This window comes from Bactrocera dorsalis, chromosome 5 (assembly GCF_023373825.1).
Source record: "Bactrocera dorsalis isolate Fly_Bdor chromosome 5, ASM2337382v1, whole genome shotgun sequence".
Lineage (NCBI taxonomy): Eukaryota > Metazoa > Arthropoda > Insecta > Diptera > Tephritidae > Bactrocera > Bactrocera dorsalis.
This window is the reverse complement of record NC_064307.1, coordinates 33,512,207-33,584,295: the sequence shown is the minus strand read 5'-3', so window position 1 is coordinate 33,584,295 and position 72,089 is coordinate 33,512,207. Positions and strand designations below refer to the sequence as shown.

The 72,089-nt window shown below is 34.8% G+C and overlaps 3 protein-coding genes across 6 annotated transcripts in view; all 3 read left to right on the top strand.

Annotated features, from left to right (window-relative positions):
- LOC105227140 (cyclin-dependent kinase 14) overlaps nt 1–15,416 on the top strand; it is a 335,072-nt gene extending 319,656 nt beyond the window's left edge. For 2 of the 3 annotated variants that reach the window (XM_011206351.4, XM_011206350.4), the window contains one exon: nt 13,148–15,416. In XM_011206351.4, coding sequence (XP_011204653.1) covers nt 13,148–13,212 — 65 coding nt within the window. In that variant the 3' untranslated portion in view covers nt 13,213–15,416. The remainder of the gene's footprint in view (nt 1–13,147) is intronic. The other variant, XR_003845847.2, reaches the window with a different exon arrangement.
- A 28,405-nt stretch (nt 15,417–43,821) lies between these two features.
- On the top strand, nt 43,822–63,119 carry LOC105227164 (angiopoietin-related protein 7). 2 transcript variants are annotated; one of them, XM_049459247.1, is made up of 7 exons: nt 43,822–44,402; nt 49,613–49,758; nt 57,066–57,199; nt 57,407–57,566; nt 61,829–62,280; nt 62,341–62,488; nt 62,555–63,119. In XM_049459247.1, exons 1-7 carry the CDS (start codon nt 44,268–44,270, stop codon nt 62,709–62,711), a joined length of 1,332 nt encoding a protein of 443 aa, XP_049315204.1. In that variant the 5' UTR covers nt 43,822–44,267; the 3' UTR covers nt 62,712–63,119. The 2 variants fall into 2 exon arrangements, with proteins under 2 accessions (XP_049315204.1, XP_049315203.1); XM_049459246.1 differs by having other exon boundaries at nt 57,066–57,232.
- Nucleotides 63,120–65,951: 2,832 nt separating this feature from the next.
- Nucleotides 65,952–68,046, top strand: LOC105227141 (endothelial lipase). Its single transcript, XM_011206353.3, has 6 exons — nt 65,952–66,221; nt 66,290–66,423; nt 66,568–66,703; nt 66,981–67,312; nt 67,603–67,804; nt 67,890–68,046. Exons 1-6 carry the CDS (start codon nt 66,094–66,096, stop codon nt 67,960–67,962), a joined length of 1,005 nt encoding a protein of 334 aa, XP_011204655.2. The 5' UTR covers nt 65,952–66,093; the 3' UTR covers nt 67,963–68,046.
- Nucleotides 68,047–72,089: the final 4,043 nt, after the last annotated feature.

The window sequence follows — 72,089 nt, the reverse complement described above, 5'->3', positions numbered from 1 at the left end:
ATATTGAAAAAGTCCAATATACTGCTGGGTGCTAGTGAAGCGATGTGATCCCTATTTCGAAACATGGATCAAGGGACCTTCGACCTGCGTTTGCAGACTGCCATGTCGATTAGCAAGTATTCTAGTATTTCAGACTTTCTGTCACATAACCGGCAATTTACGCAAGAAGCTAGGTCTATGTTGTATAAGTGCTTGAGTGGTCAGTGTAGAATGCGACAAGTGGTCTGAATTTGTCCCTTGGGAGATTAATTACACATTTAAACCTGCTGAGGTTGTAATCCCCCATTAGCAGCTTAGCATGTCGCATGCCTTGAAGTTGTAGCCAGTATCTCTCTCTGACTGCTCGTGAGTTCTGAGTTTTTTTCGGCAATAGCTCGCTTCAATTTGATAAGCTTCGTCGGTAGCGTTTCCCATTAAGGGTTTCACCCGGTTTTATAAGCTCAAAGTACGAAACACCTTTCTGACTGCTCAAAATACAGAGTACCTTGGCGTAATTGATATTCGGCGTTGCCTTTGAGGTGCTCGATGATGATTTTTTGCGATTGGGTCTCGCAGTGATCTCTTTTTATCACCAGCCCCAATCTGATGCAAAAAGCATTTGTTTTTGTAGTGTTCAGACAGCATTTCTGACTTGTGAAATCGTCTTTCAACGTATTTTGGCTTCAGTTCAATTTCCTTGCTTTAGAATATGCCCGACTGCTTTAAAACCTTTTGAAATGGCAGCTTCAGTGTTTCCCAAAGATTTTGCGAGCTCTTCTTGTGTACGGCAAAAATATTTATCGAATAATGCTACCAATTCCTCACCTTCAAAATTTTTTCACCGCTCAGTTGAGGGTAGACTTATATCAATCGTTGCTGACTTCTTGGCATAGACCATCGATTTGGTGTACCTCTACAGGAAATAGTCTAACGGCGTCAAATAGCACGACCGAGGCGGCCAATTGACTGGGCAATTTCGTGAGATAACACGTTCACCAAACTTGGTTTTTAGTAAATCAATTGTGACATTCGCTGTGTGGTTTGAGGTGCCTTCCTGTTGAAACCACAAATTGTCCAAGTGCATATCATCCAACTCGGGCCAAAAATAGTCGGTTATCATTGAGCGGTAGCGATTCCCATTCGCACTAACGAGCCGGTTTTCATCATCACGGAAAAAGTACGGCCCAATGACGCCGCCGGCCCATAAACCGATGGATGTAATGGTGACTCATTGAGTACGTGTGGATTGCTGACTGGCCAATAATGTATATTTTGCTTATTGAAAAAAGCCATTCAGCCAGGAATGAGCCTCATCGCGTAAGACGATTTTTCGAGGAAAATTCGGATAATTTTCAAGTTGTTGCTCAGCCCAATTCACAAACATTCGACGATTTTGGCGGTCAAGCGGCTTCAGTTCTTGCGTCAATTTGATCTTCTTAGGATGTAGGTCAAGATCGTTTCGCTAAATTTGCCACAACGACGTGAGAGCGACGTGTGCGAGACTGATTTGGGTCTTCCTTAATTGATGCACTATCGGCAGCAATATTCTCCATATTACGAGTACTTCTTTGTCTCACTGACATTACGTATTGTGCCTGTGGATTAAAATTTTTCCACTTGACGTTCAATTGTTGATCCGAAAAGACATACCGCTTTTAAAGTTGAGGCTACTAACTCCGAATTTGGGTAGAAAATTTTAAAAATTTCGTCTCGTTTTCGGATCGTATATCATTCCATTATGTAATGGCTGATATATTGAAGAGAAATGCCAAAAGATCGAGAAAAAAATATGACCTCGTTTGCTGTCCCTATCGGTTTACTTTCGATGCGTCCTTACATGTTGCACCGCCAGAAGGTGACGTACCTTACATACCATTTTTTTGTATGCTTAAATATGGCTTTAGTCTCCAGCAATAAATTTCCTTCATTTCAACTAAAAGTAATTAATTTTTACATTTTTTAATAAATTTCAATATAAGAATTTTTTAAATTTAATTTTTAAAAGGGTGCAGCACATTGCTATAGCTAATCTGCTTAATCACTCATATCCCTTTCAAATCCATGCGATTCGCAGTATTAAAAGCCAATTAATGACAGAATCATACATTCAGAACGCTTTCGATTATTCACGCTTGGAAGCAGACACCAGCGGGAGCACTTATATGCGCACGCCATAAAACAAGTAATGCATAAGAACAAAACACCGTTTTATCATTACCACAAATCATGAGTAAATCCAGCGACTAAGTCACTTCATTACGACGACCGAATGACTGCACCAAGCACTAAAAAAGCACTTATGAGCAGCCATGCGACCAGCTGCTGAAGGCAGCAAGCCCAACTTCAGCGTCAATATGGCAGCAACAACGACGCACTGCAATACATAGTGAACTGTGTATGTATGGTATATAAGTGTGTGCAATCACATATCCTTGTAGTTTTCCTCGCCGGTTATTTGCGATTGCATTGTGGCACAATCACTTCGAATCCTTGCTGTCGCAACACAATGCCACCAAATGGCAATTCCAAATGCAACTCGAATTTGCAAACTGTCGTAAACACTCATAAAACATGCGCTGCAAGCGATAGCAGTCGCCAGCTATGCCAGTAAGTGTAGTGGTGCCACAAAACCGAGACGGCAACAGCGGCATTGCGTTACGTTGCGGGTGGCGCTGTCCGCGGCGAATGCACTTGAATTTAGGTTTTTGTGCTAGCAACGTGTGTGCGTGGCTATAGACGGTAGCAGTAACACTGACATACATACTTACATGCAAGTGCGGCACATTCGGGCCGATTTCCGTAGACTCAACTAAAACTTTTTTGGGGTAGGCAATGTTTTCTAATAATGCCGTCGTTGTTGTTGTTGTGTTGTGTTCGTTTCGGCTTGGTTTTGCAATGCTCCTCGCATTACATGTGCGTTTCGTGTTTTGAAGCAACAAAGCGTCAACACACCGCGCTGCTGCCAGTTATCCAGTGGCTACGAAAGCACCTGCCACATGCCACCAATATTTGGGGGAAATGGGTTAGTTCCAATTGCAGTTTCATCGTGGTTATCGTTGTATATTTAGCAAGCTCTTTGTTATTGCACTTTGGTTGTAATTCAAATAAGTGCTGGGAGAAGCGCTTGTAATAGTCGTAACGATTCCTCATTCAGTGTTGTTTTTGTGTTTTCCCAATTTGCATTTAATGCTTCGTTGACTCGTTGTTGCGCACCTTGCTTGCTGCTTGCTGCCTGCATCTGCTAACGGACGAGCATACATACATACATATGAACATATGCGTTGGTTGGTCCGCATGTCTTTCGGCAATAGCGTATCAACCAACTCCTCGCCGGTTTGTTTGTTGTACTATTTCTTCGTTGCTTACACCATTTCTTGCAAATTGCTTTGTATATACATATGTATGTATGTACAAACATGTATTTATTTTATATATAAGACTATTGATGTCCGTGTAAGTATTTATATATTCGAAAGATTTTTTTATTGTTCGGGAATGAATGGAATTCGGTTTTACTTTTCACATTCATTGCTCAATTTAATTATTCAATTTATTTATTTATAAGACCAGAAGTGGTTTGAAAGCAAATTACACCGAATGGTGAAAGAAAATTGCTTATTCGATTGTGTTTAAATATTCAATGAAATTAGTACTTGGCATATTTGCAAAGTCATAAAGTGTGTGCAAGTATTTGCTATGGTCTCAAACATTCCATATGGCTGCTCCTTTAAAGCTTATATACTTGAATTTAGACGAAAGTTATATGAATGTTTGTATGTTTGGATATGTCGATTTCGTTTAACAACCACTTATCGGCCATACAAAGGCAAGTAAAATGCTAAAATAAACAGCAGCGGAAAAATAGTTAGCCAGCACTCATTACTGAGTATGGCAATTAAAATGTATACTCGAATATGTGAATGAAATATAAAAGCAAAAAATGTGAAATATATTCACTTCTATAATTTTCATGTAATCTTCCTTGCTCTCGTATGTGTTACTTGATTTATACTCAGCATGGTTTGCCATTTCATATTGAATAGAGTTACTGCGACGGTTGGGTTTACGAAAAAATCATAGGAGACCTTTTTTTAGAGCATTCAATTCCCTACAAAATCTAAGGAACAAGATTTTTTTTTTCAAGTAGTTGGAAGCGAGATATAAATTTTTCTATCTGATAATAAGAAAAAAATAGAAATTTGTATGTAGGAGGACCTTCCCGTTACAATTAAGAACTCATGCTAGGAGAGGCTTTCTTAGGGGTGTCTAGGAACCTATTTTTCCGAGTACCAAACGAAAAAAAAAAATTTTTTTGAATCACCCTAATGTATACTTATATATACCGGTTGACTGTCTGTCTGTCCGTCCAAGCTGTAATCTAATTATAAATTAAGAATTCGTGTTGAAACTTGGTATGAATAGTGCCTTTAGAATATGCCACCTTAAGACTAAAATTTTCCCCAAAACGAACAGAAACTGTTCAAGGCCCTATACACTGAATATGTGGACACAGACTTTTTATCGAAAATATCGCTTAAAGTGTGAGATATATAATTGAAATAGAGAGAAAATTCTTTAATTTATACTTCGCGTGTTTTTCGAATCGGTAATTTTTTTTCTCGATAATTTTTTTTTCGGTAAGTTGGTATTACTGTTAGTGACATGACTATGCTAAATTTCACTTCAAAATATTCAATAGTATTTAAGAGGCTCTAAAAATGAATTCTTCGATTTTTACTACGTCTAAATTTACTGAACAAAGAAGTGCGATAATTCACCATCTCATACAGCATTCGTTATTCGTGATCATTTTGCCACATTTTCAACTGCTCTTCGCCTGATTTACCTTCGTGTAACTTCTGGCTATTCAGCAAAACTAAATGATTACTCCGAGGCCACCGTTTTGACTCAATTGAGGATATAAAAGCTGAATCTAAGAAGGCTGTGAGGAGGAGGATTTTCCAAGTGCTAAGTGGCATAAGTGTATTGCAACGAATATAAACATTTTCGGACTTTCGGGTGTCTTTGTATCACATATGTATCTCGGTCAATATGTTAGTTATCTTAATTAAATTTAGATAGCGTGTTTTACACATATTAATGTATCTTTGTGTCTAAAATGGATAAAATGCGGCGAAAACTTCATGTAGCCCCCATATAACTAATATGAGGGCTTTCGAACACTCGGCTGATTGGTGCTTGCATTGAGGAACCTTGATGAATTCATCGGAACATTTTATTAATTTGTGGCATTTAAACTGCTTGTACTATTGAAAAAAAGTAAATAAAAACGGGTCAATACTATCTCCTATATACCTAATATAAGATCTTCAAACTTTCGTGAAGTTTAACTGGTCATATTTAATGTATACTATAGTTTAATGCCAAAAATATCTGCAATTCGTCTACGAGTTACCCGAATTCCCATATATTTATTTTAAATATAATTATTTTTGTTTTTTCAACAAACCTTTAAGCCACATACGGCGGTCAGTGTATTGTTTTATATATAGTATATACACATACATACATATATAATAGCTTGGATTCAGATCATGTGGTTGACGTTTTTCGCCTTAAGATATTTTCCCGGCTTTTGTCCTGAGAAATTGCAAGAGTGTGAAATGTTCGTTTATAACGGGTTGGCCAACTAACGTTTTAAATTTGAATAATCTATATTTCGACATTGGAAACGTCAAATACCATTCGGAAAGTGACAGATATTCAGTAAAAAGTCTAAAATTTACGAAATGAGTCGCTATTCACTAGAAAAAAGCCGTCTACAGTTCGCAGATTGGGCAGAAGATCGTTTGACCGAGGATGGTCAATTTTACCGAAAAATCATCTTTTCGGACGAGGCTCATTTCCATCTCGATGGTTACGTTAACATGCAGAATTGTCGCATTTGGGGCACAGAAAACCCGCACGTAATCGTTGAGAAGCCAATGCACCCAGCACGAATCACTGTATGGTGCGGATTTTGGTCTGGTGGAAACATCGGCGCATTTTTCTTCGAAAATGAAGAATATGATATGATATGATGAATGAGGCGATATCGCGCAATGTTAACCGATTTTTTCTTCAAGCAAATTGAAGAGGAAGATTTGGACAACATTTGGTTCCAGCAGGACGGCGCTACGTGCCATACAGCAAACGCTACACTCAATCTTTTACGCCCTATCTTCGGAATTTAAAATTTTATATGGCCCACCCTATACTTGAACAAGGCCTTTTCGTACTTATTTTTTTATTATATTGTGCTTTCAAATGCCCAGATTCCGAATTTATTCGTGAAAATATTGAATGTAATTCTGTTTTTAAGCTTTTTGCATATCTTATATTTTGCTCGATTATCATCTGGTTAGCAATAAAATATAAACTTTCAGTCATGTCTAGAGCTCTTCGCAACCTTTTCTTGTATACAAGTATCATTTATAGACCTCGTCCTCAGGTTTCGTACCGAAATTATGCGATAGGTTTAAAGGCTTGAATAAAAATCTAACCTGGAAATCTCTAGTGTTACAGTCTGGCCTGCTTACGCAGTGAAATCCTCCATTTACCTTTCCAAAGTTATCGGAATGCTTCCCGTAACAATGATGTCGCCAATTTCCCATGCAAATGGGTACAGGCTACCAAAGGCAACAAAACTACTGTAGAGCAGTGTTATCCAACCTGGTCTAACTGGAATCAACTGAACTGTAGAAACCATAATAAATACCGCACTCCATACATGAGCTGGCAACTGTACCATAATTAGCTAGTAATAAACTAGCTGACTTCTAAAACTTTCACCGCTCCAACAGGGAAATGAAAGCAGACATTATTACACTACAAATATACTTTTTGTTCAAAAAAAAAAACATGCAATTTTAAAATCCTAGTTTTAATTACATTTTTTAATTTTTCATAATATTCCGTTTTTTGCGGTAAAATTATAACTAAATAACTGAAACAAATTAAATGAATAGCCAACAGTTTATTTATGTAACACTAATTAGCCCAAAATTGTATTTGTGTGTGCGTGAGTTAATTTAAGTGTTTTTATTTCATTTTTCTCTCCATTTGCATAAATATTAAAAGTTTGGAATTTTCGTGAATTTTTGTGTGCCATCAACACCATTAGTTACCTAAAATGAAGTACAAACGAGTAATTTGAAATTTTGGCTGTTTCGTGCTGCCAACCAGCGCGGAATAATATAATTTATGCAAGCAAAACTGCAGTTGACGAGCGGCCACAACGTACAGCAACAACTATTTATTACTCGCATTTGCACACAATTCATTAGTTGGCATAATCATATTTCAGTATAATTTGACATGAAGCAATTACTGATGAGTTCAAATGCTAAATGCGAAGTGTTTGCCCAGCGAGTGGGTGGAGTGTGTGGAGTGCTTGTACAAATTGAAATTAATGTCACACTACAAGCTAATTTACTAATAAGTTTACCAAATGTGAACTCTTTGCTTATTTCTGGCTGTTATACTATATACTCGCGTGTGCTATTGATCCTATTTGCCTATTTGCCAATTTGTGCGAAAATATTAATATGCGCGTGTGTACATATGGAAATATCTCATTAATTACCTCAATGGCTCTTGAGCTTCTAAGCACTAATGTAAATGTTATGAAAGCAATCAGTAGCGCATACAGTCGGTGATAAAAGTGCTATGTTTGCGATTTTACACTATACACTTTTTCCCTTTTTGCTATTCCAAGTTTATTCCACTAACTTTGGTGAATATTTCGGTGTCTTATCAATAAATATAATTAATTAAATTAATTAGTTTTAATTATAATTAATAAATTTTAATTATTAGACTAAATTAAACTTTTAAAAACTATAAAAATAATTATAATTATAATTAATTAATTTTAATTATTAAATTAAATTAATTTAATAAAATAATTTAAATAATTCTAATAATTAAAATTAGTTATTAATTAAAAATTAAGATTAATATTTATAATTAATAACGAACTATTAATCTGTCAAGATCTTAAAATTTTTTTAAAAATTATAAAAATAATTCTTAATTTTTAATTTATTAAAAATAATTCTAATTATAATTAATTAATGTTAAGTATTAAATTTAATTTAGCTTTTTTTTAATTATTAAATTTAATTTAATAATTGAAATTAAGAAATAGATTTATAATTAATTAATTATTTTTATAATTTTAATTAATTATTAATAAATTAATTCTAATAATTTAATTAAACTAAAATTAATATTTATAATTAATAACGAACTATTAATCTGTCAAGATCTTAAAAAAAGTATAAATATTTGTTTATATAACGGGTGATTTTTTTGAGGTTAGGATTTTCATGCATTAGTATTTGACAGATCACGTGGGATTTCAGACATGGTGTCAAAGAGAAAGATGCTCAGTATGCTTTGACATTTCATCATGAATAGACTTACTAACGAGCAACGCTTGCAAATCATTGAATTTTATTACCAAAATCAGTGTTCGGTTCGAAATGTGAAAATCCGCTTTTTTATCGACAAATTTTGTTCAGCGATGAGGCTCATTTCTGGTTGAATGGCTACGTAAATAAGCAAAATTGCCGCATTTGGGGTGAAGAGCAACCAGAAGCCGTTCAAGAACTGCCCATGCATCCCGAAAAATGTACTGTTTGGTGTGGTTTGTACGCTGGTGGAATCATTGGACCGTATTTTTTCAAAGATGATGTTGGACGCAACGTTACGGTGAATGGCGATCGCTATCGTTCGATGCTAACAAACTTTTTGTTGCCAAAAATGGAAGAACTGAACTTGGTTGACATGTGGTTTCAACAAGATGGCGCTACATGCCACACAGCTCGCGATTCTATGGCCATTTTGAGGGAAAACTTCGGACAACAATTCATCTCAAGAAATGGACCCGTAAGTTGGCCACCAAGATCATGCGATTTAACGCCTTTAGACTATTTTTTGTGGGGCTACGTCAAGTCTAAAGTCTACAGAAATAAGCCAGCAACTATTCCAGCTTTGGAAGACAACATTTCCGAAGAAATTCGGGCTATTCCGGCCGAAATGCTCGAAAAAGTTGCCCAAAATTGGACTTTCCGAATGGACCACCTAAGACGCAGCCGCGGTCAACATTTAAATGAAATTATCTTCAAAAAGTAAATGTCATGAACCAATCTAACGTTTCAAATAAAGAACCGATGAGATTTTGCAAATTTTATGCGTTTTTTTTTTTAAAAAAGTTATCAAGCTCTTAAAAAATCACCCTTTATTACATATATTTTACGTGACTTTGAACATAGGGAAGGGAAAATATCATTCCCTTGTCATATATAAGTATTTAGGTTAGGGTGATTCAAAAAAATTTTTTTTTTTTTTTCTATTGGTTCTCTCAAAATTAGTTTCCTAGACACATCTAAGATAGCCTCTCCAAATATGAGATTTTAATTGTAACGGGAAGGTCCTCCGCCTAACGGTTTTCTATTTTTTCTTATTATCAGATAGAAAAATTTATATCTCGCTTCCAACTACTTGAAAAAATATCTTGTTAATTAGGTTTTGTAGGAAATTGAATGCTCTATAAAAATGGTCTACTATGATTTTTTCGTAAACCCAACCGTTTAAAAGATATTAACGGTTGAAATTTGACTATTTTTGGAAAAATTCTTTATTTCTTATTAATTTTATAACTCAATGAAAAAAAATTTGGAGAGGCTTTCTTAGAGGTGTCTAGGAACCCATTTTTGCGAGTACCAATTGAAAAAAAAATAAAATTTTTTTTTTGAATCACCCTAATGTCGGTATATCTATAACTAAGAGTTCGATAAAATCCAAATAAGTTGCAAAAAATGACAAAAAACGTTTCAGTTATACTGTGCTCCAAAATGACTACGATATGCCCTGACTCATTCTTTTTCCTTGAAATGTGACCAGTTCAATTTTGTTTTTGATTTGACTCATTAACAAGTTATTAATCGGTTCAAGTTTTGAAGTTTGCAAAACGCTTTATGACGAATACTTCAACTCAAATTAAACTGAACCTCCCTCTAGCATTACTAAGACCAATAGGTCTATGCATGGATTGACAGAAGGTCAAAGTATCCTAACCATACAAGTCATTTGAAAAGTTCCCAGCCTTCAATAGTAAAACACATTTTTTTGGCAAAAAATATTCAACATACTTTCCTTCAAAGGTGACACACTGATTATGGCAACCCTCCTACTTTTTGATACCATTTTTGTAGTACGATTTGTCCTTTGTTTCAAAATAGTACTCAGTTTTGGCGATCACCTTGTCATTCGACGAACATTTCTTCCCAATGAGCATTTTTTTGAAATTTGAGAACAGGAAATAGTCGGCGGAGGCATGTTTTAGTTGCGGACGCACTTCGAAATACAATTCACAAATTTTTGCCATTTTTTTCTTTGGCCTGCGACAGGGTGCATTGTCTTGGTAAAAAAACATTTTCTTTTTCTTCAATTTCATCCGGTTTTCGGTGATTTCGTTCCTCAAATAGTCCAGTAACGCTATGTAATAGTCGGTACAAAAATATAGACGGCATAACTGTGACAGCCGATCACTAAAGATCTCTAGTGAAAAAAATTCCATTATTTTCTAATTCATTGTAACGTTTTATTAAGCTTATTTGGGATTATATGAATGAGATCAGTTATGCACTGTGTTGTTCGAAAACTTGTTGGCTTTTCAGGATGCTAAGTCCAAAGTACAATATGAGTGCATAAGAACTTAACTAATAAGCTTCTGCAGTTTCTAGCGAGTGATTATCAATAGATGTGGTCTGGCGTTGTTCTGATGCAACACAATTCCTTGACAATTCTTCAGACGATCCAATCGGTGATAGTATAGGTCCGAATTAATAGTTTGGTCATAGGAGAGCACTTCATAGTAGATAATCGTCTGCCAATCCTTTATACATAGCCTTTTCAAACCTTCTTAGCCGTCAGCACCTGCGTAGTACGAAATCTTATCTTTCTATTGCCATATAGCGTAACCCAAAAGTCCTCTATTAAAAAAAAATAATGCATTTTATTTTATAGACCTTCTATAATTACCACAAAACGAATACTTTTGTTAGAGAATGTACTCTTCCATTTGCAAATTCAAATCAGATGCAGTTCTGATAAAGTCATTGAACTGTGCTTGTGATCGCAACTAATATGTTTGGCCTACACACAAAGTCTGCCGCAAATATGATTTGCAATTGAGCGCATCATCAAACAATGCAAACCGCACATTGCCACCTGCCCGCTAACCAAACCGCAGTCACATATAATGACACTCTAAGTGCACCTGACCTAAAAGCTTTTGGAATTCAACGAAAGTCCAATTTAATTTATTCCATCGACGGGCAATCTCATTTCCTGCCAAATTATTTGAATCAATGTGCACATAAACCGGCGCGCACGAACACACTTTTACATAGACAAGACATTCACTCATACATGTTCACATGGAGATAATAATGTGCGTCTATATGTGTAAGTATGCTGATATTTGACATATTCCCTTCCAGCTTGTATCAATGCACTCTGACTGCATATATACATTCGTACACTTATCAGCTTACATAATCAGATCAAAATTTGGACTGGATTTATCTATGAGTATGTGTTTACTTTTGTATAGGCGTTTGTATTAATTTTTAAATTCAAGAGTTCATTAAAACCCTTAATTTTGAGAAATTGTATTATTTGAAATTTTTGTGGATCAGTTGAAAGATTTTTCTTACAAAATCATAAATTACTTGTATTTATGTTCGTATAAAAATCTTTACATACATAATATTTATAAATCAATGGCGCCAAGAAAGAAAATTTGTAACGATAATGAATTTTTGGCTTCAAAATGTCAACATGTCCACTGACGTCTCCTTTAAATTTTAAATCTTAAATTTCTCTTGGTTATGTTTGTGTAAAAAATTTCATGAAACCATAATAACTATGCCTCTTTCGATAATTTGGACTGTTAACAAAATCTTCTAATCATAATCAGCTTGCGAAATTCAAATTAGTTATGGTTCCCTATCCATTAACTTAGAACAATGATATATTCCAATTCTCTGATAGTAAACCAATTTGTGGTACAGATAAGTTGTCATCGAGGTTTTTCCAACGGTAGGCCCAGCAGAAGGGTGTCCAATGTATAGGGTTAGTTGAATTCGAGTTTAAACTGCTATAATATCTAGAGCAAAGCTGCGCTGCGATTCTCGCGTCAACTCGAACTGTCGTCTACAATGGGTGGTGGTTTAACTCCAAGTAAACCATTGATTGAAAGGGAGTCGGTGAAGGTGTTTATGGCTCCACTGTGAATGGTGGACAGTGCATGTCTGAAGTTAGTTGGTCCGAAGTCTGGTTGTCGTATTGTCTTATGTCGTGGACGTCGTTGAGGAAATACCTCTTTATGCTCCTAGGAGCCAGTTCCGCTTCAAGCAGGTGACTGCAGGGATGATTTATATGACAGCACTGCAGCAGAAATTGCTTGGAGAGGAGTTCATTATGCTCCTTAACTGGGAGCATATGGGCCTCACTATGCAGATGTTCGATAGGAAACATTAAGCGGCATGCTGTTATAGTAGTGTAGTGTAGTGTTCTGATATATCTGAAGCTTTCTCGTCTGCATTTCACTACAACCAGGCGGCTATAGTGTAGTGATGCGGCGTAGTTAAGGACCGGTCGCCAACAACGTTGTGTTTTATTTTCCCCATGTGCTGCTGGCTAGACACTTGAGTATTTTTTAAAAGCTCTGTACTCTGGCAATAATTGCGGTCGTGTGAAGAGTCAAGGAGTACAGACTGTCGAGTATCACACCGAAAATTTTAGGGTTATTGGCATTCGACTGTAATATTAAGGTCAAGTCTGTATTACTTCGTCCAGCTTGTGAATATGGTGATTGTCACTGAAATTTCATTCAATTCTATGGCCCCCTCTGTTTACTAAAAGAAAAACAATTAAATCGAATTTTACCTGGCTCTTGTAAATTGTTATTCATGCCATCACTACACTTTTGGAGAAAAATTATTTTTTGTATTATTTGAAATTAATTTGGTAACAAAAAAAGTGTAGGGCAATTTCGATTCTTCTAGTGTAGCATTAGTTGGACTTTGTATATATATTTAATGTGTGTAAATTTAATGATATCATTTATATGTATGTATTTTTTCTTCTCTTACAGAGACATCAATATTTACCGTTGAGGGAGTGCACTTGTTTCCTGAACCGAACCGACAAAACAAATGAAAATTAAAGCAGGTCCTTTCGGTGGATGGTGTACGTTTCTATTGTTAGCAGCAACAGCCATAAATATTGTAATTCTACTTTTTTACTGCAAACTTAATTTTTTGTGCAACACTATTTTCAACAATAACACACATTTCTTTATTCTTTATTATTAATTTTAGTTCTAATGCAAAAACAAAAAAGAAGCAACAACTACACTTGATTAATTAAGACAAACAAAAAATAGTTAAATAGCTGAGTAAAGTGTGTGAGAACACACGAAACAAAAACGTACTAAGTAAAAGAACTAAAGTGACTATGTAAAACATGAAACCAACAACAACAACAAGTTAAATATAACACACACACACTCAAACACAACTACGTAGCAATGTATATACTTACTTACTTACATAAAATATGAAAATAAAATTTAGACAAAAAAAAACACGGAAACAAAAACTTGAAAATATCACTTAGCAACTTAAACGATTCAATTATAGTAATAAAAGTGAAAAATAATAAACAAATAACTGAAAACTTAGAAGCATAGCACTAAATATATTTTTAACATTTTAATAGAATTTGACAGTAAATATCAAAAACACGGCAAAAATAGTTGAAATTCTTAGGTCCAAAGATACAAAAAAACTTTATTGAAAAAATAGGTGAAGCAAAAAGCCACAACAAAAACAAGTACTAACGAACAAATGTGAAATTTAAGCGAAAAAAAATGTTTTAAAAGTATTAAGCAGAAACCGTAAAGCAGTGTCAAATTTTGGAATACAAACAAAAATAAAATAAAATAGAAATTGTAGTAAAACTTGTCAGAATTACAAAAACCACAAAAAATCAATAGTTCTAAGCTAAACAGTAGGCAAACAGACACACTAAACTTAAATTCAACTCAAAACCACAAAACTTAATTAACATGATTTACATTTACTTATATATAAAAAGAGCGAAAAACTATAAAATTACATATTATTATTTTCTTAGACTACGAAATATACACATGTACATTTTTCTTGAATCGAACACGTGCCTCAAGGTCCTCAGGTCCTCGGTAAGCACCTTCCCCTGCACGCAACGTTTGCTTGTTTTGGCTGCAGCAAAGCCACACTGCAACCATATGCAGCACATATTTACACACAATATTATTGACGCAGAAGGGGAGCGATTTTAGGCAAAGGTCTTGGTGTTGCCACCAAGTACCGCTAAGAGTCGATAAACCAAAATTCAACACCAACTTTTAACATTCGTTAAAGCGTAAATCGAAACAAAATTTATACTTATTGTTGTAGTAGTTATTAGCTGGCAATTCGTAGTTGAAACATTAAATAGCAAAAAATAAATTCGAAATCTCTTTAAAATCATCATATGACAATTGAATTTGATATTTTGTGGGCTTACATGCAAGCGACTAGTAGCAGGTGCGTACGCTTGGCAACTAGTTGCGGAGGGAAATTTTGCTATTAAATAAAAAATGAGCATTTTGACAGTAATGTTAACTGAAAATTGAAAAAAAAATATTGAAAAACCTCAGCGTTTTAAGTAATACTTATTGCAGAAAATTTTTCAATTTTGAAATTTCCAAATCTAAAAAATTGCAAATTCTAGCGCAGCCTTAGCAAATTAAAAAAATTAAATTAAATTAAAATTAATTTTTTTGACCTCAAAAGTGCATGTAAGCCCCCTAGTAGAGTCATCGATTTGTAAATATGCATATCTAGCTTAAACAACCAGCTATCGAGTAGTTGAATTTAAAAAAAAAAACTATCTGGAAAACACGAACACAAACAACATTACGAAATTCTTCTTTAATTTCCTCGATATAGAGCAATTGCTTCGAACGCATTTTTAGCAGCTTAAGGCGAAATACTCACAATCTTTCTAATTGTAAATTGCTTTAATTGATATCATACAGCATTTCGCAAACCAACTTGCCCAACTAGCACTTTCTAAAATTAGGCGTTTAAAAAATCATGCAAAAACTGCAGTTTTCAAGGGTTTTGATTTTAATTTTGGTTTTCAGGTTTTGTCTTCCTACTTAAAAAGTTTTGTTTTATTTAATATAAAATATTCTAAAAATAAATTAATTGATATTTGAATATAAATAACTACATTACAGTTATGTATGTATGTATATGAATAATTATGTTTGCTAATTAACTATAATTTAGTTTTTAATTTCAAAATACTGTAAATAAATATATATAATATGACTTTTGTTCTTTTAATTGTATTTGGTTTATTTTTATCACACATGAAAATTCAATGAAAATATTATATACATATATAGTACATCATTAATTAGTGATATGTACATTTCCAATGAATTCTCCAGTAGATTATTTTGCACAAGGTACCACTAAGGCAGGCTGTCTACAGAAGCAAAGGGAAATATAGTGCTTTCAAAAATAACGTTTTCGTTTTGTGAAGTGCTTTTTCGGGAAAAATGTAATACTAGTAAATAATGTTTTATAGCTATAGCTGACGTTTTTCAGTACTTAATCCAATCTCTCGGGTTATCTATTGTAACCTGACATCTTGACATTTTTTTTTCTGGTGAGTGATGGGGTGGAAAGTGCCTTCCGCAACAACAGTGCTGTCGTCACAGCAACGGTATGTGTCGCTTGGAGGTTACTAAAACCTGGAACCACATTCACATTTCTATTACAGCAGCGTGGTGTTCCATTTTTCTCATTGCGAGATTTACATCTGGGTACGTACCTGCGTTCTGGTCCCGCTTTTTGCTTCGTAGCAAGATTGCTGCGAATTTCTTGATAATCCCCCAGATTGCTTTACTCTCCAGCACGACGTTAATTAAATTGTCCGCGTTTATTGGGACAACCAGGTCTTCTACGGCGGTGCGTTCTCATTGCCATCGCACAAATTCAAAGAATGTGTGTTTAGCGTCGTCTTCTGTCGCGTCGTTTAATAGGCATGACGGCTCTTCGACTTTTCCCATTCTGTGGAGGTACTTTTTGAAGTATCTGTGACCGGCTAACAGCTGGGTTATGCAAAAATCGATTTCTCCTAAATCTTTTATTAGTCTGGCCGTTCATCTGCCGCGACTCTCACTCTCCCATATTCGTTGGCATGTTGTTAAGGTATCTTTTTCTATTTTTATTGCGACGTTGTTATTTTCGGACTTTTTCTTTAGTTCCCACAGCTTTCTCCTCTCATATGCCAGAAGATCAATTGGGGAATTATTTCTTGACTTATTTCGGTAGGCTGATGCAACTCTGAGCGCTTCGGTGCTTTGCAGTCTGACCGCTACCTTACGAAGGATTTTCTTTTTAAGCACATTTGCCCAGATTTTAGCTCCGTATAAAAGGACGCTGACTGTCGTCGACATTAGGAGCTGCCTCTTTTCAAAGCTGGGGCCTCCAATGTTTGCCGTTAGTCTGCTGAGTTGGGAGGCGATTTTCGTTGCCTTTCCAGCGGCATGCTGCATTTGTACCCTGAAGGTTATTTTGGAGTCCAGTCTTATGCCTAGGTAGTTTATTCCTTTTTGTGTCCTACGAATGCCCGTAGTCCTTTGCATACTTATTTCGAGGGGTATGTGTTTATTCATTATTTGCCCGTATCACGACCTGATTAAGATTTCTTCGCCCTTCTTCCGTGTCTCTTGCTGTAACTACTGCTGCAATGTCGTCCGCGTGGCCAATTAACTACGATTCGTCTGGCATTTCGAGTTTTAGTAGAGCGTCGTAGCTGATATTCCACAAGTCTGGGACTAGAATGGATCATTGTGCTGCTCCTAACGTGATTGCTATCTGTCGTGATCTCTATCTAAATAGTTTGATGCAGCAGTTATCTGTTACTAAGGTAGCTCTTTACCACAGTTCTGAGATAGTGGATTTTAAAGCTTCTTTAGAGAGAGTCGATTTTTTAGTATCTCGTAGACTAAGCAGTGGTTTCTTCTCAGAATGGAGAGCAATAGCTTTGTCTTCACATTTAAATGTCACGTTTTTCCTCTCTCTTCCTCGCATATCATCTACATTAGCAGTTTCTTCGTGAGGCTCAGACCACCTCTTCACAAATCTACAAATCGTATTTAAATATCTTGCAGTTTTTTAATATTATAGCTCATGGGGAACTTTAAGATACTTCTTTGGAAATGCTGATTCAAAACGTTTCTTTTACTGAGCACTAATTTTTTCTTATTTCAAGGCGGGACGTCACACAAGAAGATCGAAAATTACTAAGCGAATAATGGCCGTCGGTGATCCTAAACGAATTTGTGATAAATTGCTGAAAAATTATAAAAACTATATTTTATTAACACACTGTATGCAGGAATATTAGATTTTTACTGAGTATAAAAACTTCAGAATCATAATTATTTTTTCATAAATTAAAATAATTTAGTTTTACTTGATTTTAATTTTCATTAAATTACTAGCAAATTTATGTTAATACTCTTGAAAGTATTTATATTCAATCTCATTTCAGAATAATACATTTTTCGGTGATTTAGATCACTTTTTTCCTTGTTCTTTTTTCCTTGAAGCTTTCTACAATTCTTTCTCTACAATAGAAGCTTTCAGAAAATATGATTTTAAATTTATGGAATGTTTTTCGTAGGAAAATTATAAACAGTTTCTAGCCTTTATTGTAATATAGAATATAGAAAGAAGAGAGTTTAACTCTCATTGATTCGGCATTCCTCTCTCGCTATATTTGCTGTAAAAGCAATAACAAAGATAGCGAAGCGCTATAAGGCGATACTTCTCATTGAAACCCTAAGATATTCAATGCTACCAAGTTTAGTTTTATCATGTTTACTGGTGGTTTAAAAGAAAAATTTCTGCCAAAAAAGGTCTGACCTAGAAATTTGAATAGCATAATTTAGTATAATTTGTTCAATTCGTAACTCTCTAAGGTTGATAAAATTACTCCACTGTACGGAAAGCATTTTCATGCAAACCGAAGCAGACTCATTAACCAGTATTGCAGAGTTTTGGGTAAATCAATACAACCTTAAGAAACGCATAGATATTTTAGGAAAAATATGCGATAGGCCTCAGTGGTAACTAACGTGTAACTCAACCGATACTTGGTTTGCAGGTCTGGCGATAAATCTCTCTGTCAACTATATGCAACACTCAGTGATTCCGAATTGTAAAGCATTTGTAAAAAAATGACTTCAATTCAAAAGCAATTCGTAGCGACCGTTTCTAAGCTCACTTTTGGTGCCTAAAATCACATTTAACTTCAGTTTTGAGGATATAAATGAATTTACTGGAAGAACACATAAATCACACTTTAGCAGTTACGCCTTGATGCAAACCAAACATTCACACATCCATACAAGTTATTGTTTCACTCAAAAACATTGATAAACGCTAATACGAAAATAATCAGACAATTTTTTTTTTTAACCACACAACAACAATATAAGCAACACCAATTGTAGTAGACATATTTGCATAGCATTAAACTTGTCGTAAATTCTATTAGAGCCGTTTTCGTTTTGTTTTACAAACAACTTTATTGAAATATTTCAAAAAACTCAAGAGCAACCTGCGATAACTGAACCTTTAAGAAAACGTGTACGAAGGCGAATTGTCGAAACGCGAATTATCATCGACGATTTTGTATATGTATATGTACGTACGAAAAAAAAAAATATATATAGCAATTACAAGCATGTACAGACATACATATGTATTAAGGTACAGTAAGTGTGTTTATACCGGAATTATATTGAAAAATCTTATAAATACGAAGAGAATAGCTGAAGTAAAATAAATATTTTCCCACTAGTACAATAAGAACAATTCTCCAATGGTATTTATTAGACTTACATACATACATAGATACATTAAAAATAAGTAACTAAGTGAGTGTTTTTTGATAACCGTACCAATAATTACGCAGATACCATTACCATAGTTACACATACCATACACACACGAATACCCATACTAACTCGAGAAATGAGAAAAGGTGGCGTAGACATTTTAAATAATAAATTTATATTTTATTTACGTGCCTACACACCTACAGATTATCCAAAATCCAAACATCAATTCACGAAACATTTGTAGCAAACTGAAAAACAGGAAACCACCAATTGAAATTAAGATAATGAAAACCGAAACACTTTGCAGTGGTGCAAATTATGAAATAACCAAAAAAATAACTACAAAACTACCTACAAACAATGCGAAGTAAACATAAATTTCAAGATTCGCACACTTGCATCAAGAAAATGTTGAAGAGTAGTCCGAAAGAAGTAAAAAGCTTAAAGGCACTTAGTTTATATAAAACAACAAATTATGTCTGGATATGTAGAGGCGAGAATAGACAATGAATTACTTGTATAAAAAGTAGTATACATACATACTTAAGTACTTGAAAATGTATCAAAATGAAGAGAACTCAAATCAAAATGGCAAATACAACAACAGCAATGGTATAATACAAAGGAAAATGTTGCTTAAAGCAACAAAACTAAGGGTAATCAAATCAGTGTGAAGTAATTTATAACTACGTACGTTATTGAAAGGAAAGAATAGTAAATATTGGGCCATAGACATACAAATATACTACAGACTTACCATACATTCGTAAAATGATAAAATCTATATGTAATTTCATAATCATTTGTTTTAAACAAATAGCTTCCGGATTTGAATAATTAAGGGCAATCGTTTTTGAGCTTCTCAACTTTTTTAAAGAAAAAACACGAAATCTTCAGCTTTAATGGAGTAGCATTCGAAAGAACATTCCTTAACATTTATTTCTAAAAATTATCTGTTTCAAATGTTGGCCGCGGCTATGTATCAGATGGTCCATCCGTTGAGTCCAATTTTCGATGACTCGTTCGAGCATTTTGACTGGTAATTGGCGAATAATACGAAGGCTGTTTTGCTTCAAAGCCTGAATCAAAGAATCAAAGCGAGATTGTCCGCATAAACTTTAAAACATAACTAACGGTGTGATAGCACATGATCTTGGTGTCCAATAGACCGGGCCAAACGTGAAATTATCTGTTCATCGAAGTGTTCTTTCCATAAATCCATTGATATGCGATGTGTGGGAAATAGTGCTGTCTTGTTGAAACCAAATGTCGCCGAGATCACGAGCTTCAATTTCGGGTACCAAATAGTCGGTTATCATGGCACGATAGCAGTTATTATTGACGGTTACATGGCATCATTTTTGAAGAAATATGGTTCGATGATTCCATCGGCCTACAAACCACACCAAACCGTTGTTTTTTCTAAATAAAATAGCAGCTCTTGAACCTCTTCAGGTTGCTCTTCGTCCCAAATGCGGCAATTTTGCTTGTTTACATACCCATTGAGCCAGAAATGGGCCTCATCGCTGAACAAAATTTGGCTCGAAAACGTCGAATCTTCTTGAAACTTTTCAAGAACCCATAGAGCCAAGCAAAGTCACTTAGGAAGGTCGAGCGGCTTCACATATCCTTGCAGAAGATATATTTTGTATATTCTCTATTTAAGATCGCGACGTAAGATGCGCCAAGTCGTTCCATACGTCAGTCCGAGTTGCTGCGAACGGCGCCTAATCGACTCTCCACCGTCTTCGCATATACTCTCAGCTACGGCTGCTATATTTCCTTCACTGCGTGCTGGACTTGGTCTATTCGGTCGAATGTCATCAAATAACGAATGCTGGGCTTCAAGATGGGTGATTTTGTTGCGTGTTCCTAATAAAATCTTAAAACAGTAAGCGAAAATTGTTTATGACGTTATTAGTATAACCTTCAAGGTTTTTTTTTCGAATATTCCAATATGTTTTTCTTTGCTATAATTATATAGTTTGTTGCTCTCTGCATATAGTATATGCAGTACACATCAAACTCACTGAAATATTTGTTTATTGTTAAAAGGAAAATAGTTCAGCACTTAATTTTTAACGTTTTCATAGAGTTCAGGTAAATACTAGTTCTGTATAAACAAAAGTTCTGAAAGCAAGATTTTCAGTTTTTGCGCTAAAGTTAAGCAAAGTCTGTACGGCAAACACGCAAGTGGCAAGAAAACTTGTTTATTAACATTACCGATTGTTTATTCGCACAGCAAGTCCAACATTGTGCTTCCTCTAAATAAATAAAGATTCTTCAAAGCGCTCTACATTATGTTACTTTCGCAATCGAGTGGATCCAACAGATATGAATGTACTCATACAAACATATGCATAAATACAAATATATACGTGGCGATGTATGTAAGCCTTTGACTATTGATAGACGTGTTTAAAAACATTATCGGCACGGTGGGGCGTACCAGTATGAAGGAAAATTAAGGTAAATCATCGGAAAATTCATTCCAACATATACTCATATAAACATAAAATTTTTGTTTAAGAAAAAAATCACGATTAATTTGGGTTACTTGAATAAATTTTGCACGCGCTTCAAAAATTAAGAAACACACACATGCGTTAACACATATACATAAACACATTCATACATAAGTCGTTACATATACAGTTATTCGTACAGAATATATAGTACGCTTGTTGTACTTATGTATTGAAAATTAACGCACTTTGCACTTTCCCATCCCGGAGTTACGTCCATAGTTTTAAGTAAAGCAATAAACGATCGCAAGCGATATTTTAATATTTTTCCATTAAAGAATTTTGCATTGCAATTTCGTTTGCGCTTCATGCGTTTTTAACGAAATAAAAAATTAATAGAAATTAATTGAGGTGTGAATGTTTTAAATTATAGGCTATAAATAGAAAAAGTGTGTTAAAAGAAAATTTGTCAGATTGATTGGCATAGATCAAAGCTTTCCTGCATTATTATATACTTGTGTATCTTCTGTTATTTCCCCAATACTTACTTCATGGTCGTACTAAGCTTATTGCTTTTGCAGAAATTAAAATAAAAAATAAAATCAAATCTTTGTAGCACACTCTTTCATAGACTGTGTGCGATTTGTGCGAAATTTTTAATTTTTAATTTTTTATTTATTTCTTTTCTTTTAATGCTTCCAAATTTCGACTATTTGGTTTATAGCTCAGCTATTCTCCTATCTAAAAACGCTTACGGGGGTCGAAACAATTCATAGTCCAAAGGTGCCAAGTCTGGAGAATATGATGGATGTGGTAGCCCATTTAACTCAAGCTGTGAAAACTTTGGGCGAGTTATCAAAGTCGTGTCAGGTCTCGCATTTTTCTCGTCGAACACTACATTTTTCTTTATGTCTATACTGGCCTCTTCTGTTTGAGTGCATCACTCGAGTTGTCCAGCTAATCACTTTAGAGAGATTGATCGTGATATTGTCGGGGAAAAGGTTTGAATGAGCAATCCCTTTGCAACCCTACGAAACAAACACAATAACCTTTTTTGGCGACTCTAGGCCTTCGAAGTGTGTTTAACTGGTTCATCTTTTTTAGATCACGATCTATTAAGCTGTAGATTTTTGTAAACAACCCACTTTTCGTAGTCAGTAACAATGCACTTCAAAAATGGCTCACTTTTTTGTCGCTTGATAAGCAAATTTGGTTTTGTAAGAACATAAGGAACCTATATTTCGGGTTTCGAAATTTATCCCCAACGTTTCATGAACTTGTGAACAGTCGCGTTAGAAAAATTTTATCTTTCTGTAATCTTTCGAGTTGATATTCGCTCATCATCATTGCATCGATCAACGACTTTGTTTAATCCCCATCCTTTCCAGGATGTGGTGCATCTTAAAAATGGAAATTTCCGGAATTAAATTTTGCAAACCAATTTCGGTATTGGCTCTCAGTAACCTCATCTTCTATGTACATATCACATTTTTTTCCCTTTGCTTGAACTGCATTTTTACCCTTTTCATTATATATGTAAGAGTAAAATATACCGAAAACACTGTTCTCTATCCATCACCTTCGATAAATGAAAATGTGAAAAAAAATTACAATACCAGCCTAACTATATCAGCTGTTCAAGAACATAACGTTGAATTTTGAAGTTGACTGCGAAAAAGTTCTATAAGATCAGCTGTTGTCATCAAACGAATCTACTAAGGGAATAACCCAATAGACTCCTGGAAGAATTTTCGCAACATTTTCAACGATTACGTAGCCGTGATTCCACTGGAAACACAACTATTATCCGCTGACTGTGATCGGTTTATACGTAGTAGGTTGCCCTTTCACGCATGATGTCTTGCTGCAAGGCCTGAATCGAAGTGGGATTGTCCGCATAGACTTAAGGCTTTACACAGGAAAAAGTTTAACGTTTTGATATCACATGATCTTGGTGGCCAATCGATAGGCCCGAAACGTGAAACTGCTCACCAAAAAGTTCTCTCAAATCTCACCTGCATCATTTTTGAAGGAATATGGACCGATGTTTCCACCGGCCCACAAACCACAACAAACCGTTATTTTTTCTGGATGAAATGGCCACTCTTGAATCACTTCAGGTTGCACTTCCTCCTAAATGAGGCAATTTGCTTGTTTGCATACCAATTGAGCTAGAAATGGGCCTCATCGCTGAACAAAATGTGGCTCGGAAACGTCGAGCGAAGCGATATCACTTGGAAAAGTCGAGCGGCTTCATTTCTTGCACAAGCTATATTTTTGTACAATTTAAGATTTCGACATGAAATGAGCGGAATCGTTCTATACACTAACTACATCATTATTGGTAAATCAGCCGTATAAGATGAGACATGCAAATATTATAATGACTAATCAGTCGTAACAATTGTCAGTGAATCTCTTAAAACTCCACAGAGTGTTCTAATGTGTTTGCATTTAACATTTATATACTCCAAATAGTCGAAGAAGCTTTGCAGAATACGTAAAATTTTTCAATTTCGTTTTATTTCTTTTCCATTGACATCGTTTTTTTGTGTTTTTACTGAAGAAGCACGAACCAGTATATTGGCCTGCATATACATTTCGTATACAAGAATAATCAACTAAATAAATATGATTGTATATTTAGTATACACATACATACATACAAATGTACAGACATTGAGCAGATGCCTAGACGTCTTAAAAACGGCCAAAAATCGCGGTGTTACTTTGAATATTAAAAACGAAATGGCAAGTACATGTGCAAACTTTGAAAAGCAGCAATCACGCCAAAATGGCATACGAATATATACATACATACACGATTGTATGTACATATGCAATAACTTCACGAATTCGTTTATATATTTGCAACTGCTGATGATAAGTATCACAGCTGTTAATTTCTATTATTGAACACACAGCTCTTGCAACGATGAAGCTGGAGGAAATAAGCTTCGCTTATACAGCAGACAAGAGTGTTTTTGTTTGTCGACTTTTCTTTAAGATTTCTGTGAGCAACAGCTTACTTAGCATTGTAGATATACCATACTGTAATGTACATAAGCGAGTAATAATAACCACTAAGTACCGATAATTTTACAACTTAAACCGTACCTTTGTTAAAAACAATATTAAACTCTACTAAAGTATTGTAATTGTTTACGGCAGATAAATAATCTAATTTACAACAAATTATACGTAACACTTATTAGAGCAAATTACTGTATTACTAATTTATTGATAGGAAAACGAAAAATATGAAAATAAAAAATCAACTTCTAGTGAGTAAGTGTGTTATTTGTAGAGAATCGAGTCGTTTTGTGAAATGTGTGTGTAATGTGTGCGCTCGTATGTACAGTTATAAGATAAAAAGCTATAAATGTAGGGAGCATATTTTTAAAATTAGCATCTAAATATAAACTAGCATAGTTAAAGTGGAAAAAATGGCGACCAAATCAACAAACTACTACACACACGCTCTTTATCGTCTTACGAGTTTAGCATATTCCAATAAAAAAAAGTGTTTTAATAGGGTTTTTTCGCATAAGAAAGATACAGTTATACTCGTAAGTGCATACGTGGTTAGATTTATATTAAATAAACGAGCATGAATTTGTAGAGAATTTACTAAAACCAAAACACTTACACAAAACAATGTACAATAATTTGTAAAGATGATAAAAAACAAAAACAAAAAGTGAAATTAAATTTAAAAAAATCGTTTTTGAATGTTATTGAATATAAAGAAATTTTATTTATACACTTAAGTAAATAAAATTTAAATATACTTTATAAACTTTAAAGTACACATAAATAGCGGTTAATACAACAAACAAGTAAACTCAAGACAAGGAAAAATTCAACTCGAAAATGTGAAGAAAAAAAAAACTTAAAATTATACGGTAATTATTGTAGCGTGAAATATGATCAAATCTTAGCAACGTAATAAGTAAATTACTATAATAATGGCATAACTACTTGTGAGCAGGCTGAAGAGCGAACTTAATTGCAAATCGTAGTAATATTGGATTTTAATGAAATTTGAAAAACAAAAAAAAACGACAAACAAAATACATACACACAAATTAAATAACTAAAAAGTAGTAGGAATGCAGTGTTTAATTTAAAATTGATATTTAAATAATTGTATCGAATGAGCCAGTAAATCGATATTTGAATAAAATAAATGAGAGAGTGGATGAAAATATTGACATAAAAGTGTGCGTTTTTATTTGTCTCCTAAGCGTTTAGAATTTTTAAATAGTAGCTTTCTTTCATTCGCCATTTCTGTACTCGCTTCTCCTTTCTTCTCAAAAAACTTTTATGTAAAAGCAACAACAAAGTTGGGCAAACACCGACTGCATGATGCCACTTTTGTAAGTGAATACAGAAAACAATGGCTGGCGTAAAGTATGTTAGCTACGCGCAACACTTCTACGCAATCAATGCAGTAACAGCGTATCGCATATCGGCCAGAAGTGTCCTCGAAAGCAGGGTAGCAGTGAAGAGTCTTGCCAGAAGTAACCATCTTCACTTCTATTGGGGTCCGACAACAAAAGCATCGAAGGCAAGGAAATAGTGAACGAGACTGCCAAGAATGGAGTGCGGCTAGCACCCGAAAACGTGATCATATGCAAAACGGTAGATCGTAAGCACACATAATTCCTGTTGGAGCCTGTATGAACATGATGGGAATACTAACTGGTCACTGTCTGGTGGCGACACATGTGCATCTCTTGTGCACTTTTCTCAAATCTCTCAAGACTACGCTGTAAGCATCTCACTGTAACTGATGAAAACAAATTGCTCAGAATCCAACATTTGAAGGACATCATTGTGGCCGATTATTTGACCAAAAATCACATTTTAACCATTAACCACTCCCCGTATTCACCTAATATCGCACCGCGCGACTTCTTTCTTTTCGGAAAAATGCATTTGCCCATGAAAGGAAAGCGTTATGCAGACGTAGAGGCCATTCAAAAGGATTGCATCGTCATGCTAGTGGCCGTACCGGCCAACGAGCTAAAAGACTCGTTCGACATGCTTTTGGACCGTGAAAAAGCTATATTGAAGCAAAAGGAGACTATTTTGAATAAAATAAAATGATTTTGCCGAAAAAACCATTTGTGGTTGTGTCTACTGTTAAGGTAGCAATAGACGTACTGCTTCGAAGTGGAGCCTTTTTCATGAGCATTCACTCCAACATTCAAGCGGCAATTCTAGTGCTTAGTAAGCTCGCTAACTGTCCGCTCGGAGTTAGTCAAAGAGAGTCTGTCCTGACTAGAAATAGGTTTGTGCTCACATCGAAATGGGACCTAGTTGGATCTCCATTGGTGTCTTGCGTTTACAACAGATCACTGAAGATCTTCTGAACAACATGGCCTTAGCATAGGCGTAATAGTAGTTCTTACTGGACATTGTCCAATTAACGTGATAAGACAGCAACAAAGTTGTACGGAGAATAGTGAGGTGGAAACATCCAGGCACTTTCTTCTACCACTTCTTGAAACATATCAACTTACCTTTGGCGAACCAAGTGAAATATCCGAAACTGACATAAGCCGTCTCAACAAATTTGAGATAGGTTCTAGGCACTTTGTCATTTTGTAAAGAACTCATGATCTATAACATTGGAGTCAAAATTCTATCAGTTGCCATTCGTCAAATTTGTGTCATAAATATACCAGTCACATAATAGTTAAAAATAAACACACACCTTGACTAATTAGTTGAACTATGGAGATCAAATAGATTAACTAACATTGTATCTAATCGTTTTTTAATTGATATAATCTGATATTTATTGACATGTTGGACTTCAGTGAAGAGTTTCTGATTATAAACTTATTTGTTAACCTTGTTATAGTTGGAATTAAGCTGCAAATATGGGCAAAGTCTTAAGATACTGACAATCATCTATCTGGTATTATAAAGTATGTCAAGAAATCCCATATGATAAGAAAATTTCGGATATAGTATGAGCAAATTTAACATATTCCATTTGATATGTTATGACACATTGCAACAGAGAAGAGGAATCATCTATTCCTTACCTTTTACAGGTCAATTGAAAAGTAGCTGACCTAGAGGCTTGACATACACTGATTATAGCGACTCCTCAACTTTTCGATACCATTTTTATACTCGTGCCCGAGCAAACTGTAACTTGAATAAAAGTTAAGATATCTTAATAAAACTTGGTAGACATGTTACTTAGAAAAAAAGTAAGGCCGATGGACATAATCGGGTCACTGCCACGATAGAGAACTGTAATTTGGCACAGACGATCGCACTAAATGCGCCGAAAATTTTGAAGACTGTGCACGGCCTCGCCTTTTGTTTAATGTACTTATTTCCTAAACCACATAAGCTACAATAACCACTTTCGCTAACGACAAAAACTTTCATACCCCTATCGATACTCTGAAAAGGGAAGAAATCGGATCATAACCCCAACCATTCCCAATATAACGGCATTATTAAAATCTACTAAAAGTGCGACAAATCAAGGACCAAATATGCCAGAGATAAACAAATTTTATATCCAAGATGATTTGTGAAGGCTTTATGGGAGCGGAAATCGGACCATGGGCGTGACGCCGTTCAATTTTAGGAGAAATCACATATCTCGAGACCCGTTAATTTCGACTAAATTTAGACCGTGGTTTCCTCTCAATTATCAAAAACAGATAAAATCGGCTCGATACTAAGCGATATTTAATACAAAGTTTTGCCAGCACCTATTTTAAGGTCTTTGCATGTTCAAAATTGTAAAATGTTTGGTTATACGCGAACTTACCTCTTCATTGTTTTGGCTTTTTTTTTAAGAGGGATAAAAAAAGACAGAATTTAATACATTGTCCATATTTATACATAAATATATGTATATTTATTTTATATTCACAATAAAATAAAAGTATTTTGTATTTGGAATGATAGCTCCAGGGGTAAGAATTTTTTAGTCAAGAAGAGACTAGGTTATACACTCTAATATTTATGTTGACTCGGATAGGTCTACTTTCACAAACTTAATCGATAAAATATTTTTTGTTTCAAATTTTGTGTTTCCAAAAGAATCGAGCTACGGAATCGCGGAAAATAAGCGGTGAAATGGCTCTTTTAATGCGAATTTAAAATAAGTAATCAACGTAGTTATTGTTTGAATTAAAATTAGTTGGATTTAGAAGATACTATATTGCGAAAAGCTTAACAAAAGTCTCCCTTGTAAGAAATGAACTGCGCTCTGTATATAAGGATTAATTTTAGGACCATCCTTTCACTATTGGGTGTGATAGTTCTTTTAGTCTACATTGTCCACCAACCTATCTGCTTTTCTAGATTTAAAGATAGTATTAAATGTGAATTGTTTAGATTAATAAATATTGAATAAATTTTTTAATGAAATTTGATTTATAAAAGTGGGGAGAAATTAGCAATAAAATAATTTTTGTATAAAATTGTATTTCAAGCAAGCATTGTTTAGTGGTGTAATTTTATTTCTTGTGGATCAGTGCCTTACTTAGTGTATAATTTATTTATTTATTGTGACTCAGCAGCATTTATTGGTGATTCAATAAATAAATATTTAATATAATATAATAACGTACATATACATATATAGGTGATATTCAATATGCAATACTTACGTCATCGAATATTGACCGCATATATTCAACTTGGATATTATCGAAAATTCATAATTCATTTCTAAATAAGTTTAATCATTGAATAAAGTTGAATGAGTCCAATAAGTAGAAGAATAAGTTTCGTGCTCTGTGCCCTTCAAAAATCATAAATATTTAAAGTTTTATCGAAATGCATGCATCAAATAAATACTAAATTATTAGTAGTCAATCACAGCTGCGAAAGAACGACACGCCACATTTCAAATACAGTGTCAACTCCCCAGACGCTAGATGGATGTAAGGCAAGAGTTGAACTAAAAACAACAACCATGACCTAATGATTTGTTGCTAACGAGATGCTAAAATAAAGGTACGTACATATATATTCAATACAAGATACATATATGTATATAAAAAGCTCTCGGCGTACTAAAAATAACAATAAAATACAATTTGTACTTAGTATGGATATATCTATATATTATATGTACAAATGTATATATTTATGTATCCAAAATATTTATATTATTTACATTCACCCGAATCTTTAAAAAAAATTGCTAGCAATAAACAACTGCAGATTTAATGATTCGAAAGGCTTTTCTGATGTTCTTCACCGAAATAAAAAGTGAGAGTATCTTTTATACTTAAGTATATATAGTATATACATATATGAATACATATGTAGATTTTGTGTGTTTACATATAAAAAATATTATTTTAGTACATAAAAATTTAAGATTCCTCGTGAAATTTCTCTTAAACGTTAAGAATCTAAAAAATACTTTGCATTTATTTGGGTTCATACTGATGTACTATTTTTTGGTAGACTCGATATAAATACATAAGTAAGCGTAAGTATATACATACATACATATGTATCTGAACAAGGACAAGCGAATGGTAAACATTTTAATTGATTTCAATTTAGAAGATTAATACAACTGCAAAGCGCTCCATAAACTGTTAACATTTTTTCAAGGCACCGTTATTTATATGTACACATAAATGTTTATGTGTATAAATGTATGTAGTATGGAATTTAATTTTTTCGGAAAACCTAATAAATGTTTCACAAGTTTTTGTTAATAAAAATCATATAAGGAAGAATATAATATTGTTATAAAATTGGAAAATCATTACAAAAAATATTTAATGAAAAAGTCAAAGTTTGAGTCAAATGTTTGAACTTTTCCATGTTTGGGAAGCAAGGAATTGCTATATATGTATGTAAATATGCATACCTACTTATACACTTAGACTTGCCATAAATTCTGTAAGAAGTGTACAATTTTACAGAATAAAAATGTTCGCACATTTCATTCGATTCAGGCATAAAAAGGATAGAAATCTCCTTAGAAATTAAATTATATGAAGGAAAATGGATAAATTGATCAGATATATATATAAAGACTGATTGGAGGTAATATCCAAATAAAAGCTTCTCGCCATCTTCTGACAACGCGCTTGAAGCAAATTACGCTCAACAGATGCAAGTGACTACTGGCAACCGGTCAAAAACTATGAGAGTAACCTATTTACCAAAGATAAACTTTCGTTGTCACAGAAGATTTTAATAACCAAAAATATACGAAAAACACTTCCAGAAAATAAAAAATTCAAATTAGGTTCATCCAGCTCCTGTAATGGATTGGTGGTGATTCTTCTGTAAGGCGTTACACCGCTTTACTTCTGTGAAAACGGTGTTCAAACTAGGGCAAAAGTTACCCGCAAGATGTTTTAGAAAGCTTAGTAAAGCAATTAAGCAATACTCTCTTCGATGAAGAGTATTGGATCTTCCAGCAAGATTCAACTCCAGCACACAATTCAAAAATCAGCCAGCAGAAACTTAAAACCAATATTCCTGGCTTCATAGCTACAGGATTGGCAGTCTGGAAATTTGAAACCATTGGACTACAGTTTGTGTTCAGAGTTGGAGAACATGGTCTGCCGAATGCCGCACAGAAATTTGTATAGCCTCAAAAAGGTTTGGTTAGAGTAGCGTTGTCTATACCAATTTGGAGATTCCAATGCTGCGAATTTCGATTAAAATTGAGTACATCGCTCGTTTAATCTATTCATTATTGAATAAAATTAATTTTATGAAAAAAATATGATAGTTTAATGTTTGTAACGGCCTGAGCATGTAATAGGATTTATGGCAGGACTAAGGTTCACACACTTGGGAACTAATTAAATTGTTAGTTCCCACGTTCTTGTTATGGTGACTCACTTTTATCAAAAACACAATCTTACTAGTGGTACGAAGTCTTCAAAGACGGTTGAGAGATCGTTGAAGACATGCCTCTTTCGCAACTGATGAAAATTTAAAAAAAGTAAAAAATATGGTGCACGAAAATCGTCAGGCAAGTGTTAGAGAAATGGCAAGAGAGCTTGACATCTCTCACGAGTCCATTTGAATGATTTTGATGGATGGTTTGGGTATGAAACGTGTTCTTGTTGGAATTTTCCCGATAAAGCTGAATTTATTTTTTATTTTGGAAATATTTGATTCTGATTCCACATTCATGGAGGGCACTATAAGTACCGAGGAGACATGCGTTTATTAGTTTGACATGCAAACATGTCCATAATCATCGGAATCAGTCGATCGAAGAGAAGGTGCTTATGAAAAGTGTTTCGAGGACTGCAAAAATCGTTGGAATAATTCTATTACATCTAATGGGAAATACTTGGAAGGTGACAAAATAAATGTTGATGAATAACTGCAAGTAAATATTTTGAGTTTTATTTAAAATTTTTGTCACAATGCATACATTATATATATGTATAACTTTTACTCAATAGAAAGAGATTATAAAACACCACTTAAAAAATTTGAAAAACTGCTAACTGAACCAAATAATTTTTGTATGGACAAACAACTAACAGCCGAAATATTTAAATGGCATGTCATTGAAGACAAACCATTTGGCATTGCCACTACCAGGCGTCTGGGTGAGATGATGAATTGCTGTCGGACGCGTTTTGCATGCCGTGGAACTAGTTACTACATCAGAAATAAATGGAAACCGTGAAACAACGAGTAATCATCACTTTCATCCAACCAATAAATTACAATAATTTCGAAGGTATGAGAGCGGATGGAAATATTTGGTCTTTCGATTTTGTTGCGTATGTTTTAAAGTGAAAAATATATTTCAAAAATGTGTTAGATGCTCTAGATTTATATGGCTAAATGTCTCACTATATTTCCGTTCATATATAAGAGAATACAATACACAAATTTTATATCTCGTATTTATGATATATTTTTTTCCTTTTAAGCTCTTAAATCATAATTGTTATTATATAATACTCATATTAAAAATAATAGTATTTCTTTATAACGCCATTGTTCAGAGGCTTTGTATATATGTATGCATATTTTTGTTGTAAATGCAAAGTGTTAATTTATTATTTTTCTATTAGCTGTCGTTTAAGCTCCATTTAAATTATTCACAACAAAATGAACGTGAGCATTTGCATAATATATACTTACATACATTTATAATTATACGTATTTGTTTTCGTACTACATATCGATACCCGTATACATCATTCAATTTCGTATAACAATGGTGAGTAATTGAAATGACTTAACAATAGCAACACAACAGTCCCCATTATGTTAGCGTATCACATGTGTAATAAGTGACACCTTGACGGTAATTAGTCAGATACGAAAACCCATAAATATTGGAGTAAAAAGCTGAAGAAAAAAAAATTGCAGATAAAGTAATATGTTTGTTTATAGAATATGCGGATAATATGGTATATGTATGCAAGTCTAAACATTTTTATCGCATTAGTTATGGTCGATTCACAAACAGCTTTCCTCGTTTTGAGAATTCATACTTTAATAATGCTCTGCTTTCCGTGCTTATTTCTAAAAAGATGAGTCTTGCCCCATATTTTGTTTAACTTTTCTTTGTTTCGACCCAATATGAACGAACTCATAGAAAAACTTACGTCGAACTTATCTGTCAAGATGGCGTAGCAAGAGTTGTATGAGAACCTGCCATTATGGAACTGAAAACTCTTTAATTCAAAAATCAAATGCGACGAAATTTGTTGCGTCACTCTTGTTGCATACGGAGCGTCGGAATATGGAAGGCTGAATCGGTTCAATAGTTAGAAGCTTACTACCATGCAATTTTATTAAGATAACTTATATTTTGGCTATATACCGGATATAATATACTTATGCCAACGATTTTTCCAGTCCTTGAAACACTTTTTATTAGCACTTTTAGGGATGGCCTTTAGCTCCTTCAGCAAATTTTGTTTTATCTCAACGATCGACTGTTCCTCCGGAACAAGTTCATGACGTACCAAACCACAATCGAAAAAACAATGATTTTGAGGCTTTTGCGTGGTTTTTTGCTTTCGGTTTCTTTTTTTCCTCCATTCCGATGACTTGTTCGCATGTCAAACTCATAAACCCTTGTATCATTGCCAGTTATAATACTCTCCACGAAGGTAAGATCGGGATTCGCACGATCAAGCATGTCCAAAGAGATTTGTTACGGTTTCGTACTTAAGATATCCATCAAAATCATTCGAACGGGCTCGCGGGAGATTTTGAGCTCTCTTGCCATCTTTCTAATACTTGCCTGACGATTTTCAAGTACCATATCCATCACATTTTTAATATTTTATCGAAAATTATTCAGAATGATCTCTCGACCGTCTTTGAAGGCTTTGCATCACTCGTAGGCCTTTGTTTTTGATAAATTTGAATCACCTCAAGCCTATTCCAACATTCTCAACGATTCCGCACAGGAAATTTGATTAAATATACAAATTTTGAGATAAATTCTTTGTTCCCTACTTTCATCCACTATAAAAATTGTAACGCATGTCACAATGATTTCGGCGTTAAGTCAATTCGAATAACATAATGGAGATGGATATATTTACATATCGTTCAGGTACCTGACCTGTTGGTCTACCTATATAAGTACACATGGTATAAAAAAATCATTTTAGTAGGCAAATTGGTAGTTGCTGGGAAATGGAATTCCAACTAAAATTTCACCAACTAAGCCATGCAGCTGAATTGACTTCTGAAACTGTTGGAATCATTGAACTATTCACCTTATTTTAGGTGGACAACCAAAGCAGTTAAAGTTAACTCACGGTTTGTTGACTAGTTGTACTCCTTTTAGAGCTCCTCTCACAATGGTTGTAAAAAAATGCAGTTGTAAAAAATATTCCAACATTAATTTTTCAGACAATTTGTTTAAATAAAACCAAGTGATTATATTTTAAATAACCATAGATCGTCAATTGTGGTAAAACAATTTGCTTTTTCGCGTCAGATCAAATAGCAATTTATAGCAAACATAAATTATACCGAAGAAATATACAAACATAAGAGTAGGCGTTACACAAAATCGCTTGCTTTTCGTTGCTCAGTGTTATAAGTGTTATGCTTACTTATTTATGCATGTAAGTAACAACAAAAAATTAATTGATATGTACTCATATGCACATACTTTTTTATTCAACTTTTGACTTCACTTTTGGTTTTGATGTAAATTTTAAGGCGTGCTAGCGCCTTATTTGCTATTGGTGCATTTAGGTACTTACATATAACGGGTGGGTCATCTAACGTTTTAAATTTGAGTTATCTATATTTCGACATTGAAAACGTCAAATACCATTCGGAAAGTGACAGATATTCAGTAAAAAATCTAAAATTTATGAAATAGGTCGCTATTCACTATTCTACAGTTCGCAGATTGGGCAGAAGATCGTTTGACCGAGGATGGTCAATTTTACCGAAAAATCATCTTTTCGGACGAGGCTCATTTCCACCTCGATGGTTACGTTAACAAGCAGAATTGTCGCATTTGGGGCACAGAAAACCCGCACGTAATCGTCAAGAAACGGATTTTGGTCTAATGGAATCATGGGCCCATTTTTCTTGGAAAATGAAGAAGGAACCGCAACCATCAATGGTGAGCGATATCGCGCAATGTTAAGCGAATTTTTCTTCTAGAAAATTGAAGAGGAAGACTAGGACAACATTTAGTTCCAGCAGGACGGCGCTACGTGCCATACAGCAAACGCTACACTCAATCTTCTACGCCCTATCTTCGAAATTTAAAATTTTATATGGCCCACCCTATACATACGCATATGTGCTTTACATATAATAAACAACAGTACTGCACTTTTTATGTATGTACATACATATGACTAATAACTACATACATATATATTTATATGTGACATGCTTTGGAAAAAGTGGAAGATTAATATTTTGGGCAAACATTTGAATAAAACGATGAATCACCGTCTCTCAAAATTATCACTGGAACTTGTAATCTTATAAAAGCTGTGCTCTGGTTTCAAATGTCCAAATTCACACACAATTAATTGCAAAAATAGTTTATTTCGAAAATTGAAGAAATGAAGGATTCTTAGTTCTGGTGTACACTGGTGGCAATTCCCATAAAATTTAGTTGTATTTGCGAATTTTTACCTGTGACAGTTCGCATACATATATTCATATTAGAAGAGCAAATTAATTACTGCAGAGTAAATGTAAATTTTTGTAGTGAAATACTGTAACGTTTAACCTTGATTCAACAAATTTTATGCCAAAATGTCACGAGGTATAATGTTGTCAGCCGTGGTTGCCAAAAGTCCTGGCATTCTACAAGAAATATCTCCTAAAAAATGAAAGGTCTTGAAATTCCTAAAACTAAAGTTACTGTCAGACAAAAATGAAAAATAATTAGATTGACAACTAACGCCAAAGGCTTATGTCCACAGAAATTGTGCTCATATTACATTTACCAATAAAGAGTAGCCTTGCAAGATGTATATTAAAATCCCCTAACAATGTTGTCTATACAAACGTCTTAAGAAACATCCATTAACTGATATTCATAAAGCCAAACGCCTAAACTTTTCTTAAAACCATGTTCATCGACGCACAGAATGGTCGATTTTACTATTTAGTCATGAAAAGCTTAAACCCATTAAAGGGATGAATGATTTTAAATACTATTGACAAGATAAACGAGTTTATAAAGAAGTTTCAACGACCTGGGCATCACCAGATGAAGAAACAATGTTGTAGGCAGATTTTTGCTCTAATAATACTAATGGAATGGGTTCCAACAAAAATGTAATCGTCAACATTCTGCGATTTTTTGGAAGATATGTTGATAAAAAAAACAGCAGATTTCTGCGACCCTGACTAAATTTTTCAGCAAGGCATTTCCGCAATTCATTGTTCCAGGGAGACAAAAGAGTTTTTTTAGACAAAAAAGTAGTCCACTTATCAACTGGTTCGCTCATATTTCTTTAAAAAATGTTTGGATTTGTTATTGAGTTGATATGAATTGCCACTTCAAAAACATTAAAACAACTTTCTTGAAATAAGAGTTTGTTTAATTCTTCATGTTTTTATTTCTATTAATAATCAATATTATTGAGTAATATTGTTTTTGATCCTACAGAAATTGTGTCCTAAAAATAAAAAAAAAATAATAATATGAATGAATATGATATATAAGATGTAGTTAAAATATTCTCGTAATTAAAAATAATTTTTTGAATTTTGATATGACCTGAGTGAAAGTGTAACCGTTAAAATGCATGGTTAAGCTTTGTTTCGGAATATGCCATTCATGAATGAATATATTGGAAATATCCGTCCGTAATAGTTCCATTTTACAATTTTGTTAAGGAGCCTATTTTTAAAACTGCTGTTTTTTTACTAAATTCTACTCCTCCCTAATGTGTGTTTATTCTTTGCAGCGGTTAAAAAATAGTTTTGTTGCATCATTGCTAATTGTAGACATATTACTCTATGCAATTTTATCACATGTGGTTTTTGTAATTATTATTAGTAACATATGTATGTTTTATTGTCGTCTCAGTTCCGTTGTTAGTAAATTTTATGACGTAAGAAATATTTTACAGTTACAATCCTACAAGTACTTCTCTATAAATTTAATTATAAATGTAATTGTTTTTTAAAGAGACAATTAAATAATAAATCAAAGAAAAATGTAAACTTTGGCTGCATCAAAGCTGTAAAACACTTCGTAATTGCATTTCTTATAGCAACTATGTATGTATATGTACATATAAGTAAATCGAAAAATGTAATCGGTCAACGTTTTGCTTGTTTTTTCTAGACACACTGTGTGCTACGGGTATAAACAACCTTCAAGTCAAATTAAGATTACTTAGTCAGGAAAAATTAGAGAAAAAAACCTTAACTTCGGCTGCACCGAAGCTATAATACCGTTCACATAAAAAAACCCATATAAGAACTTAGTGATGATTGAACTATAGTGGTTCAATATGAACAATATTTTCGAAGCGGAATTGTCCGCATGGGCCTTAGGCTTTACATTTCCCATCAGGAAAATTTCTAAGGCTGTGATATCACATGATCTTGGTGACCAATCGACCGGCCCAAAACGCGAAGTTATCTGCTCACCGAATTTTTAGGGTAGAAATATATACTTATACATATATGTATATCCCAAAAATATATACATACATATGTACATATTATATATTCTATATGAATGACTTCATCTCGTACATATTTGCTCACAGTTTTTTAATGTTTGAATATTTATGTGAATTCCTAATAAAATGCTATTAAGCGCTGAATATAACGCTATGCGCTTGGAGGAATTTGTTCAATCGCATGTGTGTGATTTTAATAAATCATAAAATTTAAATGGATTTATTGGCACTCATTTATGCCATAAATGTATTTAAACCGCATATGCCTTACTATACGACACGTATGTATATATAGTACATGTGCATGATTACTTACTTTATTACTCCATTTTCTTTTCTTAAATTCCTTAAATTTGTGTTTATTGGCTTCATTAAATAATTCTGCATGCCTTAATGTTAAACAACAAAACAATTTATCTTTTTTATGGATTGAAAAGTTTGAAAAAATTTTAAAAATTAAAACACTTGCATATATACATATACACATATGTATGTAGGATCTATTGCACAATGTTAGTACATATATCGGTATATTTGCTTCGCATCTACATGTAGTCTGCAAAAAATTTAAAATGTGTTTGTTAAGAAATGTTAGTAATTAAAGTTTTATTGCATTTCGCAATCTCGTTTGCTTGGCAATGCTAACTCCAAGCTTTAGAAAAGGGTTGCTTTGAGCCTTACCTAGCGTGGAATATGAATGTACGAGTATACCATATGCACGGCCAGAGACGTATTAATTACTTTAATGACTATCAGTCTTTCCAAAACTTTCAAAAAAAAAATATGTACGAAAAACTGTTTCGTCGGTCTCACAGACATGTGCGCGGGTACAGGAAGGTTAAAAAATTGCAAGGGAGTATTGAGAAAACATAAAGCTGTTATATTGCTCTCTTTTGGAGTATGTTCTTTGAACATGACTCGCTGAATTCTCTACGAAATTGGAATATTTTGCAATCATATCAATAATGTTTTAAAGAAACGAAACGGTTTAATTTCGATCTTAAAGTTTCGTCGAGATTTTACAATTCAGATTTTCCCTTCCATTATATAATACGATAGATTTTCAGAAATGATGATATAGGTTAGGTTAGGTTAGACTACTCTAGTAGGCTAATAAGTCACGCATAGACCAGTTTTGTTCTTTTGCGATACCAGATGAAGTTCGGTTACTTAATTGTTACAAAAAAGTCCTTTTGGACGCCTACGCATGACCTGAAGTTCAACATACTCTGCGGTCTCACTATCGGTATCTCCTTCAGTGTATCATAACGTGAGGACCCAAGATGCTTACAGCGTAGTCTTGCAAATGCGGGATAAGTGCACAAGACATACTCCAATGTTTCCCTGCCGCCTTACTCTAGACGTTAAATGAAGATATAATATGGGGTACAAATGCATGTCTGTATGCATAAATCAATTGCAAAGTTCCATAATTACATGGGACAATTTGAACATTGTGTTATTTCGTGTAGCGAAAGAGAGGTGTGCTGACGACATACATAGGTAAGTATGACAAAAACTATCACTGTACATATTTGCAATTCAACATGCTTAATTTATTAATATAATAAATTTTTATTTCAATAATAAAATATAGCAAATATAATTCCCTCTCACATACTTCAATTTTGCTTTTAAGCGGTCAATAGGGAGAGGCCAACGTCTTTGCTGTCATCATATCTTTTATTTATTCTTTTTTTTACAGGTATGTCGACGAAAGTATATATAGAGGGATAATGAAGTAAATTACTGCAATTACCTCTGTACATTCAATATTACATAAATATATTTTTAAGTAAATACATATCTACATACACACTCGCAGATCGCTTGCTTTCAATAATGTTTGGATGATTTGGTTTGACTGACGTTGATTAAAATCAAAGATAGTGGTCAATTGGGTCATTCAATAAGTAATTTTGTTTACCGTTATAGATTGTTACAAAAAAGAACTGGTAAATTGTAATTAAATTACGGTAAAAGATATTTCAAAAAATTGTAATGTATTGCTGGTAGGGTTGTCCTTAATTACTATGACAAATATGAGAGCTTGACAGTTTATTTACATCAGCTCATTCAGGGATTACATGGGTTTGCGGTTGTCAAAAATTCGATTTTTTTATTGTCTTATTAAATTCTATGACTCCTCCAGAATATTGTCTTAAATATTCAAGTTGATCCGTGTAATAATTTCGGATATACAGCCTTGAAAACTTTTTTTGTCGAGGCAAGCTGAGCTAAGTGCGCCGTCTTTAAACGCGTTTTTCTCGAAACTGTGGTTTTGAATTAATTTGGCGAGATTTCTCGAAAACTACTGATCCTTTCTTTATGAAATTTTACATAGGTCTTTGAGGTAAAGTTCATAAAGACTTGAATGAAAGATTTTTTTTATTAGAACTATTTGAAAAAAAAAGGTGGCGAAAATTTCACTGAAGTTTTAATTTTTTGAAAAAATGTCTGTCTCAGTCTGTCTCTATGAATACCATCAATTAACCACCATATTCAACAAATTTTACTCCATGGGATTTTTTCTTGTTCCCCAAACTGAAATTTATAGGTTAAAAATGAGGTTCCAAAAAAGCGAAAATAATGTGAAGTGTATGGAGAAGATGAGTTGATCGAACGCCAATGCCAAAACTTCGTTTCGGTAATTTCGATATTGAAAATCGTGCTAGAAGGTCTTTTGAAGCCAATGTAGATAAAATAAAGCCGTTGATCGATTCAAATCGTCGAATAACGATTGGAGAGACTAATGAAACATTGAATTAGTCTTATTTCATAAAATGGTCTACACAATAAAAATAGCGTTTAAATTCGGCAAAAACCCGAAACTACTTAGTGAACTACCCAATATATAATTTTTAAGGCCAATAAGCAATGACACATGCCAAGAAAGCAACTTTTTTTAATTATATTTGAAATGTAACTTTCGTTGGAGAAAACTCTTAGAAATTGCTAATGTATTAATTTATTTCTTTTAAAGTATCTATTCTGGAATCTTCTAAAAGCGCCTTTGATTGGGATTAACTCTAAAGCAAAGGGTGAAAGACCAATTCATGATCAATAAAACCCTACTGAGCTAGAAGAAGGGTGTAATAGACTCGTCCCGCACATTTTTTTTGCATAGCTTGTAAATAAATCTTATTCAAAGCAATTATTTAATCATGAAGATATATGCGTTTTTATATATTGTTGATTTGGTTTTTAATGAATTATCGGCGCTCGCTTATAAATCATCTATTTATATCGATACCCGCAGATATGATGACAGAAATAATTAATAGGGCTATTGTGTATTTGCAACAATAACAATATACGCTAAAGCTACAACATTTATTCGTAAATCGGTACACTAAACGTGCGTTTCCTCTCAACCGCAAATGAATGTGTGCACATTATAGTATTGATTTGATAATCCGATGCAACCACAACAAATCGAACGCAGTAATAGTACCAATTAAAAGTTTCACAATAGTTACTCAATGCAGCATTAAAGCTAAATTTAAATTAAAACAAAAGCATTAACTCCGGATGCATCGAATCTAAAATATCATTCACATTTTATATAGCAAAAGAGGGGTACAAAATAGCTTTATTATGATTTGAATTAGTCAGTTTGTATGGCAGCAAAAGACTAAAGTTTTTTCAAACTGAACAATTTCATCGGATATTTCAGCTATAACTTGGACAATAACCTCCGTAAAATTTCCTTGACATACATGGACTTAAGTTCAATCGGTTAGTTGTATCGCAGCTATATGCTACTGTGTTCGATATCGAATGTTGATATATGTATGATAGATATGATAATTTTTATATGTATAGTACATACTTGTATTTTATTGGGTCTCCGAAATTTCCTAAGAACTCCTATTGCAGTTACTATTTTGCGGGCAGTTAAAAGGAGTTACAAACTATTTCATGGGAATATATTGTTCAATGAAATAATACCGAATACACGAGAAATCAATGCAGTATGCGACGATGCATTATCGCGGAGCAAAAACCAAGAGTTGTCGGCCCATAATTCGGGCCTCTTTCTACGATTCGCGCAAACGACGCATAACACTCAAATAGTATTCTTTGTTGACAATTCGGTCGGAAGGAATTCGGAGTGCACCCCAGCTCGACAATCGAAGACTACTTTCAATATAACCTTAATTTTTTACCTGCTACGCCTTGGTTTTTTTCGTCTTCTGCTCACTTTTGCCACGATATTCAGCCGATTGATCGTTTGCTTTCAATACTCATCGCCAGTAATAATATGTTACATGGCATCCTCGTATTCGGGAAGCATTATTATACAGACGTTAACGCGTAGCTTGTTTTCGAAAAAATTGAGTAATTTTGGAACTAATCGCGCTTTAACTTTTTTAGGCCCAACTGATCTTTCAAAATGGAACGACGAACAACATATTATTGAAAGACGAGCATATAATAAACTCTAATCGTTGCAAATATACCAAAGACATTTGAAAAATATTCTTTGTTTCAAAGGAAATAAATATTTTTTGTTGTTTTATATTTTGTTTAAAATAGTTTTGTATAAATTATACTTGAGCAGCAACTTTAGCTCGTCGTCGGTCGGTCGTATAAAGCTGAGCCATCTCTCGTCAGTATATATGCTATAATATCGATCTATCCTGGGAACCAGCCTGCATTTAAGCATGACGGTGGTGGACCAGGATTGCTTAATAGAACTTGCCACGTTTGTCAGCGAATCTTGCTTGCATCCATTTTCATTGGGCTTTGGAGATATTTCTTTCTGGATCTCTGATCTCTCTCATGCAGCACACCAATGATAATGCGGTTCCACGCTACATTAGAAATCCTCTGTCTTTGGGCTTTTGACTGACGGCTTAACCTTTTCAGCTCATATTTGTCTCTTGGCTGCCATTGCTGGCGGTTCAAGCTTAAAGTTGAATGGAACCGCTTTTGCGCAAAAATGAAAATGAAGAAGGTCATCAATGGATTTTAGACGTTAGAATGGGCCATTTCCTGACAGATGCAAAACTAGCAGAGGCACTTTTGGTATCTCTCTCCTCTCTCTGTTTAGTTGCCATACTTTGGCTACAGGGTTTGGTACCGGCTGACGCTGGTGTTGTCATATTCCTTCAACAACTTTGCCAGTGCCAGCCTTTGTAACTTGTACTTTGTTCAAAATTTTTGCTCCTACCGTAGTTTGGCTGTTTTGAACTCGTTACAAACGCTACCCTATTCTCGAAACAATTAGTTCCCCATGCATTTTTTACAGGAGATTACGTTGCTTCATATTTTGGTTCCACAAGTGTAGGGGATAGTATGTCCGCTTCCTTATAGCCACCGCGTTTCAAGTAAGGCTATCTTATTACGGAGCGCGCCAGCTATCGGTATGCTAAGTTCGAGAATGGGCTTTTTAAATTCTCCTAGCCAAGTTGATTTTCGGAACAGTTACAGGATACCTTGACCCAGGTGTTTTTGTACCCTCACCATCAAAATGATGTGCTATTGAGGAGCAACGAACATCCAGATAAAAAATCAGACCTAGAGACCCAGATGCAATAGGTACGAGTATCTATTACCAGTCTTCACCCTTGGGGTTCAGCGGAGTATTTTTCATTTAAAGTAAATGTAAGTTAAATACGTTTCGTTTCATAAATTTTAAATTTTTTTAGCAAAATCTTAAGGATCGCTAATATTAAGTGAGCTTTTATTGAACTCAACATACTAAAAGTATACCTATTATTAATTCATTTGAAAAATATTAGATAACGTCAAAACTTATAATGTATACGTAATGGTTTCCATATGGGGTTTTGCAAGCAGATAATCTTATTTTGTTTTGCAAAGTATTTAAGATTTGAGAATAACCGCTGAGTCGTTTGGCGCCAACAACCAGCCAGTGTAGAGACCTCCACCCATCAATGTGCTGATAATGGCATGGGTTTCGTGCAGTTGGGATTCCACGGGGATTTCCTCAAACAAGTATAAACAACAGTTAATCAAAAGCAAAAGTTTCTTGGTATTGGAAAAATATTTATAATCATGCATATAAATAAGAGAGAGAAAGAGAGAAAGAGAGAAAGAGAGGCAGAGTGGGAGCTTTTTAATAATTCTCAAGACGATTCACTTCCATGTACATATGTATGCGGTCCAAGTTTCGAGTGAGTGGAAGATCAGAAAGCAGAGCGGCGCAGCAAGCCATCTATCAACTAACCAGTTTTCGGTTTTGCACTCAGTATAAACAAGGCGGTCGTTGGATGAACACACGATCTGCGGTTCTAAAGTGAAATACGCAAACAAGACACTTGGGCGCGATCGCGTCTTTTTTTCTTTCCATACGTATAATAAGCATTTCGTAATGAGCCGTTGACGTTCGGGTGCGTGTGTGTGAAGAAGATCATCAATAATATAGTATAATTATCATAAGTTTAAAAAATTTGCCTCTGTTGGAGAATCATTGAAGAAATCTCGTTTCTAAAATTTGCATAAGTTTATTAGTGGAATTAGTGGAAAAAGAATGAAAATACAAAAGAACGCGTAAAGTGATAAAAGTGTTTAAAATTCAAATACGATATTGGTCATTAAAAACTGACCAAGTCACCTTCCACCGTATAAGTTCATTTGTGCCACAATTACCTCACCGTTAGTGTACAACTACAACGAAAAAATAGCGGAAACATGCATTTCCCCAGCATCTTCTTGGCGGCTTTGTTGGCCGTGCAACTGAGCGATCGCGGCCTGTGTCAACAACTGCCACCGCAAAAATTTCAAACCCATCCGACGCGCATGAATGTAACAAACTGGAACCATAGGGTGGGTGTCATCAAAACCACATAAATATTTATTATTGCGTTAATAAAAAATCAAATGTCAATGAAAAAATTTCAATAAATAAAAAATCGCTGCCTTCAGCGAGTTGCATGCGTATAAATGCGTACATATAAAGCTTAGATTATCTTAGTATATGCATATCGGCTTCGGAGAATACTAACACGATCTTAATGACTCTCATATTATATTTACCATACTAGTTTAATAAATGAAGTAGATAACTGCCTCTTCATATTCGCATATCTAATTAAAATAGTTATACCTAAGAGTATGTGTGTATATTATTGTCGGCTGAATTCATCTTCTTGGTTCCCATATACGAAAAGAAATGTATTAGAACTTGGTTATAGCATAATGCCGTCAGGTATCCCTAGTGATACGAGTATTGGGTAGTCGAAAAGGTCTTTCGTATTTCGTCAATAGCAGTCATATAATATATATATTGAAAACGTCGATGAAATTATGGAAAAGATTGACCAGGACCATCACATAAGCAGACATGATATCGCTAAGGAACTTAACATTCATCATCAAACGGTTTTGAACCATTTAAAAAAGGCTGGCTACAAAAAGAAGCTCGATGTTTGGGTACCACATGAATTGTCTGTGAAAAATTTAATGGACCAAATTAACATCTGCGATTCTTTGTTGAAAAGAAATCGAATCATTTGTGAAGCGAATGGTAACAGGAGACGAAAAGTGGATTAAATACGACAATAATGTGCGAAAAAGGGCATAGTCCAAGCGTGGTGAAGCTCAACAAATAGTCGCAAAGCCAAGATTGACGCCTCGAAAGGTTATGCTGAGTGTTTGGTGGGCTTGGAAAGGAAGCATCCACTATGAGCTGCTCAAACCTGATCAAACGATTTATTCTACATTTTACTGTCTACAACTGATAAGATTGAAGCAACCAATCGAAAAAAACGGCCAGAACTGATCAAGAGAAAGGGCTTCGTCTTCCATCAGGACAACGCTAGACCACACACATCTTTGATGACTCGGCAAAAATTGGGAGACCTTGACTGGGAAATTTTGATGCGTCCACTATATAGCCCCGACCTTGCACCATCGGGCTATCATTTGTTTCGGTCAATACAGAACTACTTTAATGGAGTAAAGTTGGCTTCAAGAGAAGCATGTGAAAATTACTTGTCGCTGTTTTTCGTCGAAAAACCAGAAAAGTTTTACACTGATGTAATAATGTCTTTTATATCCAAGCACTTTGAACCGTCTTTTAAAATTACGGAACCATATACAATTTTTTGTGTCCATTCCTAAATATATGTACATTAGAAAAAAATAAATAATCTGTTTTTTGAAAACTCTAACTGTACGTAAACCCTTAAGGGGGTAGGGACCGAAAATCTGTTTTTTTCTGGAATTTTTCTTCCGGTAATAGGTTATGTATAATATGATGGAATTTTCACACAGAATCGGGGGTTTACTGAACAATGGCGACAGGTTGACGATGATTTGTCCTCATGGTTTCAATCTGTATACTTTTCCTTAATACTATATTGAAGGAGAAGACATGAAAAATGCAAAAATGATGAGCTTTTGACAAAAACAAAAAGACTTTTGGTTTGTTTTTTTTTGGTTCCTAATTATTGTTTAAACGTACAATTGAGAAAAAATTTTGGAAAATTCTAGTAGATACACAAACTTCTGCTGTAAAAAATTGCCATGACCATTGGTCAACTTTGCGGCCTATATGACTTCCGTCAACTCGAAAAACTTGCTTGTGAGAAAATAGCCTTTACGCTAGCCAGGCTGATAACTTATTTTATTTAACATCTCAATTCCAAATTTTTAGAACGGATTCTTGAAAAATGTATCTATCTAAATATTTAGCACAAAAGTAAAAAGTGATTATTTTTATCTCAAAAGGTAGAAACTCCTCTTAAAATGATACAATAATGATGAATGTTGAATGTTGAATGTTCTCTATAGTAAAATTTCCACAATTTCGGCGTTCTATCACAAATCTGTTAACAGCTAGAAATTGTCTTTTAAAGAGAATCTTACTGAGATTTTTCGTATTACTGGAGACACATGTAAAATATTTGTATTCATGTCGGTAAATAATATATATAAGTTAACACAATAAATCTAATGAGCAAAAGCTGTTTAAGTTCATTGTACTTGCGAAGTCAGGCTTGTAAAACAACAGAGCAAATAAAAAGTTCTCAATAAGACGCTGAAGCTCTCCCATATCGCAGTAAAACATATTACATTTATAAATATGGATGATGTATTTAGTGTATATACTAGGGTAACGCAAAAAGTAGCACTGCTGAAGAAATGACTGACTGACTCCTAAATTATCGTAATCATTTCAGCTAGGCAAAATTATATTTCCATAAAAAAACTTTATGTTGACTTTAGACTTTACATATCCTCATGGGCAAAAGTCTAACAGTGTGATATCACACGAGATTGGTGGCCAATCGACCGGGCTAAAATCTAAAATTATCTGCTTACCGAAGTGTTCTCTCAATAAATCCATTAATTGATGACATGTGTGGGAAGTGGCGCCGTCTTGTTGAAACCAAATGTCGCCGAAGTCACGAGCTTCAATTTCAGGCATCAAATAGCTGGTTATCATGGTCGCCATTGACGCTTACGTTCTCACCAGCATCATTTTTGAAGAATTATTGACCGTTGATTCCAAAACGTTATTTTTTTTGGATGAAACGGTAACTTTAGAATCTCTTCAGATCGCTCTTCGTCCTAAATGCGGCATGTTTACATACCCACTGAAAGAAGTACCTCTACTTGGATCACCTCTTATATAAGTATGACATTCCCTCCTCTCAACTTTATGTACAATGAATTTAACAATTTGGCATCAAAGGTGAAAAAGTCAGCGAAAGCTCCATTCCAGAGACTCTTATGTACGTTGAATTTGGGTCGTTGTCTCAAAAAGTATTACACTCTCTTTATTTAATACTTACAATGCGAACGTGCCTTTGAATCTACACATCTTCATACATATATGTACATATCATTTATCAACTTATATAAACTTACAGATAAATACATACATATAAGATTTAAGTACTCATGTACATGTTGTATTTGTACCTATTTATGTGATGTGAACGCTTGCATATGGCGCGCATACAGATTTTAATCATAAATCGTACCAACAAATTAATTTATGTCGAATTCTTGTTGAGCAGCTTTTATTCCGCTCAATTGATCTGGCATTGGCATTGCTGATTGTCAAGGCGTTTAATTTTTTTGCCGAATTGTTTCGTTTGCTTCAGCGCCAAGAGTACATTTCCCATTTTTTATAAGTCGGAGTCTTGTTTGTTATGCAGAAATCCATACGCATATGGTCAAATCGAATATATGTATGTAGATTGTGAATTGCTTTAAATAACTGCTAAGCGAAGATCACAAATAAATTATGTAGGCTGTATTGCTTGCACAATACTCTGCCATTCGTTATTTATAGGCATTTTGGGCGCGACATGACGAATGGGGTTAAAAGGGTCAAGTAAATGTAAATATCCGTAATATAAATTTGCTTAAAAATATACAAATATTGTACATAAATTGTGGATCTGTTGGTTAGCATAAGCAACTTTTGGTATTGCTCTTTTTGCTTTCTTCAAAAGGAAAGGAAGAAATTGGTCAGTTATGCCAAGAATCTATGGCTGCAGTTGAGGTGAAAATTATAAGGCTGTTTTTTAGACGTGTGGTTTGCAATAAACCAACACCTTCTTTGGGGTTGGTCTTTTTGACCAGTTTGGTTTGCCATTTCGTTCGCAAAATGGTTCGGTTCTCGCCCAGCAGAGTTGGTAATTCGGGCAATGATGGATCAGTTTCGCACCACATGTACGTATTCTTGTGGATAATGCGCAGTGCACAGTGCTTACTAAAGATGCTATTGCTGCTGTGGAGCAGGGTATTGAAGAACACCCGTATGAGTTCGTCAGCCATCGCTCGCAATATTGGAGCTATGCCCATTAGCTCTGTGGAAGATTTTGCAGAATGATCTTGTTTTTTTGGTCAATCCAACTCATGCTAGAATTGGAGCCAAACGAACATCAAACGCGTCGCATGGATGACTATCGATTCCGATTTTCAAAGTATTTTTTGTTCAGCGCTGAAGCTCACTTTTGGTAGAATCATATTTCTTCACAAATGAAACCGCTCATAATGTTAGTATCTATGGGGAATGTTATAGATCTACGAGTATTATTAATGACTTTTACTTCCTAAAGTAAAGAACGTTGATGTGGATCATCTTCTAAAAAGCTGACGCTACATGCCATATAAACCACGCAACAAATAATTAGGAAACTTATACTGAGCGCGTCGTGAACTTGTGGCATGGCCTCCAATATCAATCGATATCGGTTAGCCACCGCTGGACTATTTTTTGTGGGGTTATGAAAAAGGATACTCAAATAAAAATAAACAGATAACCCAAGACCAATGACGCCTTGAAAGAGAATATTCGACGCGTTATGGTGACATATGGCCCTAATTGCTGCAAAAAATGTCACTGTCGCTTGGCCGAAATCACAATGGAAAACCTTTATCTTAATAATAAAGCTAAATTGTTATACATTCTTGAAAACCACATTTCACATACATACTAGTACATGAGTGGTACAGGAGTGACAAATATCAACTATTAGAACCCATCGGAAACTGTAGGGCTTATTACATAATCCACAAGAAGAGTTTAGAAGAAATCTTTACGAAATTTATACGCTTAGGAATACAAAAATTATTTCAATATACATATTATATATATCATTTAAGGTTTTCAGAAACGTAATCATATTCCGCTGAAGGAGTTCATTAAATTTTTTCTATCCGCCTGTGCTTACACTGTTCAAGCATACAAAAATTGTTAATGCTGTAGCGTATTTAACCAAAAAATGTACGAGTTTACACTATGTAACCTGCACGACTTCATTTACAATTATGTTAAACCGTTTGTCTATTATCGATGAATACATGCCTTGACTTAAAATATTTTTATTAACTTTATTTTACTCAAAGAAAATAAGACGGAAAATGTAATAAGAATTATTTGACTCTGCTTCCAATATGAAGTAGTAAGGTATAAATATATTAGATACATATAACCGGAAAGCTATTCCAGCATTTATTAAAAAAAACAACACGAGTTAAATAATTATCAATTCTCTTTTTCTATCCCTCCATTATAGCGTTTCCGCACATCAGTAGCTGCAGAGAGATCCGATGGAATTGCTAATAATTGTAAGGACCTTCTCACAAATCTACATGATCGTGTAAGCGTTTTGGCAACACTGGATGAAGATCTGCGCAGGCGTTTGGAAAATATTGAAAACAAGTAAGTCTGCCAAAAATAGCTTAATTCAATATAAGTATGCACGAATACTGCTATAGAGAGACCAAATAAGAATCTAGAAAGTGAACCAGTTTTTGGTGTTTTATATACGAGTTTTGATTTCGATTAGCGCAGGCATTCTGTGACGTCTTTTCCAGCGTATTAGAAGTGGCAAAAGCGAGCGTGTTTTGCATTCCACAATTATTTCTTTATCGACATATTGGTAAACATACATACATGTATGAACATACTATACCTATGTAGTTATATATGCACCGTTGATGCAGTACACACATTTCAACCAATTCATTTGATGGTCAATTCAAATCGAAGTGGCTGTGAAAAGCATTCCAGAGCGTGAAGGTTCTGGGAAATACTTATTTAAATTTTAAATAATAAATGTTAATATGATCTTTACATTAGATATAAATTTTTTTCATAAAAAGATTCCTTTACAAGTTATACGCAGTTAATCATAAGCATCAAATGTACTGAGCAATCAAACAAGTACCTTATAAATTCTGTACCGTACTGTATGAAGGCTCAAGCGTTTGACTTATAACCTTTATAGCGTAAAATCTTTAAAGAAGTTGTTTTATGGAAAATCAGACTAAGGCCTTTTTTGTAGAGTGACAATATTAATACGACATTATACCAGGTGTACCGGCACGAAGCGAGCGTTAAGATACAAATGTATTGGTAGGGAACTTTTGTTGTGAACGAGTCTTAATTTTTTTTCTATTTGGTTGGCTTGAAAGCTGTCAAACATATTCAAAGACCTTACATTCATTGAACAAGCAACATCATATTTTTATTGCGACGAAAATGTCAAATTTTGTACCGAAAAGTGATAATGTGCGAAGAGCTTTAATTTTTTGTCTCCATTTGAAGGAAAGTGGTACAGAATAGCTTTGAATGCTTGTGGAGGCATTTGTGATCATGTTCTATTAGAATCACACAACAATTTCAGACCGTTTAAAAGATCCAAAAGTGTGAAAAATGGATGTCACATGAATTCAAAAAAAAAAACACTTGTAAAATTTTGCTTCAAAAGTCTGAAATAAATCAGTTTTGCATCGAATTATCACTGGTGATTAAAAATGGATTTAGTTTAAGAATACTAAGCGGAGAAAATCATAAGCTAATTCCGGACAACCATCAACATCGACTACAAAACAGTTCGATTTGATAAGAAGGCAATGCTATGTGTTTGGTGGGATTAGAAAGATGTGCTGTATCATTAGCTTCTAAAACTATGAAACACATTTGATCAATTTTAACCATGCATTGAAACAAAAATGAACAGAATGGACCAGCAGGCACGTCAAACGAATTTTGTTACATGACAATGCACCAGCACAAAGAGCAAAATCGGTTCGAGATACGATCAAAGTACTTGGCTGGGAGCTACCACTCCCACTCCGTATTCACTAGACTTGGCCCCTTGCAATTACATTATGTTTTCATCGATGGGACACAAATTCCCTGAGCAGCACTTCTATTCCTATGCAGAAGTCGAAAATTGGGTGCCTCATTGATTTGCTTCAAAAGACAAACATTTCTATTGGCATGGTATACAGAAATTGCCAGAAAGGTGGTCAAAGTATGGAAAAACCAGTGGTCATCATTATGGGTATATTTTTTTTTACTTTCTCATTCAAAATTAATTTTTCTTTTTCACAAAAATTTTCATACCGATACACTTGGTAGAATACTTTTTCATGGTTGTAGGTTTGCTCATTCAAGGTAAATTATCAAAAAATAAAATGTTCAAATTGAAAATAAAGATCTTTATTACACTTTAAAAGTCCACAAGAAAGCCTCTCCAGGTATTAGTTCTTAACGGGAAGGTCATCCGCCTTACAGTTATCTATTTTTTCAAATTATCGGATAAAAGGATTCATATTTCGCTTCCATTCATTTTTTTCCACTCTAATATATTGTATATTCATATTTTTAATAATAAACCGAAAATTTCATTTAAATTGTGGCTTGACAATCTGCAAACAATTTCGGTAATAAATTGCGAGTCTAAAATCAAAAAACCTATTTTCTATGTAATTTACTAATTTTGGATTATTATCAAGGCTGCCAAAGAGCATTCCATAGCTTTATGGTTCTAGGAAACACTAATTTAAATTTGAAGCAATAAATGTTAATAAGAAATTTTCACTGAAATGTATTGTATATACTTATATACATATGTATGTATACGTATCAAATCACTTTCTTCCAAATTTTTTAAATTTCGCGACGCCCCAAATTATTATATATTAATTTCCTAAAAACAAAATAGAAATTATTTATGTTGGCGAAATCAAAACAAACAATTTACTGATAACTTATAGGGAATCAGTGACTCATTTAACGTTTTTGCCGGCTTTTCGGCGTGTTTGTTTTACGGTGTTCTATATATGTATGTACATATATATGTATGATAATTACGCTATGTACATGGTTGAACATTTAATTTATGTACACTGAGCGTTATCATTACTTCAATTTTAAAATTCAAGAGGCAGAGCATTTAGAGACCTTCAACTTGTCAAATTAATTCACTCACAGTTAACCACATATATGCATACATATATACTATTGTTAATATGTATTTATTCGTATTACAATTTTGTCGCAATAAATTTATTCGGTAGCTGATACACACCGTGCATAGTAAATACATGACTAAGACGCCTTGAATGAAAATAATCTTTGGCGCTTGCCAGCGATTACCAGTACATAGCCGGCGTAATACCGTCAAGTCCACCACAATGCGCCCATATGTACGTAATTATCAGATTTGGAGCACACTACTGCACTTATTTACACACATACACATAACACATTAGGGTAGTTCTTTTAAATTGGAAAAAATAAATATCTGCACATTAGGGTGTTCGGTTTATCCAAGTAGTAGGGGTCGACCAAAATGGTATATATTTGTTTATTTCTTTATAAGTATAAATATAAAAAAATAAGTTGAAGTTTGATTAGCAATACGAAAAGACTTTTTCGACTACCCAATATATGAGTCTCATTTTGGTATTCTGGCAGATACAGTATACTATGTACTATACAGTATACTACACCGTATATTACTATACTGCATCTGCCAGAATACCAAAATGAGACTCCTGACTAACAGAGTCACTAAATTACTATTAGAGACATGAGACAATCATCTCAAGCAGAATACCGATATTAGTTTGTTCTGTGTGAACATTGTGTGGTGTAAATTGTGTTGGCAAAAAAATTTAAAAAAATTGACTCACCCTAATGTTAACATGAAATGCAAAAATATATCAAAATCGAACTCATTTGCACACAATAAATACACAAATAAACAAATAGTATTCGGGTGATGCGGTATAAGTCGGCAGCTGGCGCAAATCAACAAGTCGGTCAAGTTGGCAGATTGACAAATTGTGCCAACATGACTCTGTATTCAAGTACTCGTACTAAATATCTTTACGAGCATTTATGTAGTATTAGTTTTTGTTTGTAAACAAAACGGAACGCCTGACGAAAAGCGCCAAGTAAAATATTAGAAACTAGTGTTGTGTAAACTGCAGTTTAACTATTGGGTCATTCACTAAGTAATTACGTTTGATGCCAACAGCTGATCTTATTGAATTTTTTCGCAACCAACTTCGCACTTAACCGTTGCATATTTGAACTGCTGCTACTGTAGGACATTTTTTTAAAAAATTCTTAATTTTTTTAAATAGATTTAGTTTGGTGCCCTATCGTAGAAGGTAGATCGAACACAAGACGAAAATCATGTAATACAAGTCTAGGATTATTCCTTCAAAACGAAATTTGCTTCGTTGCATTAACGACTGTGATTTGCTTATAAAATCTGAAAGAATTAATCCATAATCATTGTTATTACTGTCGATGAAGTTTGTGTTGTTAACAAAATGTAAAGTGCAAGGAATGTTGGTATAAAAAGTACGAACCGGATCTAACTAGTGCGAAGGCCCATAGTTACTCAGAAAAAATTATGCTGTCTTTTTCGTTGGATTTTATAGTAATCGTTTATTTTTCCCCGATAGTACCATGTTTAATTCTGAAGTATATTGTGTTCAACTGGAAAAACTGAGCGATGCACTTAAGCAAGGATAGGCCAAAATTGATCAATAGAAAATGTATAGTGTTCAACCAGTATAATGCTTGACGTCACACATATTCGATGGGTCGCCAAATGTCTTCGAAGTTTCAATGGAATGGTCTATCACACCCACCATAGTATTCAGACTTGGCACCTTCGAACTATTACTTGTTCTTTTCTCAGCATAATTGTTTGGATGTGAGAACCTTCGCCTCAAATCAGGATGTCAAAAATTACTTGCACCAGTTTATTGCCTGCAAAGACAAATAGTTTTATGGTGATATTATGATGATATGATAAAGATGACAAAAGCTATGGATCCAAATGAAAAATATAAAATTTCATAAAATGTTTTACACAATCCCACTAAAAAGCGAAAGTACTTAGTGAACGACCCAATATTATACAACAAACGTTATTTTATTTCCGTTCGAGATAAATCAATTTTAAATACAAATTGAGTATTTAAATATAAAATTTATCAAATAAAAGCAAAAATAAGGAATATGTATTATATAAATAGTATAAATATACCTCGAATAGAGTATATTAAGTTTTCCACAAAGTCTCCAACACTCAATAGGAAACGTCGGATCAAGTATACTTATATGCAAGGGATTAAGTAAAAATAATGTAATTTTGCATTAGATTGAAGGTTTTATTTGTCATAGTAAAGATGCGATTTAGGGGAAATATGCACCGTTTTGTTCAATATTTTGTTGACATTTCAAAGGTGATCTTATTATGCGACTATTATCGAAACTCTCGTCCCTATTGACAAATAACTGAAATAGTCGATTTTCCTAAGCTACTTTTCAGCCGCAATATTGCATCAGAAAAATCATTCGCCTTATACAGGAATAGGTAGTGATGCCAAACTACGTACATATAAGGTGGATGCATAACAACCTCCCAACTAAACTTCTGGAGCTTCTGCTCGCCTCATTCTTGATGTGTGTGGCCTAGGGAACGGAACTCATCTCCTAATACCCTCTTCTTTTCTGCTTTTCTGGACGACTGCTTCCTTCAGCGGCTCCTCTTGTTGAAAATACAGATCCGGATTAAGAATTTAACCGTAGGGGAGCAACTAATGGTAGATGAACACATATGAAACCTTTTGTGATAGTCAATCCTGGCTTGGCTACCGTTTGCGCCGCCGCAACGCGATTCCACCAAGACAATTTTCGCTTGAAGTTGCCGTAGGGGAGGCACTTTTCATCACCTGTAACCACTCGCTTAAGAAATTGATCGATTTTATCTCGATTTAGGGGCCGTCATGAATTTTTTTTTACTAGACCTAAGGTAGTATGCATGACGAGCTAAGTGGATTTTTGTATGTCCGTCTGTATATAGGCTAAACAGTTCCTCAGTTTTTAGGATATATGTATGTATATTTGAAGCTTTACTTGTTCTCTCCAAGAAGCTGCTATTTGTCGGAATATTGCCAAAGATGGCGCTACAATCTTTGATCAAACTACCAGAACATAATATTTTGCATTATGTGGTAGAATGACAACGATATACGGTGTAACATGGCAATAACTATAGCATATTACTCGCTGGCACTTTTTCCAGCAAATTAATAACCAATAAAACGCTTATACATTTGTGTAGAATATAAAAACTAACCACAATTGCACTGGTTAAATATTCTGAAACCAATTAATATTGGCAATAAAATTGTTATTACAGCCCTCCAGCCATTGTCATTGAGAAAAAGTCATAAAAAATCATATTTATGGAAATTACTGACTTTGCACATTTAATTTAAAATATTTTATGTACGTAAAATATTTCGGTATGTACCGCATTGAGTTGCATAAACTCTCTAAAACATCATTCGGGATAAAGTGAAATAAACTGTTTGAATTAACCTACTTTTTTACTTTATTTATGTTATGAGTAGAGTACGCTCTGTAATATTCATTGAGATAACTCAAAGATTGACTGATATATCCCATATAAAGTTACCCGGAAGTTCAACAATCTGTATATTATATTAGGTATATTGGGGGCTCAGAGAAGTATTGATCCGATTCAATCCATTTTTGATACACAGAGTTACTATTGTCATTCTCTGCAAATTTCAATTGTATATCTCTCATCTGCTCAAATAAAGCCATCTCATACCATCTCGGAGGTAAGACTTAATGTTTCTGGCATATTTAGTTATTGATTTATTGCGCTTTTAGTAGTTTTTAACAGTACCATTATATATATTTTTTCACTGACGAAAATTAATGCTGTTTGCATAATAGCTTGCAGTCTTCTATTCATGGAATCCAGTAAGATCGAGAGATATATATTTCCATATTTTTGAAAATTATTTTTGCTATTAACTTTGCGTTCTCGTTAATTCGTTACCATATAGGCCTATGTAATCTTTGGAATATCGTTTCAGTACATTTCTCTTCCATAAGTATAGCTTATTTCGTGGTTATGTCCTCTAAAATCGGGTAAAAGCAAGTGTTTCCGAACAGTATGAGGGTCGAGTTTTGCAATGTTAGCTTCCTCCATCTCCGTGGTGGCTCATAGCGGATATTTTCAGGAGCACCTTGATACTCCAAAGCAATTTTACTTTTAGACTGGGTCGTTCAAATTTTTTTGTGTCTTCCAATACGAACAAGTCTTCCAACGCCAGAATTTCAGCAATAATGTATTGAACAATGGTATGTGTATTTTGGAAAATTTTGCTTAGTGCTTTTGTTCTCTTGCCAACATTTGCTTAACAGAGCCTGTAAATCTTGATGTGTTTGTTTATTCAGCATTTTTTCTTCAAAGACTACAGCCGCACAAAAGAAATTCGCTTACCAAATAATACATTTTGGCCATACGTAAATAAGACAAAAAAAAATAACAATACCTACTTGATAACTGCGTACAAAGTGTTGCCAACGTAGGAGAACACGTTTTTTTTAGTGATCAAAAACCAGATATTTTAATTTTTTAAGATGGTTAAAATCAAAATTGTGTTTTGATGATTTTTTTTTATAAAATTGAGAAAATACATAAGATTTTAATTTCATATAGTCTTTGTTGCAGCTTAAAAGCTGAAATAGTTTAAGAGAAAAGTCGCTGCAAATTTAAAACATTTCTCTGTGTAAGTTTTTTTTTTTTTGGTTCACAGTATGTCTTTAATGTTTTCTTCAATTAATTTTTAAGCTTTCATTAACTCACAAACTGATTATATTTTCTCTCACAGGATGGGTCAATTCGAAACAAATAACATGGGTCGATTAGATTCCCTGGCTGTGCAGCAAACCGACTTCCTCAAGCGGCTCGACACACTCGACTACATGGAACGCCAGACGAAGCGCAACATTGATGAATTGAAAGGTGACTTGAACCAAGAGAGAAAAAAGGAAGAAGGTCAGAATCGGCAGTTTAAAGTTTGAAACAATACACATATTCTGCTTTGTAAAATAAACCGTTGCTTTGCTTTATGATTATGCCAAACGTTTGATTTGCTAGTTGTTGTTGCTCTTAGCTACTTGTCATAAATGAATTAACAATTGTATTGTTTTTTTCTTCAATTATTTGCAGCAATCGTTTTGCGTACCGCACGGGAGACCACTGACCGCCTGCCACAGATGGTCTCAAATGATGTCAAACTTGATTCTTTGGGCACTTTATTGCTTTCGACGCGCTCAGCTGTCAACGAATTAAATAACCAACTCGAAACGAATATTAGTAAATTGTCAAAGTGAGTATAATCACACGGGTGCATATTTTAATTGTAATTATACGAGTAGTGATTGTACATTCTGAAGTGTACAACTTAAATGCTTTGACGACCTTTAAGCCGCCGCTGAAGCTTAAATACACCTTAGGCCTTAGAGACGCGCGTCTAATTTATACGTAAGACTTGTAGATATGTTTGTGTGTAGTTGAATAATAGTGATGTGACGGCTGATGCGCGGAATGACAGTTTATTGTTGCAATATCGCAAAATATATTGCTGATGCGCTTTATTGCTGGGTTTAAACCCTCGAAACATGTTGCACAAGTTTGCCTAACGATCGTTAGCAACAGTATAAAGGTCGAGTTATTTGAAAATACATATGTATGTGTGTGCGTAGACCAAGGTATTGTAAAATGTTGCATACTATTGTCACTTATGGAGTGGTTGCTTGTGCATCGAAAGAAACGTAGTCTTCTTTAGGCCTTTAACTATCGAAGCTGCAAAGACTCGCCTGCTGGAACTCACACCGCTGCATCTAGTGATCAAACAGGCAGCGAAGGCAGGAGTAGTGTCAACCTACTACTAAGGAGCAGCATTATCCAGTGGTACACTGACGGCTCGAAAACCCCGAAAGCCATTGATGCAGGCATTGCCGGACCGCATACCAAACCATCCATACCAAAAATATGTTTTCCCAGCATCTTTCAAGCATAAGTGTGTACAAATCAATCTCCATCGCAACCAGTGTACCGCTTTCTTCTTCTTCTTTACTGGCGTAGACACCGCTTACGCGATTATAGCCGAGTCAACAATAGCGCGCCAGTCGTTTCTTCTCTTCGCTACGTGGCGCCAATTGGATATTCCAAGCGAAGCCAGGTCCTTCTCCACTTGGTCCTTCCAACGGAGTGGAGGTCTTCCTCTTCCTCTGCTTCCCCCGGCGGGTACAGCGTCGAATACTTTCAGAGCTGGAGTGTTTTCGTCCATTCGGACAACATGACCTAGCCAGCGTAGCCGCTGTCTTTTAATTCGCTGAACTATGTCAATGTCGCCGTATATCTCGTACAGCTCATCGTTCCATCGAATGCGATATTCGCCGTGGCCAACGCGCAAAGGACCATAAATCTTTCGCAGAACTTTTCTCTCGAAAACTCGCAACGTCGACTCATCAGATGTTGTCATCGTCCAAGCCTCTGCACCATATAACAGGACGGGTATTATGAGTGACTTATAGAGTTTGGTTTTTGTTCGTCGAGAGAGGACTTTGCTTCTCAATTGCCTACTTAGTCCGAAGTAGCACCTGTTTGGCAAGAGTTATCCTGCGTTGGATTTCAAAGCTGACATTGTTGGTGGTGTTTACGCTGGTTCCAAGATAGACGAAATTATCTACAACTTCAAAGTTATGACTGTCAACAGTGACGTGAGTGCCAAGTCGCGAGTGCGACGACTGTTTGTTTGATGACAGGAGATATTTCGTCTTGCCCTCGTTCACTGCCAGACCCATTTGCGTTGCTTCCTTGTTCAGTCTGGAGAAAGCAGAACTAACGGCGCGGGTGTTGAGACCGATGATATCAATATCATCGGCATACGCCAGCAGCTGTACACTCTTATAAAAGATTGTACCTGCTCGATTAAGTTCTGCAGCTCGAACTATTTTCTCCAGCAGCAGATTGAAGAAATCGCACGATAGGGAGTCGCCTTGTCTGAAACCTCGTTTGGTATCGAACGGCTCGGAGAGGTCCTTCCCGATCCTGACGGAGCTTTTGGTCCCGCTCAATGTCAGTTTTACACAGCCGTATTAGTTTTGCGGGGATACCAAATTCAGACATTGCGGCATAAAGGCAGCTCCTTTTCGTACTGTCGAAAGCAGCTTTAAAATCGACGAAGAGGTGATGTGTGTCGATTCTCCTTTCACGGGTCTTTTCCAAGATTTGGCGCATGGTGAATATCTGGTCGGTTTGTTGATTTACCAGGTCTGAAGCCACACTGATAAGGTCCAATCAGTTTGTTGACGGTGGGCTTTAATCTTTCACACAATACGCTCGATAGAACCTTATACGCGATATTAAGGAGGCTAATCCCACGGTAGTTGGCGCAGATTGTGGGGTCTCCTTTTTTATGGATTGGGCATAGCACACTTAAATTCCAATCGTTGGGCATGCTTTCGTCCGACCATATTTTACAAAGAAGCTGATGCATGCTCCTTATCAGTTCTTCGCCGCCGTGTTTGAATAGCTCGGCTGGCAATCCATCCGCCCCCGCCGCTTTGTTGTTCTTCAGACGGGTAATTGCTATTCGAACTTCTTCTTGGTCGGGCAATGGAACGTCTGCTCCATCGTCATTGATTGGGGAATCGGGTTCGTCTTCTCCTGGCGTTGTGTGTTCACTGCCATTCAGCAGGCTGGAGAAGTGTTCCCTCCATAATTCAAGTATGCTTTACTCAGCGATAATCAAATGGCAAATAAAAGCGATCTCAGCTTATGAAGTTAAATCCACTATTAGTGGAGGAGTGTATAGGAAGGCTGAACGGTCTATCAGTGTACACCTGATCTGGGTGCTGGTGCATAAAGGGGTGGCCGGCAATGAGCTGGTCGGAGAATTAGCCCGCTCTGCGGCGGTTTCCTGGAGGATGAGTCCAGAACCATGCATTGCGGTAGGGTCCCACACCATACATAAAGGAGATGCTCCGCATGGAGATGAGGGTGGGGAGAGCATGACACTGTCAGCAGACAACAAAACTGCGCCACGTCAAGTTAGTCCTAGGAGGTTGGCACCCAGCAAAGTTTAGATCAACCTTCCCCCCAGATAAATTTCGTCTCCGTTTCGCGCTCTACACTGGGCACTGCAGACTCAAGAAAACTTGTCCAACATGGGCAAAGTGTCTTGCGCAAACTGTTTTGTGATATGGGAGAAAGCACAGTGGACCATAAGTTGGTGAGCAAAACTTCAGTTAAATTCTGTCTATGTGTCAATATCAAAATGTTCAGACTGACTTTGAAATATCTGATTGTACTTAAGTATGTTTGTTGATCTTTCATTGAAACCAAAAATTTAAATTAAAGTGAGTGATGACTCCAAGAAACTTATTAACCACTTCCTTATGTTAAAAAAAAGGTAGGAATCGGATTAAAGGTTCAGATATAACGCAGCACAAATCCCTACACATGTAACGAGTTTTCATCCACCAATCGAAGAATGTCTCGTACAACAATCTCTATATATTTTAAACGACCTAAACTCTTAATATTTGCCTTAATATTTTCGAGACTACTGTTTGCTCGCTTCCGCCTGAAGTTAGACCTTCCTTACTTCTTAATTTTGTAAGCAAATTTATTGAAATATGTTTCGGTCGTGATGCGATTTCTTTTTAGTCACCTTCAATGGCAATTAAAATTACTGACACTTTAGAAGGAATTTAGCTTTCTTATTGCATAATCATACTCACCTGAAAGATTTGAAATTAGAATTGCCTTGCATATAATATAAACTATTTATTAGGAAAAAAATGATGATTTACTTTGGGGATTATGTTATATTAGCCAACTTCGATTCACCACCTCTGCTCTCCTATCAAAAATTTTAAATTTTCTGTGAACTGTAACGAAGTTAGCGAGTAAAATCAATACAAGAGAATATGCCGAAACCAAACTAAGTTGTAGAACCGCATTTTTCAATACTACCAAGTTTTGTATAACAGATTTTAGACCAGTTTTGCAATATCGATTGCTTAAAGCGCGCTACTTTTGAACGCTTGGCAACTCAAAGACAGGTATTTCAACACTAATCACAGAATTATTATCATGTCTAAATATTGTAGAGTGCTTTTTGAGAGGTCATAAGACTATTGTAGGTTATAATTATCACCTTGTTGTAGAAAATATTTATATAAATGGGATGATGCTCATCACCAACGCGTTTCAACAGTGCCAGTATGCGCTACACAAAATCTTAAGTTATACGATTCATCGTATTCATCGAACGTCTTAAAATGATGTACAATGTAGAAATCGGTTTGTAGAACTAGTTAGTTAGGCATAATGTTTTAATTTCGAATATTCCTGAAATAAAATCAAGATGATTTAACATTTCAATAAATTAATTAGAAATATACTAAATGAACTTCGATGCTAAAAAGTCGTTAAAAAACCAATCTTCCTACCATTCTTTTAAATTCTAATAAATTTATATAAATATGTAAAGAAAGTTATCTTTGCATATTCTATTAAACCTCATTCCAAACAATATTACATTTCTTTAATGAAAAATTTCCTTAAATCTACATCTAGCATGGTGGCACGCGGCTTTAAACATGCGCGACGCAACAATCGTCAACCGACAAATTTCTACGACACCCGACAGCCGACAGAGCCGCTCGTCACCAGCTGTGCACAAGACGTTCCCACGTCCAATGGTATTTTGCGTCTGCAACTCACACCCGAATCCGATCCCTTCTATGTACGTTGCGACGATGAGCTGTTTGGTGGCGGCTGGACACTCATACAGAATCGTTTCAATGGCAAATTGAACTTCTATCGCGGCTGGCTCGAGTACCAAACTGGATTCGGCAATATAGGTGGCGAGTTTTTCATCGGCCTTGATAAGCTACACGCTCTCACTTCGTCAGCGGTGCATGAGCTTTTGATTATGTTGCAGGATTTCGAAGGCAACTCCCGTTATGCACGTTATAATTTATTTGCCATCGGCAACGAGAAGGAGGACTATGCGCTCAATTTGTTAGGTAAGAGAGCGTTTGGATAAATTGTGCAAATAGTTTTAATATTAATGTCTAATATTTCAGGTGAATATGAAGGTGATGCTGGCGACTCCTTAACCTATCATGCTGGCAGCAAATTCTCCACCTTCGACAATGACAATGACGGCTGTGTTGATTGCAGTTGTGCTCAGTCGCGAAACGGTGCTTGGTGGTACAACTGGTGTGACATGAGGTAATGAATGATATTCGGTGATTACAATGTGAAGGCATATTTTCAATAATCTCCTTTCATTAACAGCAACTTGAATGGCAAATATTTCGAGGAAAATTACAACAACACGCCTCTGTACCAAGGCATGTATTGGGACGGATTTAGGGGACCCTCTTATTCATTGAGAGCTGTGCGCATGATGATACGTCCAGTGAACACTGACGGTGATTTGCAGAGCAAGTAGTTTATATAATTAAAATAGGAATTAATTACCTAGCTGTATGTGTACATTCACTGCATAATTGTACTCAGGCTCTCTAACTTACGGGTGCTTGTACTTTTGCCATTTACGATTACTATATTTTAATATGGTATTGTGTTCAAAGTCTCGCTCGTATGAAAATAAAAGAAAAGTTTCTAAATGTTGCCTTATCGTCACAAAATATACTCAAAACGAGACTCAGTGTTAACTATTTTAATTAGATTACATCCATGTATATATGTATTGATGTACAACAAACCTACATAAATTTGTATCAAGAGATAATTTAATTTACATTTGTAAATTTTAATTTTGTAACTGTATTTTAAATAAAACGTATAATGCCATGTTGTAAAGATTGAATTTCAATAAAATCATTGAAAGTTTAAATATATCCGTAATATTTACTTATGTATATCACAACCTTACTATCATTGTCCTTTCAATAATTTTTTCGATTTATGGAAATTTCTTCAAACTTATGTTCGAGATTCAAACCAATCTAAGATGCTGTAAAACTGTGTGGTGTTTTTTGATAACAAATTAGAATTTTAAACAAGTAAGAAAGATCTAATTTCGGTTTTAACCGAATAGCTTATACTCTTCCAACTTGTAAGGATCAACGCCGGGGAGATACCTTCAGTTGCAAAAGTTTGTAAGTTTGAGGTCTGGGGGAAGTTTTCCAAATGCGGAAAATTTTGATTGTTTACATACCCATTGTGCCAGAAATGAGTTTTATCGCTGAACAAAATTTGAGTCAAATCCTAAAAACTTCTTGGAACTTTTTAAGAGCCCATAAAGCGAAGCCATGTCGCTTGGGAAGCGTTGAGCTGTTTCACTTCTTGCACAAGCTGTACTTTGTATGCTTTCAATTTAAGATCTCGACGTAAAATGCACCAATCGTTCCTTACTTCAGTTTGAGTTGCTGCGATCACCGCTCCACGGTATACATGTACACTCTCAGCTACGGCTGCTTTTTTCCTTCACTGCGTGTTGGACCAATTCCTATATGGACCAATATCCAATAATGAATGCTAGGACTCAAGATGGGGAGTGGCGAATAGTAGTAGCCGATTATGTTGACCATAAGTTGAGCGTAGCGCGTGGAACACATTCTTTACAGAACGTGAATTTTCGTAATAAAATTGTTAAAGTTTTGTGTACGTTGTTCAGGCGGAAGTCAATCAATACTGAAAAAATAACATGACAGCTACAAACGACTCACTCGTGATCTGTCAAAGAAAGGTTATTAAGTAGTCCCACTAGGATCACCCGTTATTATTAAGAAACGTTTATCTCTTAATTTCTATAATATATCTCACAGATTGACCAAATTTTTTTGATAAAAAGCCCGCAATTGGAGCTTTGATTAACTTATTCGGCAAGAGACTTAAATAGTTTTGGTCCGATTGTGACAATTTTTGGTCACATAGTAGCCTACATTCAATATTTTGATCATATTTTATCCAGTTTTGGTATTACGACATATCATTAGCAGAAAGCTGTTTAAATAACCCCAAATATTGACCCAAATATGGCAGAAGTTCGAAAATAGTTATATAAGGTATAATGGCGCAAAGGAAAAAATTAACAATGTTCTACCCATTTTTTGCATAAATGAAAGCTGTCAACACAATATTCTTACCGAATTTCAATACTAGACTTCATAGATTGACTGATATGGGGCACATATAAAATTTAATTGAAATTGGTCTCTTAATTTCTGAAGAAGTTCGAATAGCAGTTACGCGTCTGAAGAACAACAAAGCGGTGGGGCCGATGGATTGCCGGCCGAGCTATTTAAATACGATGGCGAAGAAATGATAAGGAACATGCATCAGCTTCTTTGTGGAATATGGGCGGACGAAAGCATTCCCGGCCAATCCACAAAAAGGGAGACCTCGAAATCTGCATTGTGGGACAATTCTTCTCAACATCGCATATACGGTTCTATCGAGCGTATTGTGTGAAAGGTTAAAGCCCACAGTCAACAAACTGATTGGAACTTATCAGTGTGGCTTTAGACTTGGAAAACTAACAACCGACCAGATATTCACCATGCGCCAAATTTTGGAAAAGACCCGTGAAAAGAGAATCGACACACACCAACTTTTCGTTGATTTTCAAGCTGCTTTTGACGGCACGAAAAGGATTCGCCTTTATGCCGCGATGTCTGAATTTGGTATCCCCACAAAGCTAATACGGCTGTGTAAATTGGCGTTGAGCAATACCAAACGCTCCGTCAGAGCCGGGAAGGACTTTTCCGAGCAGTTCGATATGAAACGTTGTTTCATACAAAGAGACTACTTATCGTGCGACTTTTTCAATCTACTGTTGGAAAAAGCAATTCGAGCTGCAGAGCTTAAACGCCGATGATATTGATATCATTGGCCCCAACAACCACGCCGTTAGTTCTGCTTTCTCCAGAATGCGAAGCAAGCAGTCGTCGCACTCGCGATTTGACAATGTTGATAGTCATAACTTCGAAGTTTTAGATAATTTTGCTTGGAACTACTATTAACACCAACAACAATGTCAACCTCGAAATCCAATGCAGAATAACTCTTGCCAACAGGTGCTACTTCGGACCAAGTAGGCAATTGAGAAGTAAAGTTCTCTCTCGACGAATAAAGACCAAACTTTATAAGTCACGAATTATTTCTGCGCTGGCGCGCTGTTGTAACCTTTGCTATAACCGTGTAGGCGGTATCCAAGCCAATAACAAAGAAGAAGAATTAAGCGAATACACTAAATGAAAATACATAAGATTACATATTTATATTTTTTCGACATAACTACTATATGTTGGTGAATGGTCTCAAGAATTAGTAAAATGGGTTCAATCGTCCTACTAGTTCCCATATACTAACTAGCTTTCATATTATGTTTTCTTATTGTAACTAGATTTGTTAATAAATATGAATGAAGTCGGTTCACGCCTTTCCCTAGAACTATCTAACATACGTATGATATAGTATTGCTTTTAGTATTACTTAATAGCGTGCCGAAAGTGCTGTAACTAGGAAATGCTTACGCAAATGCTCAATAAACTACGTAAACCATGAACATCTAGGTAAGTGCTTACATATTTGTGATGCGATCAAATCTACACGCATTGGAAATTATCAGTAATTGCCATAAGTTTATCGTACCTGTATTAAAAATAATGTGAAACATGCAATAGAAGAAATTACTTCTAAGCCAGCACAGATAAATATGAGGCTTTGCTTAGGTTTAGATGCAGATAAAACTCAAGGCGACTGAAAAGCGGACGCTAAAAAGCCTTCAGCATCTTAAGTATAAAACTAGAATATAAAAACGTGAATTTAAACATTAAAAAAAGTTAAAATATTTTAATTTCGAAATGTTTTTTGTGAGATTAATACTACTCACCATTTTGCACACGAGCTTTACCAAACATGTCCAAGTCACGGCATTCGGTCACAACTTAGATGAGCTTGTATCGAAGGCTAATATCTACTACCAACAAGAGTGTGTATTTTATTGTTTTTAATGTTTGTAATCCTTTTGTTAAGGTTATAAAATTTCTGGTTATTTAGAGCGGCGTCTGGGGGAAACGGTGAGCTTCTACTCAGTGAAGTGGCAGAGCTACCATCGAAAAATGACATTAAACTAATTATACATGGATTTACAAGTAGTCGATTTCATTTCTCCATTACGCCGCTCAGAAACGGTAAATTATGGTTTTGAAAAAGTTCGAAAACATTTTCGAAAGCAAGTTCGAAAGTTGCTATAGTGTTATGAAGTTTTGTTGAAATATCTTTCTTAAATTATTATCACAACAATGAAGCATTTTACAACAAAATCTCGTTTACAGCTTATCTCGCTAAAGGCAAGGATAATGTTCTGCTTGCTGATTGGTCAGATGCTGCTGCTCTGGATTATCCTACCGCGCGTAAAGCCATTGGACAAGTAGCGAGGCATTTTGGCAAACAATTGAAAGATTTTCTTGAGTAAGTAAAAGTGCTGTTATTTTCAATTTTAGTAAATTATTCATGCTTTTTAGACATAACCGCCAATGATGAGAGCATTATTTAATATTTAAAAGTATTAAGCCCTCTTTATTATAAAAATCCATTATTTTTTTTTTCAATATTAAGCAGTAAACCTTATTTTTAGGCCGACTTCCAAACTTATTTTACATATTAAATATTAATCTGTCACATATTTGCTGTTCAGTGCAAAAATGTTCAACCCTAATGCTTGCTGTATTTTCTCTTCCTTGGACAGCAAGCACGAGATTGCTGCCGCTGACGTTCACATCATCGGCCATAGCTTGGGTGCGCACATCGCTGGCAATATTGGTGACTTCTTCAATGGCAGCCTTGGTCGTGTGACCGGTTTGGATCCAGCTTTACCACTCTTTACTGCACTCTCCACAGATAGCTTACATGCCACCGCGGCACAGTTCGTCGATGTCATACATACTGACTTTCCGGTATTTGGTGACGGAACTCCGCGTGGTGATATCGATTTCTATCCGAATTTCGGCACCGCACCACAACCCGGCTGCGCTGACATGGATGTACTCTTGATCGCTAAGCAATTGTTGTTCGAACAGTGTAAGTACACACATACACTTGCATAACACATAAGCAACTACGGTAATTATTATTACATATATATGTACGATGCGCTCACGGCACTTCAATCCTTCTGAAACATTATTTCTTTTCATTTGTGTTCGTATACTATATCGCACTATAATGTATGGAACTATAAAGATGGGGAAAAATATGTTTCTTAAAATTGTGAAGGTTTCAAAATTATCAAAAGTTCAGCACCCTGTAGAATGGCTAAAAAGTGTTTTCTATATTTTCGCTATTTGCTCAAACGCTTTTATACTCCACAGATAGCTGTAGCCATAATCGCGCCGTTTTCCTTTACGCCGAATCTATTGGGCAACCGAAGAGTTTTCCCGCGATTTCCTGTACTTTGAATGGCATAAAAATGTTGAATACGAACAATTGCCGCAAGAAAGTGAAAACTGCTGCCTTGAAAGGAGAAATGGATGACGGTGAGGTGGTTTTTATGGGCGAAGACGTATCGAGAAGGTGAGAATGATTGTTGAAACCCTATGCTTTAACTACAAATATATTATCTATCTATTTCTTTATTTTGTGTATTTTAATTTGTTAGTGCTGCCGGTTTCTATTATCTGCCAACGAATGATGCACCACCCTATGGTATGGGTGTAAACACAAAATTCTAACTGCAGATGTCGCAAGCTTTTGTGGAGTGTGTCTCTGCTACATTGTATAACTAAGTATGTAACTAAAATCGATATTCTACAGAATGATGCACAAAATTCTGATTTTAAAAGGCGGAAATACAATTACTAAGAATTTTAATCGAATTCGTTTTTTGCTTTATCGTAGTTACCCTGTACTTGTAGCTTCTTACTAAATTTAGATATGAGTGATGGTTATATATAATACATATATGTACATATGTGTGTATGTTATGTATTTAGATTTTCAGTCTAGATAGGTGGGTAAAATGGATTAAGCGTCTCATTATGAAACCACCGGGCTTAAAATATCCTCTCTCTTTTGGGTCCTCTCTGAACCACCCTGTGGTTTCGATGAAGCTTATCAATACAAATTTTTTTAGTAAGTACAGGACGGACTCCACCGACTGTTTTTTAAATGCTTATCGTTTAAATGTCTCAAGTAGTCAGAGGCATATAACTTTCCGCTTTTTCGGAGTCTAATGTAGGGTGGTGCCTGCTCCAGCTATGTATCTACTTCACGCTAATCTGGAATATGTCCTGAAAACGTTTACAGTGGAAGAGAAATTTCAATTAATTTCAGGATTTAGACACTGAATGGGTTACTTTGAGTTTGCACGAAGTTTCTACCATCTGAAGGAAACGTCGGAGATTTTATAAAACTTATTTATAACTGATCAATTTGACGATTTAGCCACGGTCGTCGGCTACATATTCGTGAACTATTAGAAATAGAAAATAATATATGCTCATTTGTGGTAACTGCTAATATTGGACTACTCTTGCATATAGTAATATGCAATCTAGGAAGAAATTGTTCAGACCAGATCAAGTTCTTGTAAGGAATCTTCTTTTTATATAAAATTGGCATCGCTAGACGTGGTCGTGGAGCGATGAAATACAATTTTGGTGTAAAATAAATCAAAGTAATATCGGTATTCTGCTTGTCACGATTGTCTCATGTCTCTAATTGTCACAATCGTAATTTAGAGATTCTGTTAGTCAGGAAATTTTAGAGAAAAGCGAATTCTTAAGAGTGCGATAAATATTACACTCGTCAAAAAAGTATGTTTTCTGGAGGTCTACAAAGTATGCAAAATCTGTAGCATATGATGGACGGAGATGATTTCGCAGCCAAAATCGAACAATTTAGACTTAGCATTAGTGGAGATGTAAGCAATTGGATTGTCATTGTGGAAAACCAAATAGGGTTAGAAATGCCATGAAATTGCGCTTGAACAGCGTCAAACACTACTGTGCAGAATTCTCACGGTCGTCAAGAGTAAGCAAACATCACTCGGGCAGCTTTCTCATGCACAGTATTTTTTGCAGAAAATTACCCACGTGGTCCACTGAGAATATTTTCTCTCATCTGTCTTTAATCGGTGGTCTCCTAATGCGAGAACGTGGACTTTGCTTATGTGATTCTCGAAACTCCTTAATTTAATATTGAGTGGAGAAAAGTCATCGTACTTATTTTTATTTTATTCAGTGAAAGAAATTGGCGGCTGTAGCACATCGAGAACTCCAAAAAAAACCTGCCATGGTTGTTTTCGTCGCATCAAAGACGCCGATTTCGATAATAATGACCAACCATGTGAAGGAGAACCAAAAACCTTCGAAGTTTATGATCTCAGAACCAGAAGAGGCACAAGCAAGCACTTCCACTCATAAGACGACATCAGAAAATTGTTGGATTTATGGATAGTATCGCAAGATTAACAGTTTTACCCTTATGGTATTCGAACTTTGCCAGAAATACATCGAATAATTAATTTTTAACCATTTCTTAACAATAAAATTGCATTTTTTTTTTCATTATAAAACAGCGAGAACTTAGTTTCACAGCTAATATGAATTTATAAAATTAGGTAAAACCATTAATAGTGAACGCTACCGATAACATATCACCAAATTGATTCGAGCGATAACCGAAAAGCAACGGTAATCTGTGACTAGACATGAGCAAATAATAATTTCCCTTTATGACAACGTTCTGTCTCATGTTGTAAAGTCAGTTAAAACAAGTAAGAAAGGGCTAAGTTCGAGTGGAACTGAACATTTTATACTCTTGAAACTTCCAAGAACTAATGCCAGGGACATTCCTAAAGGTATAAAACGTCAAAAAGAACATTTAAATATAATTACCTATAATAAATATAACTCATACACTGACCGATATATTCGATAAAAGGTTTGTTAGAAAAACGAAAACTATTATATGTAGTGTATGGAGTTGGGGTAGTATTGATCCAATTTTATCTATTTTTGCCCATGGTACATACTAATAAAACATTCCCAGTGTTTCATCAGGGTTCCTCAAGAGTCAATAGGGGTGCTAAAAATATCTGTCGTGAGGTTGTTGTAGCCTTAATGATTATGGAGATATGTATATTAACACAGTTGCTTCTTTCTAATTTGATTCTTTAAGCAGACCTTTTTTTTCTGACTAGCGTCTGTTCCAGTTCCGGCTCTCACTGGAGCTCTTTCGCCGGTTCAATTCATTCTATATCCCCAAGTCGACCCTGTTCTTTGAGATGAAATCCACAAATTGACAGAAAGATGACAAAATCCAATAATTGCAGATGATTCAGATAACAAAGTCGTAATGTTTTAATGGTTTCGTTTATTTGAATTCATAATTTCAACTTTTAACATTAAAAAAATTAACAATTATGTGAAAAAACATATTTAACGCATTTTATTTACAATACAAAATCTAACGCTAAATTCGCTAACAAATGGCGACAGATGACTCAGCGATTAAGTGGACTGAAAACGCTATTTTAACTGCTTCATAACAAAGTCAATCCAAAACCCAAAGGATCACGCCATTTTTTGGCTCTGAGTTCTATACTCATGTTTCCATTTACTTACGTGAGTTATGCTATTAAAGCCATTACTTATTAAATATAAATTCAAAACATATGACATGTTGGTGTATGCTTGCTTCTCAACTAAATATCAAGAGGAATATAATAACTTATTGATTGTAAAAATTACGCCTTAAACTTATCGATCACTTTCAACACGAGTAATTTAACAAATTTTAATGTAAACTTTATTACTTTTGCTAAATATTATATAATATAAGTATGTATATATGTAACTACTTGTTAAAGCCATTCATTGAGTTATTATTGATTCTCATATCTTTATAAAGTTGTTACCTATATTTGGATATCGTTTATATAGTTATTTATTATACCATATTTTGATATTCTTTTATAGTTATTTGTTGTTGTTCTTGTGTATAAGTAGTTAGTTATGTATATGTATGTATATTGATAGTAAATTGAGTTACTTAGATAATTTAGTTTAGTTTGGCATGAAACCACATTTAGAAGTGAGTGGAAGTTAAATTGTATATAGTACACGTGTATATTCATAAATAAGTATATAGTATATGTATATGTAGTATGTAATAGGTAAGCATTGGTGGGTTTTAGATATGGTTATTTTTCTTTTTCTTTTCTTGTATATTTCGCCTTTTATTGGCATAGTTATATTTGTGTGCATACAATATTCTTAGATTGAAGCTTTTGTTTGTTTGTTGGAACAGTAATCGGTGTGTTTGTGTTGGCCTTAAGTCCATTTAGTACAGTAGTGTTAATTTTATTGCTGCTAAAGTTTTATGTGTGCATTTTCATTCGATTTCAAATCTTTATACTCTTCACTTTTGATATTTGTTTTATATCTTTCATTTTGATTATTGTTTGACGACAAAGCTTAGCTTTTGTTAGATTTGATAATGCCTTGGTTGCAGTAGGAATTTAAAGCTTTCAAAATATATTCATACATATGTGTTCAAAACATGTATTAAATGTATATAGCATGTATTAATATTTTTGTATTGTCGTTAAAAATTATTTAAAAAATATTGTTTTTTGAAGTACATACATAGATTGTTTAATTTTACACTGCTGAGCATTTGGATGTGGAGACATTGAAAGCGAATAAATAATATTTACTGAGTGGTTTTAGTGATTTATTCTAGGCAAATTAAGTTCTGGTTCAAGGGGATCGCAAGGTACTAAAATTCTGTCTCAAATTTCTGCCACATTTTAGTATTTTCTTAAAAAAATTCTTGTTGAGGCAATATGAATCGA

Excerpts from the sequence above, each read along its gene's own strand:
- LOC105227164 (XM_049459246.1), top strand. The coding sequence starts at position 44,268 with ATGCATTTCCCCAGCATCTTCTTGGCGGCTTTGTTGGCCGTGCAACTG. Across the intron at positions 44,403-49,612 it reads TAACAAACTGGAACCATAGG|CGTTTCCGCACATCAGTAGC; the intron begins GTGGGTGTCATC and ends CCTCCATTATAG. Across the intron at positions 62,281-62,340 it reads CTATGCGCTCAATTTGTTAG|GTGAATATGAAGGTGATGCT; the intron begins GTAAGAGAGCGT and ends CTAATATTTCAG.
- LOC105227141 (XM_011206353.3), top strand. The coding sequence starts at position 66,094 with ATGTTTTTTGTGAGATTAATACTACTCACCATTTTGCACACGAGCTTT. Across the intron at positions 66,222-66,289 it reads AATATCTACTACCAACAAGA|AGCGGCGTCTGGGGGAAACG; the intron begins GTGTGTATTTTA and ends CTGGTTATTTAG. Across the intron at positions 67,805-67,889 it reads GGCGAAGACGTATCGAGAAG|TGCTGCCGGTTTCTATTATC; the intron begins GTGAGAATGATT and ends TTAATTTGTTAG.